The sequence below is a fragment of the Chamaea fasciata genome, unplaced genomic scaffold (genome assembly GCF_029207755.1).
Source record: "Chamaea fasciata isolate MVZ Bird 193981 ecotype frontalis unplaced genomic scaffold, bChaFas1.0.hap1 SCAF_5, whole genome shotgun sequence".
Lineage (NCBI taxonomy): Eukaryota > Metazoa > Chordata > Aves > Passeriformes > Sylviidae > Chamaea > Chamaea fasciata.
The window spans coordinates 65,771,298-65,822,616 of record NW_027094090.1 but is presented as its reverse complement, the minus strand read 5'-3'; the positions used below and the strand labels follow the sequence as shown (position 1 = coordinate 65,822,616).

The window sequence follows — 51,319 nt, the reverse complement described above, 5'->3', positions numbered from 1 at the left end:
CCTGGGAAGCGAGAAAACGCCGTTTGGCCGCGTCTAGTGCACTCTCCGCCGGTTCGCTTGCAGGCAGGCTTGGAACAGCGTCAAACGCTGTTTCCGAGCTCCCCACAAGCAGAGAAGCTGTTTGCAGCACGGAAAACGCTTCTCCTAGCCTGGGAAGCGAGAAAACGCCGTTTGGCCGCGCCTAGTGCACTCTCCGGCGGTTCGCTTGCAGGCAGGCTTGGAACAGCGTCAAACGCCGTTTCCGAGCTCCCCGCAAGCAGAGAAGCTGTTTGCAGCAGCACGGAAAACGCTTCTCCTAGCCTGGGAAGCGAGAAAACGCCGTTTGGCCGCGTCTAGTGCACTCTCCGGCGGTTCGCTTGCAGGCAGGCTTGGAACAGCGTCAAACGCCGTTTCCGAGCTCCCCACAAGCAGAGAAGCTGTTTGCAGCAGCACGGAAAACGCTTCTCCTAGCCTGGGAAGCGAGAAAACGCCGTTTGGCCGCGTCTAGTGCACTCTCCGGCGGTTCGCTTGCAGGCAGGCTTGGAACAGCGTCAAACGCCGTTTCCGAGCTCCCCACAAGCAGAGAAGCTGTTTGCAGCACGGAAAACGCTTCTCCTAGCCTGGGAAGCGAGAAAACGCCGTTTGGCCGCGTCTAGTGCACTCTCCGGCGGTTCGCTTGCAGGCAGGCTTGGAACAGCGTCAAACGCCGTTTCCGAGCTCCCCACAAGCAGAGAAGCTGTTTGCAGCACGGAAAACGCTTCTCCTAGCCTGGGAAGCGAGAAAACGCCGTTTGGCCGCGTCTAGTGCACTCTCCGGCGGTTCGCTTGCAGGCAGGCTTGGAACAGCGTCAAACGCTGTTTCCGAGCTCCCCACAAGCAGAGAAGCTGTTTGCAGCACGGAAAACGCTTCTCCTAGCCTGGGAAGCGAGAAAACGCCGTTTGGCCGCGTCTAGTGCACTCTCCGGCGGTTCGCTTGCAGGCAGGCTTGGAACAGCGTCAAACGCCGTTTCCGAGCTCCCCGCAAGCAGAGAAGCTGTTTGCAGCACGGGAAACGCTTCTCCTAGCCTGGGAAGCGAGAAAACGCCGTTTGGCCGCGTCTAGTGCACTCTCCGGCGGTTCGCTTGCAGGCAGGCTTGGAACAGCGTCAAACGCCGTTTCCGAGCTCCCCGCAAGCAGAGAAGCTGTTTGCAGCAGCACGGAAAACGCTTCTCCTAGCCTGGGAAGCGAGAAAACGCCGTTTGGCCGCGTCTAGTGCACTCTCCGCCGGTTCGCTTGCAGGCAGGCTTGGAACAGCGTCAAACGCTGTTTCCGAGCTCCCCACAAGCAGAGAAGCTGTTTGCAGCACGGAGAACGCTGCGCCTAGCGTGGGAAGCGAGAAAACGCCGTTTGGCCGCGTCTAGTGCACTCTCCGGCGGTTCGCTTGCAGGCAGGCTTGGAACAGCGTCAAACGCCGTTTCCGAGCTCCCCGCAAGCAGAGAAGCTGTTTGCAGCACGGAAAACGCTTCTCCTAGCCTGGGAAGCGAGAAAACGCCGTTTGGCCGCGTCTAGTGCACTCTCCGCCGGTTCGCTTGCAGGCAGGCTTGGAACAGCGTCAAACGCCGTTTCCGAGCTCCCCGCAAGCAGAGAAGCTGTTTGCAGCAGCACGGAAAACGCTTCTCCTAGCCTGGGAAACGGGAAAACGCCGTTTGGCCGCGTCTAGTGCACTCTCCGGCGGTTCGCTTGCAGGCAGGCTTGGAACAGCGTCAAACGCCGTTTCCGAGCTCCCCGCAAGCAGAGAAGCTGTTTGCAGCAGCACGGAAAACGCTTCTCCTAGCCTGGGAAGCGAGAAAACGCCGTTTGGCCGCGTCTAGTGCACTCTCCGGCGGTTCGCTTGCAGGCAGGCTTGGAACAGCGTCAAACGCCGTTTCCGAGCTCCCCACAAGCAGAGAAGCTGTTTGCAGCAGCACGGAAAACGCTTCTCCTAGCCTGGGAAGCGAGAAAACGCCGTTTGGCCGCGTCTAGTGCACTCTCCGGCGGTTCGCTTGCAGGCAGGCTTGGAACAGCGTCAAACGCCGTTTCCGAGCTCCCCACAAGCAGAGAAGCTGTTTGCAGCACGGAAAACGCTTCTCCTAGGCTGGGAAGCGAGAAAACGCCGTTTGGCCGCGTCTAGTGCACTCTCCGCCGGTTCGCTTGCAGGCAGGCTTGGAACAGCGTCAAACGCCGTTTCCGAGCTCCCCACAAGCAGAGAAGCTGTTTGCAGCACGGAAAACGCTTCTCCTAGCCTGGGAAGCGAGAAAACGCCGTTTGGCCGCGTCTAGTGCACTCTCCGCCGGTTCGCTTGCAGGCAGGCTTGGAACAGCGTCAAACGCCGTTTCCGAGCTCCCCACAAGCAGAGAAGCTGTTTGCAGCACGGAAAACGCTTCTCCTAGCCTGGGAAGCGAGAAAACGCCGTTTGGCCGCGTCTAGTGCACTCTCCGGCGGTTCGCTTGCAGGCAGGCTTGGAACAGCGTCAAACGCCGTTTCCGAGCTCCCCACAAGCAGAGAAGCTGTTTGCAGCACGGAAAACGCTTCTCCTAGCCTGGGAAGCGAGAAAACGCCGTTTGGCCGCGTCTAGTGCACTCTCCGGCGGTTCGCTTGCAGGCAGGCTTGGAACAGCGTCAAACGCCGTTTCCGAGCTCCCCACAAGCAGAGAAGCTGTTTGCAGCACGGAAAACGCTTCTCCTAGCCTGGGAAGCGAGAAAACGCCGTTTGGCCGCGTCTAGTGCACTCTCCGGCGGTTCGCTTGCAGGCAGGCTTGGAACAGCGTCAAACGCCGTTTCCGAGCTCCCCACAAGCAGAGAAGCTGTTTGCAGCACGGAAAACGCTTCTCCTAGCCTGGGAAGCGAGAAAATGCCGTTTGGCCGCGTCTAGTGCACTCTCCGGCGGTTCGCTTGCAGGCAGGCTTGGAACAGCGTCAAACGCCGTTTCCGAGCTCCCCACAAGCAGAGAAGCTGTTTGCAGCACGGAAAACGCTTCTCCTAGCCTGGGAAGCGAGAAAACGCCGTTTGGCCGCGTCTAGTGCACTCTCCGGCGGTTCGCTTGCAGGCAGGCTTGGAACAGCGTCAAACGCCGTTTCCGAGCTCCCCACAAGCAGAGAAGCTGTTTGCAGCACGGAAAACGCTTCTCCTAGCCTGGGAAGCGAGAAAACGCCGTTTGGCCGCGTCTAGTGCACTCTCCGCCGGTTCGCTTGCAGGCAGGCTTGGAACAGCGTCAAACGCCGTTTCCGAGCTCCCCACAAGCAGAGAAGCTGTTTGCAGCACGGAAAACGCTTCTCCTAGCCTGGGAAGCGAGAAAACGCCGTTTGGCCGCGTCTAGTGCACTCTCCGGCGGTTCGCTTGCAGGCAGGCTTGGAACAGCGTCAAACGCCGTTTCCGAGCTCCCCACAAGCAGAGAAGCTGTTTGCAGCACGGAAAACGCTTCTCCTAGCCTGGGAAGCGAGAAAACGCCGTTTGGCCGCGTCTAGTGCACTCTCCGGCGGTTCGCTTGCAGGCAGGCTTGGAACAGCGTCAAACGCCGTTTCCGAGCTCCCCACAAGCAGAGAAGCTGTTTGCAGCACGGAAAACGCTTCTCCTAGCCTGGGAAGCGAGAAAACGCCGTTTGGCCGCGTCTAGTGCACTCTCCGGCGGTTCGCTTGCAGGCAGGCTTGGAACAGCGTCAAACGCCGTTTCCGAGCTCCCCGCAAGCAGAGAAGCTGTTTGCAGCACGGAAAACGCTTCTCCTAGCCTGGGAAGCGAGAAAACGCCGTTTGGCCGCGTCTAGTGCACTCTCCGGCGGTTCGCTTGCAGGCAGGCTTGGAACAGCGTCAAACGCCGTTTCCGAGCTCCCCGCAAGCAGAGAAGCTGTTTGCAGCAGCACGGAAAACGCTTCTCCTAGCCTGGGAAACGGGAAAACGCCGTTTGGCCGCGTCTAGTGCACTCTCCGGCGGTTCGCTTGCAGGCAGGCTTGGAACAGCGTCAAACGCCGTTTCCGAGCTCCCCGCAAGCAGAGAAGCTGTTTGCAGCAGCACGGAAAACGCTTCTCCTAGCCTGGGAAGCGAGAAAACGCCGTTTGGCCGCGTCTAGTGCACTCTCCGGCGGTTCGCTTGCAGGCAGGCTTGGAACAGCGTCAAACGCCGTTTCCGAGCTCCCCACAAGCAGAGAAGCTGTTTGCAGCAGCACGGAAAACGCTTCTCCTAGCCTGGGAAGCGAGAAAACGCCGTTTGGCCGCGTCTAGTGCACTCTCCGGCGGTTCGCTTGCAGGCAGGCTTGGAACAGCGTCAAACGCCGTTTCCGAGCTCCCCACAAGCAGAGAAGCTGTTTGCAGCACGGAAAACGCTTCTCCTAGCCTGGGAAGCGAGAAAACGCCGTTTGGCCGCGTCTAGTGCACTCTCCGGCGGTTCGCTTGCAGGCAGGCTTGGAACAGCGTCAAACGCCGTTTCCGAGCTCCCCACAAGCAGAGAAGCTGTTTGCAGCACGGAAAACGCTTCTCCTAGCCTGGGAAGCGAGAAAACGCCGTTTGGCCGCGTCTAGTGCACTCTCCGGCGGTTCGCTTGCAGGCAGGCTTGGAACAGCGTCAAACGCCGTTTCCGAGCTCCCCACAAGCAGAGAAGCTGTTTGCAGCACGGAAAACGCTTCTCCTAGCCTGGGAAGCGAGAAAACGCCGTTTGGCCGCGTCTAGTGCACTCTCCGGCGGTTCGCTTGCAGGCAGGCTTGGAACAGCGTTCAACGCTGTTTCCGAGCTCTCCACAAGCAGAGAAGCTGTTTGCAGCACGGAAAACGCTTCTCCTAGCCTGGGAAGCGAGAAAACGCCGTTTGGCCGCGCCTAGTGCACTCTCCGGCGGTACGTTTGCAGGCAGGCTTGGAACAGCGCTAGGCGCTGTTTCCGAGCTCTCCACAAGCAGAGAAGCTGTTTGCAGCACGGAAAGTGCTTCTCCTAGCCTGGGAAGCGAGAAAGCGCCTTTCGGCTGCGCCTAGTGCTTTCGGCGGTTCTACGCTGCAGGCAGGCTGGGATCAGCGGCTAGGCGCTGTTTCCGAGCTCCCCACAAGCAGAGAAGCTGCTGCAAAACGGAAAGTGCATCTCCAAGCCTGGGAAGCGAGAAAGCGCCTTTTGGCCGCGCCTAGTGCTTTCTCCGGCGGTACGCTGCAGGCGGGCTGCGAACTGCGGCTAGGCGCGGTTTCCGAGCTCTCCACAAGCAGAGAAGCTGTTTGCAGCACGGAAAACGCTTCTCCTAGCCTGGGAAGCGAGAAAACGCCGTTTGGCCGCGTCTAGTGCACTCTCCGGCGGTTCCCTTGCAGGCAGGCTTGGAACAGCGTTAAACGCTGTTTCCGAGCTCTCCACAAGCAGAGAAGCTGTTTGCAGCACAGAAAACGCTTCTCCTAGCCTGGGAAGCGAGAAAACGCCGTTTGGCCGCGTCTAGTGCACTCTCCGGCGGTTCGCTTGCAGGCAGGCTTGGAACAGCGTTCAACGCTGTTTCCGAGCTCTCCACAAGCAGAGAAGCTGTTTGCAGCACGGAAAATGCATCTCCTAGCCTGGGAAGCGAGAAAGCGCCTTTTGGCCGCGCCTAGTGCTCTCTCCGGCGGTACGCTTGCAGGCAGGCTTGAAACTGCGCTAGGCGCTCTTTCCGCGCTCTCCACAAGCAGAGATGCTGTTTGCAGCACGGAAAGTGCTTCTCCTAGCCTGGGAAGCGAGAAAGCGCCTTTTGGCCGCGCCTAGTGCTTTCCCCAACGGTACGCTGCAGGCTGGCTGCGGCCCTCGGCTAGGCGCGGTTTCCGAGCTCTCCACAAGCAGAGAAGCTGTTTGCAGCACGGAAAGTGCTTCTCTTAGCCTGGGAAGCGAGGAAGCGCCTTTTGACTGCCCCTAGTGCTCTCGGCGGTTCTACGCTGCAGGCTGGCTGGGATCAGCGGCTAGGCGCTGTTTCCGAGCTCTCCACAAGCAGAGAAGTTTCTGCAGCATGGAAGGTGCATCTCCTTGCCTGGGAAGCGAGAAAGCGCCTTTTGGCCGCGCCTAGTGCTTTCCCCAACGGTACGCTGCAGGCTGGCTGCGACCCGCGGCTAGGCGCGGTTTCCGAGCTCTCCACAAGCAGATAAGCTTTTTGCAGCACGGAAAGTGCTTCTCTTAGCCTGGGAAGCGAGAAAGCGCCTTTTGACCGCGCCTAGTGCTCTCGGCGGTTCTACGCTGCAGGCTGGCTGGGATCAGCGGCTAGGCGCTGTTTCCGAGCTCTCCACAAGCAGAGAAGTTTCTGCAGCACGGAAAGTGCATCTCCTTGCCTGGGAAGCGAGAAAGCCCCTTTTGGCCGCGCCTAGTGCTTTCTCCGGCGGTACGCTGCAGGCTGGCTGCGAACAGTCGGTAGGCGCTGTTTCCGAGCTCTCCACAAGCAGAGAAGCTGTTTGCAGCACAGAAAGTGCATCTTCTAACCTGGGAAGCGAGAAAGCATCTGTTGGCCTCGCCTAGTGGTCTCGGAGGCTGCACGCCTTTGGCAGGCTGGGAACAGCGGCTAGGCGCTGTTTCCGAGCACTCCACAAGTAGAGAAGCTGCTGCAGCACGGAAAGTGCTTCTCTTAGCCTGGGAAGCGAGAAAGCGCCTTTTGGCCGCGCCTAGTGCACTCTCCGGCGGTACGCTACAGGCTGGCTGCGAACAGCGGCTAGGCGCTGTTTCCGAGTACTCCACAAGCAGAGAAGCTGTTTGCAGCACGGAAAGTGCGTCTCCTAGCCTGGGAAGCGAGAAATCGCCGTTTGGCCGCGCCTAGTGCTCTCTCCGCCGGTACGCTGCAGGCTGGCTGCGAACTGCGGCTAGGCGCTGTTTCCGAGCTCTCCACAAGTAGAGAAGCTGCTGCAGCACGAAAAGTGCGTCTCCTAGCCTGGGAAGCGAGAAAGCGTCTCTTGGCCTCCCCTAGTACTTTCGGCTGCTGCACGCCGTAGGCTAGATGGGAAGAGTGGCTAGGCGCGGTTTCAGAGTTCTCCTCAAGCAGTGAAGTTCCTGCAGCATGGAAAGTGCGTCTCCTAGCCTGGGAACGAGAAAGTGTCTGTTTACTGCGCCTAGTGCTCTCGGCATCTGTGCACCGTATCCTTGCTGGGAACAGTGGCTAGGCGCGGTTTCCCAGCTCTCCGGAATCAGAGAAGCTCCTGCAGCACGGAAAGTGCTTCTCCTAGACCGGGAAACAAGAAATCGCTTTAGGCAGCTCTTGTGCACTTGGAGGCTGTTTCTTTAGCTTTGCTTGGAGCAGCAGCCCTTCGTGCTTTCTGGACTCCCACAAGCAGAGAAGCTACCGTGCATTGCAAGTGCGTCTCCTAGTCTGGGAAGCGAGACGGCTTTAGGCGGATCTAGTGGTCTCGGCAGCAGTTTCTGTAGCTTTGCTTGGAGCAGCAGTCCTGCATGCTTCCTGGGCTCTGCACAAGCAGAGAAGTTACCACAGCATTGGCAAGTGTGTCTCCAAGCCCGGGAAGCAAGAAATGGCTTTAGGAAGCTCTAGCGCACTCAGAAGCTGTTTCTGTAGCTTTGCCTGGAGCAGCAGCCCCGCGCGGTTTCGGAGCTCTCCACAACCAGAGAAGCTACCGCAGCATCGCAAGCGCGTCTCCTAGCCCAGGAAGTGAGAAATCGCTTTAGGCAGCTCTAGTGTGCTTGGAGGCTCTTTCTGTAGCTCTGCTTGGAGCGGCAACCCTGCACGGTTTCTGGGCTCTCCACAGGCACAGAAGCTCCTGCAACATCTCAAGTGCGTCTCCTAGCCCGGGAAGCGAGAAATTACTTTAGGCAGCTCTAGTGCGCTCGGAGTCTGTTTCTGTAGCTTTGCATGGAGCAGCAGCCCTGCATGCTTTCTGGGCTCTCCACAAGCAGAGAAGCTCCTGAAGCATTTCAAGTGCGTCTCCTAGACCGGGAACAGAGAAATCGCTTTAGGCAGATCTAGTGGCCTTGGAGGCTTTTTCTGTGGCTTTGCTTGGAGCATCAGCTCTGTGTGGTTTCTGTGCTTCTCTTCTCAGCAGAGAAGCTGCTGCTGCAGCGCTCATGCATCTCCTAGCCTGGGAACAGAGAAATCACTTTAGGCAGTTCTAGTGGTCTCGGAGGCTGCTTCTGTAGCTTTGCTTGTAGCGTCAGCCCAGTGTCTTTTCCATGCTCTCTACAAGCCACGAAGCTACTGCAGCATCACAAGTGCATCTCCTAGCCTGGGAAGCAAGAAATCGCTTTAGGCAGATCTAGTGCGCTCGAAGGCTGTTTCTGTAGCTTTGCTTGGAGCAGCAGCCCTGTGTGTTTTTTGTGCTCTCCACAAGCAGAGAAGCTAGTATAACATCGCTTTTGTCTCTCCCAGCTTTGGAACAGAGTGAACGCTTTTGGCAGCTCTAGTGGCCTTGGTGGGGGTTTCTGTGGCTTTGCTTGGAGCAGGAGCCCTGTGTGTTGTCTGTGCTCCTAGCAAGCACACAAGCTAGTGAACCACGGCTCATGCCTTTTCCAGCCCTGGAAGACATTCTGCTGCACTTTGAGAATTCCTGTGTTTGCAGCAGCAAGAAGTTACACCCTGCTTCCTAGTTGCTTCTTTTCAATGTCAGAGCTTTGAAGAACTCCAAACTCTCTTTTGCAGAAAGAACACTGCACTCAGCACTCTGTTTTTGTGCGTTTTTTTGTCAGTTTGCTTGGGGCAAATACCCTGTGCGTTTTGTGTGTTCCCAGGAAGCAAAGACACTACTGTTGCACTGTTCATTCCTTTTCCAGCCCTGGAAGGCTTTCTGCCACATCTGGAGTTTCTCCATGTCTGCTGCTGCAAGAATAAATATCTTGTTGCCTAGTTTCTTGTTTTCCATGTCAGAGCTGTCAGCAACTCTAAGGTCTTTTGCAGAGCAAATACTTCACTCAGCGTTCTGTTTGTGTGCTTGTTTTGGTTTTTTTGCTTGGGACAAAAGCCCTGTGTGTTTTCTGTGTTCCTAGCAAGCAAAGAAGCTGCAGCACCATTCCTGCCTTTTCCAGCCCTAGAAGACACTCTGATACAACTGGAGTTTTCCCGTGTTGGCAGCAGCAAGAACAAAGACCTAGCTGCCTAGTTACCTGTTTTCCATGTAATGGCTGTTTACATGGAAAGTTGTTTCCAAGTTCCCTTTTGCAGAAAGAACACTGCACTCAGCATTTGGTTTCTGTGCTTGTTTTGGTCGGTTTGCTGAATCTACAGAATCTTACTGAGTTTTGGAAAAGGCACCAAAATTGCTGCAATAGCACCTTGCTTGCATGGATAAGGTAGAAGGGCAACTGCTTGTGCCCAGAGGAAACAGACAAAGCACACACACAGAAACTGAACGAAGAGAGTGCCTGCCACCTACTGCAGTGTCTGAAGCACTTGGCAGCAGGAGGCATTGTCTAGAAGGGAAACAGCCCTTGTGCTGAGCACTGTTATATAGGCATTTCTGCAAGTCTGCCAGAATGCCTCTCAGAACCCTGCAGTTTTTCTGGCTAAAACTCCCTCAGCACCTCCTTCCCCAGCTGCCTTGTCCTTCCCTGCACATGCTCTGGCCTCTCCATGACTTTCTGCTTCACCGCGGCAAGCATTGTTCTTTCTGCACTATGGAGCTTTTAGTTCTTGACAGATTTGACCCAACCCCAAAGGAATAATTTTTTGACCCTCTGTCAGCAGGGAGTGAACGGACAAGCAGGATGAAACCACAAGAGGAAATTAAGTATTGGTTTAATCTACAGAATGGAATGAAGGCAAGTCATAGGTTAAAACCAAGCAAAAGAACATCTAAACTCAACGGAATGTTTGAATAATGCAGTGAATATGCAACAGGCTGATACATTTAAAAAGTGTTTAGAAGTTTGTAGGTATGTCAAGCACCTGGCCATAATTTTTTATTTCAACGCTTTGCCTTTGTATCTCTTATTGTCTTTCTATTAAGCTTTTTAAATTTTACCGGAAAAGTGAACCTCGTTTTTCACAGGTATTGTCATGGACAGAGCAGACAAAATCTGTTAGAAAAGCTGTCCTGATGAGCCATGAGGTGCAGAGACGACTCCCTTTCTTTCTAAACTCCTCAGAGAGGAAGCTGGGTGTGGTGTAATCCAGTTGTAGCCCCTAAACTTTGTCAATGGTTTATGCCTAAATAATTTTATAGATGTAACAGAACCTTTAAACATTTTTCTCCTTCAGAATAAAGGATTGCAAACCACATAGATTCATATAAACTTATATGATTTTATATGATAACAACTACACAAAAGTATCTTGGTCAGAATCATTTACTACACTGTATAGGTGCTATAAAAACCAGCATAGTATAATCCACTGTTTTCAACCAACATTGATTATATTAAAGCTAGAAAAAAAACCTGTTCAGTGAAAGTTAATGTAATACAGCCATGCAAAAAATGGAGGCAAATCTCTTGCTTATCTTTGAGAGGGAACTGAGGGGTGTCTACAATCAGGGAGAGATCGTTACACACACCATTCCAAAAAAGAATATGTTGCAAGACCTACTGTTAAGACTTGGGACTGGGTGACTTGAGGCTCAGCCTGTGGGGCTGTTGCATGGTGGCTCCTTTCAGGCACAGAAGCTGGAGCTTCTCAGGCCTAAGTGTGTCGTCGTCTGTTGGCAGAAACTGTGGCACAACAAGGCAAGAGCAGCAGTGGCTTGGAGCTCAAGAGTGGAACAATGAGGCAAGAGTGAGCTTGGAGCTGAAAAGCGGGTATAAGAGGCCTTCTGGGCAAAGTGTCTTCCTGGCATGGTCAGGGCACCTTCAGGTTGCCACAGCTGGCTTTGCACTGGGCCACTTCCCAGTGTGCAGGGCTTGGTCTTTGCTGTGGTTGGCCTTTTGCCATTGTGCTCCTTTGGTTGCCTGGAGGGGCAACACTGTAAGGACGGTAAGAGCCCTGTCTCCACACCTGAGGGGAGAAATGGAGCTCTCCTGGACCCCAGCCCAGCCACCCTGTAAGCAGGGCAGGGCTTTTCCCTAGATCTGGCAGCTTTCTGCCTGCTGCTGGCCCCTAGCCAGTGTGACCCCCTGTACTCAGGGTGCATCACAGCCCTTGTCCATGTGCGAGCCCTGAAGCACCTCAGTGCTTCGAGGCCTCTGTGCCCTCCCTGCAGTGCAGGGTAGGGGCAGGTCTAAGGCTTTTGTCTTGATTTAGATAGACAGGTATCTGCCAGGGGAGATTGGAGTCTCCCTTGGAATGTGAGCCCTCCCCCTCCCCCTTTCCAAATTATTAAAAATTTGCACTTAAAAGGCTGCCAGGCAAAGATTCTGGTAATAGGTATAGCAGTTCTTTATTAGGGATATTAAAATTACAAATGTTGCAGTACAAAAGAATAAGCAAACAAACAAGAAATCCTAGAAAACCTTGACAGAGTCAGAAATGAAACCTGACACTGTGTAGGTCAGGGTGTTGGAAACAATCCAAAAGTAAGCCCTCCTGGAGTGGCAGATGTGCTCCTGTTGGAAGCAGATATGATCCTGTAGAAAAAAAAAGGGTCCAGAGATGGGTCCAGTCTTCCTTTGGGAGTCCCGTGGGAACACTGGATGTCTGGTGACACTCGTGGCTCCTTTTTATCTAGGTGGAAATGGTTTGGCTCCTCCGCCCTGGGTAGAGTATCTTACAATGGGATGATGTAATGTGTCATGCCATTGGTACGCTTTAATGGACCACTAACAGAAGATATCCCCCGGGGGTAGTGGAAGACCAGAGATGAGAAACAATGCCCCACCCAGTTTTAACAGCTGGCTTGGGAGGTAGTGGAAGACTGAGCAGAGATAAGAAACAATGCCCCACCCAGTTTTAACAGCTGGCTTGTTGTCAGAGAAGGAAGTTATCCCCTCCCTTCTGGAGTTACAACAGATAAAGAAAAAAAAAAGTCTCCCCAGCCAGGTTTCAACAGATGGAATAGAATAAACTTTTTTTTTTTTTGGGGGGGGGGGTTACAAAACCCAAGACATCTTTCCTCTCCCACCCAGAAGTAGGGATGGCTCCTCTAGAGCAAGTCGACTGCACAGAACTTTCTCCCTCTTCTGGGACTGTCTTCCCCTCCCCTGTCTTCCCCTTAGCTGATGTGAGTGAGCAAGCATGACTGTGCTTTAGCCCCCCTTTAGAAATAGAGCAGTGTAGCTTAGACTTCCAGGAGGAAAAGACAAGATCTGCACAGTCACGGGCAGGTCCCCAAAATGCACGGGTGGAGAAAGTGTCCAGCCTTGCCCCTGCCTTCTGAAGATGGTGCAGAGCTGCTTAGTGGTAGTGCAGGCACTGTGACCCACCTGTAACCTGGGCCTGGGTCTGTGCCTATGCTGCCAGCATGCTGACCCTGTATTCAGGGCACATGTCAGGACCTTGTGGCACCTTTTGTCCCCAAGAGCAGCCCCAGGTGTGCGCACCCTGTCCTCGGGGCTGGGCTCCCAGCCCCGAGGGCCCCTCAGCTTTAGGCCATGAGCTTGACTGCCTGACTATACAGTCTTGTTCCTGTTGCCACGGGGGAAGCCCAAGTTCTGTGGCTCCCTGAGTGTGGACCAGCCTGTAAGCAGGTTGTGGGTCTGGGAGCCTTTGTGCTCCCTTCACCTAGCAGCCTATGTGGGGTGCCCAGCCTGTTAGTGGGGAGTGTCCCAGAACTGGAGAGAAGGAGCCTCCGTAGGTCCTGGGGACCAGGGCCACCCTGTAAGTTGGGGCCAGTGGTCTGGAGTCCCAGGCACTTTGGAGTCCAGGAAATGGCATGAGCCCCCCATAAGAAGGGGTGCAGCCTCTTGGCCACTGCTTTGCATGCCCAGCTTCATTTGCCCAGAGGGCCTGGCTTGCAGCACCACTGGGACTGCACCGGACGTCAAGATGGTGAGTCAAGCTGAAGTCAGAGGCTTTTGGGCAGCTGGGGAGGATCTGTGAATGGTGGCTTGAGGCTCTCACTGTGGGGCTGTTAGGTTGTGGTTCCTTTCAGGAGCTGGAGCTTCTCAGGCCTGATTGTGTTGTTGTCCATTGGCAGAAGCCATGGGATGACGAGGTAAGCAAGCAAGAGCAGCAGCAGCTTTGAGCTCAAGAGTGGAACGGCAAGGTAAGAGCTGCAGGGATGGCTGGCAGGTCTGGGAAGAAGCCAGTGTGTTTACCGGTACATACTGGTTCTGGCAGCTGAGATTGCTGCAGGGAGGCAGCCGCTCTTTTCTCTTCCTGATGCGGCACGGAACATGAAAGTAGCACACCTGAATTTCCATTCTGGCTACTGTCCAGCCCACCCTGCTCCCCCTCTGCCTGGCCCTTCCACCATCTCCCCTGGCTGACAGCCCACTCCCCAGGCTTGTCAACAGCCTGTACAGCAAAACCTTCCTAGTGGTGGCCTGGGCTCTGCTGGAGAATCATGGAGAGGGTAAGGTGTGGTACCAGGCACTGGATACTACATCTGGCCCCTCCCCAGCCTCACCCCACAGTTTTATTTTGCTCCTTTACCCAACAATGATCTCACCAGCTTCAGCTTCTACTAAGGCTGCTGAATAGGGTGAAGGGCTTGAAGGGGAACGAGATACTAGTATCAAATCTTCCAAGATTTTTGCCAGGCTGCAGATCTATTCCTGGTGCCTGGGAGAGTAAAACAACAATCTGGGAGGAAAATGAATGCCTCCATGTAAGCTAATGACATTTCATGCAGGCACTGTCACCCCAGCCTCTTCTAAAGCAGCAAAAAAGCAAAATGAGGAGAATGGAGGGCTGTAAACGTGGCACATCTGGTCAGCTGCCTCTCCTTTTGCTCAGGCTTACTACTATCATTGTAATTCTGGCAGGATGCCACCTTTCTGCCCTGCACCTCTGTAGCTCCTGGGACTAACACAGCCTGGAAAGGAAAGGCAGAGCCCTGGAAACAGTGAATGCAAACTCCACATGGGCTTTGCCAGGCTGGTGCTCCCAACCCCCAGTGAATCGAGGAGTTGTCAAAGTCTGGGTTGCTGCCCTCTTTCCAGGAGTAGCTTACCCTTCCTCTGCTCATCCTTTTCCTCTGCCCCCGTTTCTGGCCCTGCCTGGTGATGGCTGCTGGGAAAGCAATGCAATGGGGTCCATTCAGTTCTCACTTCTGCAAGGAGAGCAGGAGCTCAGCAGATGCTAGACAGGACAGGGGATACTTTCCTCAATTTCACACATCTTGAAGTCCAGGTACTCCAAACTTCGGGTGTGTGAACCCTCCAGGTGTGAGTGAGGGAATGTCTGGTATCATGTCTGGCATGTGGCAGTGCTCCAGGCACAGCACAAGGACTGAGTTTAGGGACATTACATTGGTAGCACTGGGCAGTGCGTGTGCAGGAGAGAGCTGCCCCACTGTGTGTGTGTGGGCTGCAGCAGGACTAGATGGGGTGACAGGAGGAAAGCAGTGTTGGGACATGGGACCACAGGGGACAATGAGCTACACTGGGCCCACAAGTTCAAGCCTTGCAGACTCCACTGATGCTGTCTCAGAGCTTACTAGGTCATATCTGCAGCCTGCTGCCTCCACTGTGTTTGCCCCAGCCTTGGCCTCTCTCTGGTACCTTCAACCCAAGGGCTCACTTCTGCTCAGCCAGAACCAACCTGTCTTTCCTGGAGCTAAGCAGTGGAGTTCTATTCAAAACACTGCGATGAATAGCTTAAGGGGGAAGCAGGGAGCTTGCAGGATAGGAGGCATACAGCTGGGAGGAGATGACCAGGATGGTGGAGACATGGGACATTTGCCATTTAAAGAAGGGTAGCACTTCAAAAGCCTGTGTGATCACATTCCCTGGATCGCTACACCTGCTTGCCTTACAAAAAGAATTGTAGGAGAGATATTGATAGCTTCCATAGACCAGGGCAATCTCAAGTTAGTGATATTTGAAGAAAATACACAGGTGGGGTGGGTGTCTGTTTCAAGCCAGCTCCTTGTGAGTGACCTGCTAGCTGTGACCTTCACTTTTCATTCCAAGTATTCCTCCTCTCTTTCTTCCACTCTTCATTTATAACTTGTGAAATTGTAGTTTGAGAGCAAGAGAAAGTGAGATCTGCCCCACTAGGTCACAGCAGCAGCCCTCTTGGCACATGGGGTGCCAAGCAGGCGATGCCATTTGGAGATGCATGGGAGCCTGGCCTCTCTCCTAGCCTTACTGGCATCGTTCCCCAGCCACAGATGCCCTCTGACATGGGGCCATCCTGGGGGTTCCTCCTGCTTGCAGTGGCCCTGGGGGCAATGGCTGCTGCCCACTGCCTTGCATCCTGTGCCTGTGATAACCTCTGTGCCCATGTCCTGCGTCTCAATGGAAGCCTGATGGCCATCCCTGACACCATCCCAGAGGTGGGCAAGGGGAATAAAGGTGCAGGGATGGAGGGAGAAGAGAGGTATGGCTATCTGGGGTAACCAGATAATCTGGAGTAACTTGGTGTTTTATTTGTGTGACTGACAGCTCACCAAAAAGGAAGACCTTTGGGGCAACAGTTTCATCATCATCCCAGCAGGAGCCTTCCTTGCCACACCCTACCTGACACACTTAGACCTACAGCATTGCAAGGTGGAGAGGGGCTTTTTGGGCTCTGTTAGAGGCTTGTCTACCCCAACCTGGCCTTCAATGGCATAGCCCTCCTCTACCAGGAGTCCCTGGACAGGCTCTCCTCCCTCCAGCAGCTCATTCTGGAGGGGAATCGCCTTGAGGAAATACAGCCAGGTACTTCTGGTCATCTGGAGTCCCTCACTGTCCTTGACCTGAGGGCAAATGCTTTGGTCTACCTCCCAGACATGGTCTTCCAGGGTGTCTTGGTTTAGGAAGACAGGTATTTGCTAGGTAAAATTACAATCAGAGGCTCTTTGGCAAAGATTTGGGAAATAGGAATAGCAGTTCTTTACTAGTATGTAATACAAAGCAAACAAACACAAAAAAAACTCCCCCCCCCACCAAACAACTACAGCATTAATGACAAACGACAACAGTACCAAGAACCTTGAGGGCTTTGTTTTACAAAACCTAGGGCAGTTTGGTTTCGGTGTCCCTGCAGGATTCTCAGAGCACTAAGCTGGAACAGTGGAAAAGTCTCGGGCTGGTAGCTGGGATGGCAGGGTGTCCCGGCAGGCAGGGGCAGGATGTCCCGGCAGCGCAGGGGGTGCAGGGTCACGCTGCAGCAAGAGGAGCAGCGCCGAAGAAACTCGAAGGCGAGGCAGAAAAGCGGCCCAGCCTCCGCAAGTGGCAGAGAAAAACTCAGGATTCAGGTCGAACCGGTGATAGTAGATTTCTCAGGACTGGATCCCTTTGGCCACAGTGAAACTCTTCCGGCCAGCAACAGCCGTTCTCCGCTCCGCGTGCTTTGCGGCGGCTGAGCCCCTCGAGGAGCGGCAGACACGCGCCTCCCCGAATGCCGGAAGCAGAAAAGCACGCAGCTGCCTCAAGCTGTGTCTTTCACCTGCGTTATCTCCCCCTTCCACCTTTTGTCCACCTCTTTGTTTCGGTTAAGTACTCTCCAGTATCCAACACTTGGTTTCCTTGGTAATTTGTGGGGAAAAAATTCTTTAGAGAGAAAAAAAGGAACAAACCTAACCCCCAACATTATCCACCCCGAATTTTTTTCCCATACCAACATATTACATTGAGTTTTAACTGTTAAAAATACATATATATATGCAAATATGGATACAGCTACATTGTCATGGGTAGTTCACTCTAAAACAAGGTCTCCTTGAGGTATGCATCGGGTCTCTTTATCTTTTTGCATCACTCACCAGGTGCAACCTGGTCCCTGAGCGAAGACAACCCCACGGATGGGATTGTCTTTGCTGGAGGCAGGATTAATTTAAACAGTTTTTTTCAGCATACTTCTTATGTGTACTACTGGAACCTTATCTCTGTTTGTTTTTTGCAAGGGCTCAGATTGGGCAGGACTTGCTCGGTTGGTGGAACCTCGAGTGTTCACCAACCAGGTGGCCTTTGCTAAATTAGTATTTCAATTCTTAAAGGTTTTTTCACTCAGTGCTTTCAAGGTAGTTTTAAGCAGGCCATTGCACCGTTCAACTTTTTTGGCCGCTGGTGCATGATAAGGAATATGGTACACTTACTCAATGCTATGTTCTCTAGCCTAGGTGCTTATAAGACTATTCTTGAAATGAGTCTCATTGTTCGACTCGATTCTTTCAGGGGTGCCATGTTTCTACAGGACTTGTTTTTCCAGGCTCAGGATGGTGTTCCGGGCAGTAGCATGAGGCACAGGGTAGGTTTCTAACCATTCAGTGGTGGCTTCCACTATGGTTAGCACATAACGCTTGCCCTGGCGAGTTTGGGGAAGGGTGATGTAGTCAATTTGCCAGGCTTCTCTATATTTATATTTGGACCACCGCTCACCATACCATAAGGGCTTCACTCGCTTGGCTTGCTTGATTGCAGCACATGTTTCACAGTCATGGATAACCTGAGAAATACTGTCTATGGTTAAATTTACTTCTCGGTCTCGGGCTCACTTATAGGTGGCATCTCTGCCCTGATGACTCGAGGCATCATGGGCCTATCGGGCTAGGAACAACTCTTTTTTGTGTTGCCAATTTAAATCTATTTTTGACACTTCTATTTTGGCAGCTTGATTTACTTGCTTGTTGTTTTGGTGTTCTTTATTAGCCCGACTCTTGGGAACATGGGCATCTACATGGCGGACTTTCACAGGCAGCTTCTCTACACGAGTGGCAACGTCCTTTTATTCATCAGCAGCTCAGATTGGTTTTTTTCTACGCTGCTAGTTGGCTTTTTTCTACTTTTCTAGCTAGCTTCACAGAGCATTGGCTACTATCCATGAATCAGTGTAGAGGTAGAGCTTTGGCCACTTCTCTTTTTTAGTAATGTCAAGGGCTAATGGAACAGCTTTGAGTTCAGCAAGCTGACTTGATTTTTTTTTTCTTTTAGTGGCTTCTGCAACTTGTCGTGTGGGGCTCTATACGGCTGCTTTCTACTTACGGTTCATTCTCACGATGTGACAGGAACTATCAGTGAAAAGAGCGTAGTGTGTTTTTTTTGCTGGCAGTTGGTTGTACGGAGGAGCTTTTTTAGCTTGTGTCACTTGTTCTTGCTCCTCTTTGTCTGTGAGACCGAAGTTTTTTCCTTCCGGCCAGTTTGTAATTATTTCCAAAATCTCAGGGCGATTTGGGTTTATAATACGGGCACGCTGTGTGATGAGGGCAGTTTATTTGCTTTATGTGGCATCAGTGGCATGGTGCGTGGAGGGAGCTTTTTCTTTAAACATCCACTCTAGCACTGGTAGTCGGGGTGCCAAGAGGAGTTGTGCTTCTGTGCTAATCACTTCTGAGGCGGCTTGAACTCCTTCATAGGCGGCCAAGATCTCTTTTACCAGAACCTTAACCCAATCCGGGTGGGTCCTTTCTGAGGCAGGCTGTGGGGCAGAGTCAGGCTCTGGGGTATCATCCCTGTTCTGTGGGGTAGGTATCAGGGTGGTTATCCAGGTCAATCTTCCCTTATCTCTGAATGCTAAATAGAATATGCCTATTAGCAGCACTAGCCATTGTATGATATCATTAGCATTCAGAGAGGATTTAAACCCTTCAAAAACTGGTGGGGCAGACCCAAAGAGATGGGTAAAGGGTTGGGAAAAAGAAACTTCCCCCCGTGTCATTTCCTCACAGTAGGTACCATTGTTAAAGTAACTCCAAAAACACACAGTTAGTGTACGATAGCTCTGAATCCATGTGCCTGCCTTCCAGAGGAAATTAAAAATCCATGAGTTTTTCACCTTATTAAGCCATAAAATAAACTGGATGACAGTCACAGTAGCCTTAGTTATAGGGCTCATGTTTAGATAAGGGCCTGCAAATGGAAGGAATACAGCTACAACCACATGCCACCCAAACCAGGCTAAGTTAGACCACATGATGCAGCCTAATGAGGTTTTTATATCCAACGCACACAAAAGAAAGTACTAGGTTAGTTAAGAACTGCTATTTCTCTTCCCTTTTCTTTTCTCAGTGCCCTCGTGCCCCACGTTGGGCGCCAAAATCTGTCTTGGTTTAGGAAGACAGGTATCTGCTAGGTAAAATTACAATCAGAGGCTCTTTGGCAAAGATTTGGGAAATAGGAATAGCAGTTCTTTACTAGTATGTAATACAAAGCAAACAAACACAAAAAAAACTCCCCCCCCCACCAAACAACTACAGCATTAATGACAAACGACAACAGTACCAAGAACCTTGAGGGCTTTGTTTTACAAAACCTAGGGCAGTTTGGTTTCGGTGTCCCTGCAGGATTCTCAGAGCACCAAGCTGGAACAGTGGAAAAGTCCCGGGCTGGTAGCTGGGATGGCAGGGTGTCCCGGCAGGCAGGGGCAGGATGTCCCGGCAGCGCAGGGGGTGCAGGGTCACGCTGCAGCAAGAGGAGCAGCGCCGAAGAAACTCGAAGGCGAGGCAGAAAAGCAGCCCAGCCTCCTCAAGTGGCAGAGAAAAACTCAGGATTCAGGTCGAACCGGTGATAGTAGATTTCCCAGGACTGGATCCCTTTGGCCACAGTGAAACTCCTCCGGCCAGCAACAGCCGTTCTCCGCTCCGCGTGCTTTGCGGCGGCTGAGCCCCTCGAGGAGCGGCAGACACGCGCCTCCCCGAACGCCGGAAGCAGAAAAGCACGCAGCTGCCTCAAGCTGTGTCTTTCACCTGCGTTATCTCCCCCTTCCACCTTTTGTCCACCTCTTTGTTTCGGTTAAGTACTCTCCAGTATCCAACACTTGGTCTCCTTGGTAACTTGTGGGGAAAAAATTCTTTAAAGAAAAAAAGGAACAAACCTAACCCCCAACACAGGGTCTGCAGGTTCTTAGATGGCTCCGGCTGTCCCACAATGCCCTCAGTGTGCTGGGCAGTGAGGCCTTTGCTGCTCTGCCTGCCCTGCGCAGGTTGAGCCTGGACCACAATGAGCTGCAGGCACTGCCTGGTGAGGCCCTGGCCAGGCTGGATGGGGCTAACTGGCTAGACCTGGGCCACAACTCCATCACATACATGGCCGAGGAAGCCCCAGCCATGGCCTCGCTGAGGCATCTCTTCCTGGATCATGCCTCCCTCCAGCATGTGGCACCCAATGCCTTTGCCCGCAGTCCCCAGCTCCGTATGCTGGACCTCCAGGAAAACCAGCTGCAAGGGCTGCCACCCCTGGCTGAGCCAGTGGGACTGGTAAGGGTCAGCCTGGATGGGAACCCTCTGCTCTGCTCCTGCCTCCTGCACCTCTTCCACAAGTGGCTGCAAAGGGCACGGTTGAAGGCCGAGGCTGCCTGTGCTCCACCCCCCGCCCTCCGTGGTCAGTCCCTCAACTCCCTGAAGGCCCCTGAGATTAGATGCAGTCACCTCCAGCCACCCCCTAGCCCCATCGCACTGTAAAAGCAGTCAAAGGCAGGCAGCAGCAGGCAGTGCCCCCAGAGTTGTGTCTGCTCCTCCGATTTCCATCATGGGTCCTGCAAGAACAGGAACCTGCAGGAGATCCCTCGGGACTTCCCTGAGGACAGTGCCTTCTCGACCTGTGCCAAAACCCCTTCAGGACAGTGCCACTGGATGCCTTCTCTGGCCTGAAGGAGCTGGTGTCACTCCATCTACAGAGGTGCACCATCAGGGTGTTGCACCATGGGGCACTATGGGGGCTGGAGAGCCTGGTCTACCTGTACCTCACTGACAACCATCTCTCCACCCTGGTGGCTGCTGCCTTTGAGGGGGTCCCACAGCTAGCCTACCTGGACCTGGATCACAACACCTTCACTCATGTGCCTGCAGGTACCTTCCGGCTCCTGCCCAACCTCATCTCTTTTCATCTGCAGCACAACGTCATTGGGGAACTGGCAGAGGGCAACCTGGCTGGAGCCAGGGGACTCCACTGGCTCCACCTGGCTGGGAATGCCATCAGCCACATTGCCCCTGCTGCCCTGGCCCCCAACAAGATGCTAGAAAAGCTGCAGCTGGAGGGAAACCACCTGTTGGAGGTGCCCACAGCAGCCCTCCAGGGCCTGCCTGCCCTGAGTGAGCTGAAGCTGTCCTGAAACCCCATCAAGCACATGGGGGACAGTGTCTTCCTGCCGGTGGCCTCTAGCCTTCAGCACCTCTACCTGGACAACATGGGCCTGGAGTGGGTGAGTGTGTTATGGGACTCCCAAGGGGCAGTGGCACCATAGGGCATATTACAGGTTCTGCTGCCCAGGGCTAGTGGTCCCTATAGCGGCATCCAAACAGATGTCTCTAAATTTTCAAGTCTTCACGAGATGTTCCATAGCCCAGCTGGGAACCCAGATTTCTTCAGGCTCTGCTGTAGCATTGCCTTGCTTCAGTCTTGTTCCTGGCTCCCTCGGAAGAAGCTTACTCCCTCCACTCCTCAAACACCCAATTTCATTGGGGTCCAGACCATTCTCTAAATCACCTCCTTCCTCCACCTCTGTCCAGATTTCTCTTTCTCTTATTACAGGCTGTCCTGCAGGACTCCTCACTGCTAATACCCAAATATTCCGTCCTCTCAAGGTAGCGGTGTTAGCAGCACCCAGGGATCACTCTGAGACCTCCTCTATATGAGCTTCTCTCTAACAAGACTGAACAAGAGTCTAATGAGTTCCAAAATGATTGAAACTGCTTGAATTAATTAACAGTCCTCCCTGTTTAAAGCAGCCCTTTCACGGGGTTGCCAGGTTCACAACAGGTTCCCAGGGCCCCCAAGCGCGGGGGCAGAGATCTGCTCCCCTGCCTTGAACAACATGCCCCTGACTTACCCTTCTTCCATTGCAGACTTTCCCCCCATGCCTTCACTGGCCTCAGTCCCAAGATCAGAAGCCTCTACCTGGAGAGCAACAAAATGCCTAACATACCCAACATGAGCAACTTCACGGGGTTGGAGATCCTCAACCTGCAGGATGTGCCTATCCACTGCAACTGCCAGCTCCTTCCGCTGTGCAGGTGAGTGCCACAAGGGGGGAACAGCTTCAGGGATCTGCCTGGAGGGCAGCTGGATCTCCCATGCTGAAGGCACAGGCTCACAGCACACTAGCTGGTTTTGGTCTTTTCCTGTGGTGGCGAGATGTAGCACACATCTATGTACAAGGATGGAAGTTGCCTAGCCTTTCTGGGTAGGGAAAGCAGCCACAAGCTCGGGTGGGCAAATATTCAGATATTAAGAGGTCACCCAGGTGACCTGGCCTTACTTTGAAGTGATCATCCATTCATGGGCATAGACTTTTGCTCTTCCTTTTGCCCTGCCTCATTCCTTTCCCTGATCTGCCACATTCCCAGGTGGATCAACAAACCCAACCTCCAAGAAGGAACCACCTGCGGGTCCCCTGCAGAAGCCATGGGGCTGAAGGTGAAGCTTTTCACTTTCCAAACTTGTCCTGGCTGGGGACAAGGCGAGGCGGGGGAAACCAATCCTAACAAGACTAAGGCTGCAAGCAAGCCCAGCAAGAGGTTGGGAAAATCTCCAGCCAGAGGCTTCAGTAAGAGCAGATCTTAGGGTTTCTTAAGCTGTGTAGGACATGTGCTGGACAGGGCCATACCTACAGTCTGGCTAGAGCAGTTTTTCTAGACTTGTCCCCAGCATGGAGACATGAATATTGCCCAAGGTGCAAAGGAGAGCCTGGTGCCACCCAAACAATGCTGATTTGCCAAAGATGCAGGGTTTGGTTTTGCAGGACACAGAGGCACATTCCATAGAGTCTGCAGCATGCTTTGGAGATGCGAAAAACGAAGCCAAATACTTGCTTCTTCGTTCCAAGGCTTTCTCCAGCCATGTGGAAAAGCTGCTATCCACAAGTTTGGTTTTGTTTTTGAGAGCACTTTCACAGCTTCCAAAATCATAGAACCCTGAATGGGACTGCAACCAGCACCATACAGTAAGGTCCTGCATTGGCAGAAATATTATGCTAGAAAGCTTAAAAATTATTAGTGAAAATGTTGCCTTAATTCCCAGCAGTTTCTCAGAATCAAAACACATGCACAGGGAAGCCTTTTTATTTCCTGCAGAATTCGGTCAGTGATCTGTAAGTGATCCCATGATAAGCAATGTGTTCAACCAATTCCCCATGACTGCATAGGTTGGGACCCCAGGCCCCGGAAGTTTGCTTAAATTGAAAAGGCTTTAAAAGATAAATTTACAGATAAAGATATGTTTTGACTATCTCTGGATTTTGGTGGCCTGGAAAGCAATACGCAAGCCTAGTGTCTCTTCCTGAAGTTGGTCACAGAGCTTTAGGATACAGACTGTAGATCAAATTTATAGTACATCTGTTAAAAAAAATTAAAACCTCAAACCATGCTCCAAGTCCTCTGCAGTTCTGGGTTCAAAAGCAAGAAATGACAGAAGCAAACATATAGTGCAGATGAACATCTGGTTTTGAGGCTGGTGCTGTGGAGGTTTTGGCTTTTGTGACAGTGGTGTATGCTTTAATGATTGTAACATAATAGGGTAGGTGTGCTTTAATGATTGTAACACGTCAGATGGATGGGATCCACCTGTCTATAAAGGGTAAGAAAATGTTTGGCAGCAGCCTGCCTAATTTGATGAGATGGGCTTTAAACTAAAGAACTCAGTGACAGTGAGGTCCAAAGTCCCTGACTTCTTCTGGGGAGTAGATTATACCAATCAGCGCAGTGACAGATGTTCCTTGACTGTCTCTCAAGGTGATCATCAAAGAGCTACCACTGAAGGTGTTTATGGTTGAGGTGAATCCTTCTGAACTCATTCTTGGGTAATCCAATTGCCTGATTAAACCAGATGTGAGGGGACAATTTCAGGCTCTTCCCTGGCAAGCTGTGGGATGGCATGAAAAGGTTAGAGGGACAGGATGCTAGTGAGTCCCCTTGCAGGTGACTTGAAAAGATAGTAGACACAAGGGGGGCACACTTACAGAGGTGAGTCTTACAGAGGTGAGCCACGGACTCCTGAGGTAACAGAAGCCAACAGGGATACCAGCAGGGAAATATCTCAAAGGAATTAAGGGGTGTTCCTCTAGGAAGATGACACAGGCAACAGCCTGGCCAAGGTGCCTTTACACCAAAGCACACAACATGGGCAATAAACCAAAGGAGGGGCTGGAATGACCTTGTTGCCATTACTGAAACTTGGTGGGACAAACTGTGTGACTGGAGTGTGACTACCAATGGCTATGAGCTTTTCAGAAGAGACAGAAAGGAGGGAGAGGTGGAGGTGTTGCTCCCTTATGTCAAGAGGTACACTGAGTGTGAAGAGCTGTCTCTGAAGAACAGTCTTGAGCAGGTTGAAAGACTGGGTAAAAGTTAGACACTGAGGCAACAAAAAGAACCTTGCGGGTGAGGTCTGCTACAGCTGCCTGACCAAGGGGAGCCTATTGACAAAGTCTTCTTACCCCAGTTAGAGGAGGCATAGCGCTCATACGCTCCAGTCTTGTTGGGGGACTTCAGCCACCTTGACATCTACTGGGAAAGTACCAAGGCAAGCTGCAGGCAATCCAGGAGACTCCTGCAGTGCATGGAGGATAGCTTCTTGAGCCAGATGGACTTCTATAAAGCTTCTATAATGCACACAGTGCTCCACAACTATTCCCTCCAAACTGGAGTGACGGATTCCATGGGTGGCCTATTTGGTGGATTAAGAATTGGTTGGATGCTTGCCTTCAGAGGTTAGTGGTCAACAGCTCACAGTCCCAGTAGGCATCAGTGACCAGCGGTGTCCCTCAGGAGTCTGTACTGGGACCAGGGTTATTTAATATCTTCATTAATGACACAGATGAAGGGATCAAGTGCACTCTCAGCAAGTTTGCAGATATCACCAAGCTGAGTGGTACTCTTGACTCACCTGAAGGAGGGCATGCCATCCATAGGAATTAGAACAGACTCAAAAGTGGGCACATGGGAATCTCAGGAGGTTTAACAAGACCAAGTGCAAGGTGCTGCACCTGGGTTGGGGCAACCCCCGGTGTCAACACAAGCAGGGGGATGAAGGGATCAATAGCAGTCCTGCCAAGGACTTGGGGATACAGGTGGATGAGAGGCTGGACATGACCCAGCAATGTGCACTCACAGCCCAGAAAGCCAATCAAGCATCAAGAGATTAGTGAAACCATCAAAAGCAGCATGGCCAGCTGGGTGAGGGAGGGGATTCTTCCCCTCTGCTCGGGTGAGACCCCACTTGCAGTGCTGCATCCAGCTCTGGTCCTCTGCACAAAAAGGACATAGACCTGTTGGAGCAAGACAAGAGGAGGCCACCAAAATGATTAAAGGGATGGAGCACCTCTCCTATGAGGAAATGCTGACAGAATTGGGATTGTTCAGTCCGGAAAAGAGAAGGCTTCAAGGTAACCTAACTGCAGTCTCCTGACACCTGAAGGGAACACACAGGCAAGATGGGACAAGACCATTTACAAGAGCATGTAGTGACAGCACAAGGAGGAAAAGGTTCAAACTGAAAGACAGCAATTTTAAATTATGTATTAGGAAAAAATTCTTTACTGTGAGGGTGGTGAGGCACTGGAACAGGTTGCCCAGGGAAGTTGTGGATGCCTCATCCCTGGAAGTGCTCAAGGTTGGATGGGGCTCTGGGCACCTTGATCTAGTCGAAGGTGTCCCTGCCAACAGCAAGGTATTAAAACTAGATGAGGATCTTGAGATCTTTAAGGTCCTCTTCCAACCCAAATCATTCTGATTCTATGAAAAAAGGTCTCACTTCTTCAGCGGGCATCATTCTTTTTGTTTCTTCACCTCTTCCCACTCTTCCTGTCCTGATTTTCTGGGGTTCGCACACTTAGACCAGAGAGCACAGCACCAAAGTCCTACAGGGGCAGCTCCTTTCCTGATATGCCCTGTACTCATCACATTGGACAGCAGCTTGTCACCTTCAGTCACAGCCAAGAACCCAAACTGGCCTTTTGTGCTCTGGCAGCCTCTCCCTGTTTTGAGCTCCTGGTCCAAAAGGTGCCTTCAAAATCAGGCATGCACAACCACAGCAGCCACCCTGGTCATGCACCTCAGCATGGCTGCAGTCTTTCTGCTGTTTCTCAGGGCTTAATATTACAGGTCTGGGGGAAATTTTCTTGCACACCAGGAAAGCAGAGTTAATGATACTGCAGGGTCATCTGCTTAAAAAAAGGAAGGCTCTTTTGGTCCTCTGTTTCCCCTTACGAGGATTTTCCCTGAAGAGCCACAAGGTGAAGCTGCTGTGGGCATCTGGGGAATGCTCCAGATCAGTCTGTGTCCTCCTGCTTTATGCTGCTGATAGGAACAGGAAGCTCTGTCTCTCCAAATTCTGCATCTGAAGGGTCAATCGTTTCTTCTTTCACCTGCACAGCAATGACTAGCAAGAGACAGACAGAGAGAGGGAAAAGGAAGTAAATAAAATCAACCCACGTTGACTTGCATTACCTGCAGCACCTCCGAACCAGCTCTGCCCATGCAGGTATTCAAAATGCCCCAGGCCCTGGGGCCAGCCCACTTGCCTGAGGGTGCCTCACCACAGGTAGCCCTGTCATGCCACTGCAAATCTATCCATGGTCACAGCAGCAATCAGGATGACACTAAACCCTGGCAGCACTCAGCTGCTGGCTCCCAAGAACATCTTCTAAGAGAGGAAAAGACAGTGTGGTCCATTTGCAATCTGCCTGGGTTCACACAGGGGAACTTAAATGAACAGGAGGGACCTTCATGACTCTTCAATCCCACTGTACACAAGGCACCTCACCCACCCTCCTTCCCCCTATCCACTAGGGTTGGCAGGTGACCTAGCTGCTCTTCTGGTCACCACAGCATGAGAGGCTGTGTTCACATGCTGCAACAGCCCTTAAGGGGATTGCGATGTGACAGCCACCTCTGAAATACACATTTTGTCTCTCCTCCCTGACCTCACAAAACCAGACTGCTCAGAAAGGCAGACAGGCCCTCAGCAGGCATTAGTAGCATTGAATATTGAGCAGTTCTGGTCCCACCAAACCTTCTTGGGAAGCAAACATTTCCAGGGAAAGCAAGAAAATGCTTTCCTCTACTCTCTGGAGTGTCTCTGGAGGAGTAGGGAAGGACATTTGACATGCTGCTGCCTTTTCCTGCTTGGGGGCACACATGACTTAGTGGCCAAGAGGGTGTACGAGGAGAGGTGGATGTGGCTGCAGAGTAGAGTAACCCATTCCCTTACTCTCATCAGGTGCTGGCTCTGGCAAAGCCTGGCTGGCAGCTTTTGCTTCTCTTTTTGAATTCGTGGCAGAAGGCTTCTTGACAGTCTGCTTGACACTGTGGGTTTTGGCAGGTAACTTTTTTCCTTAACAAAGAGATAACAGAGTATGAGCAAAAGTGTGTTTCTTTTCCTCTGGGAAATCAGCAACCCTGCTCTTCTGAGAAACCACAGGCCAGGGACCAGCACAGCTGAACAGAAAGTTACATGGTCATTAGCTGCCAAATGGTTATGCAACAGAAATGGCCTATAGGAGAAAAATTCTATAGTCATCACCTCAAAATACGCTCCTTCATCAAAGGCAAGGCACTTCAGCATGTGTTTAACTTCCAAGAAGCAGGTCCTCTTGGAATCAGTGTGGAGTCAGCTTTGCTTACCTGTCTGGGTCTAGTCCTAGGCAATGAGCAGATTTGCTGCAAGGCGCAGACATTGTAACCGTAATGTTCTGGTTTTTAGATGACCTTTTTATTTATGCTGAAAATCTTTATACTCTTCAGATTCCTTTCCCCTTCACCCCCCAGGAAGGAATTCCTTGTCTGTCTATACGATCTGCCACAGCTACTGCAACAATGACAACAACAACGTCAAGATGAAACAAAATGGTTTCTACTGGCATCTTCAGCCATCTTAAGGCCTTCTTTTCCTCAGAACAAAGCAGGGTTGCTCTCCAGCTACCCTCCAGCTGCAGCAAACATCTCCCTCCAACCCTGGACACAGTAGGGAAAGCAGCACAACCTCACACCTGGAAACAAGTGCTATATATACTTTGGCCAACAGACAACAGACTGCAAAAAAGATCCTTCCTGCACACAGCTCTCTGCTCTTTAGGCAACAGGGCAGGTAAGAAGGATAAAGCTGTGTTGGCAAACCCAGAGCCGACTGAGGGCATCCACAGCAAGACAAGGCCTCTCTCTCCTGCTCTGATGGGGCATGGACAGGGTTCCTCTAACTGGGCCCAGCCTGCAAGCAAGCGGGAGGGCACTAATCAAACATCACTCACTCTTCTTTCCATAGGGTTTCTTCTTCTTCTTGGGCACCTCCTTGGCCTTCGCTGGAGTTGTGGGCTCTGTCATGGAGACGAGAGGGAAACGAAAGCCAAGTCCCATAACCAGTAGGTAACTGGGATGAAGTGACATAAGCGAGAAACAGATATACCCATCCTCCCAAGCCAAAGCCCTCTTCCCAAGACAACCAGCTGAGGGGAAAACAAGGAGCTCTAGTGCAGTTGCTGTCTGTGCTTCCAGGTGAGGGCCCAGAGCAGCAGGCTGGAGCAGCACAGGGAAGAAAGGCCCAGTACAGACTTGGTAGGGACAGTAAAGAAACAAGATTCATGGTTTGGGACAAGAATGAAAACATCTACAAAGGTGATGCAGTGGCCTCCCTGCAACAAGGGAAAGAACAAATTCTTGAGAGGATGCTCTTACCTTTTACGGACAGAGTCAGAGAGTTGATGAGAAAAGGGAGCATGGGGCAAGCTCCTGCTGCTATCCAGCTAAGGTTATAGATATGCTTAATAAAAGGGAGCTGTGCGGGGATAGGACCACCTAGAACTCTACCCAACTTCCTCAGGAGCAATTAATTCTCTGTTAGTGTGGGGCAACACAGCCAATCTCAAAATACAGGCTGTTTTCTCCCCATCAGGCTCCTCCCTCTGCCAGCTACTAGGAAGTGGCAATAAAGGAAGATTTATGGTAGCCAGCACAAATCAAGGAGGCCAATTGCTTCTCCCTACAAGGCCCAAAACTCAAAGGAGCCACTCACGAAGCAGGAGGAGGGAAATCTCTAGCACTAGAAACCACAGTAAAATCCTCACTCACCTGGAACCACTGGTGGTTGAAGCTGGTAGCCTGTCAGCTCACACCACCCCACAGGATAAATGTCTGGAGACTCGCAGTCCACCCACTGGTCATACTCGTTGTCCCAGCCATCAAAATGGATGCTAAGGAGACGCTGGACTACACGCTTCACCGTGGCCACACAGATGAGCCGGGGTTCCATCAGGTCCACTGCCTCTACCTTCATGCCTGCCTTGAAGCCATGGTTTGGACAGTCCTGGGTGCATAAAAAATGAAAACATGAAAAAAGGAAAGCCAAGGCCATTGCACTCAGTCCAAACTCGTATCTGGCCAACACCACTCTCACACAGACTGGCCTCCAGCCTAAAGCAAGTAGACTGACAACAAGCCCATAGATCCCAAACCAGATCCAAGGCCAGCTGTGTCCTAAATCAATCTCAGCTCAAGAAGCAAGATCCTGATGTGAGGGGAGCAGCAGCTCAGGAACACACAGTCAAACAATTACCTGGCATACTCCTGGGAAATCAGAAAGACCAGCATAAGCCCAGGTGCTGCAGCAGTTTTGCTGATGCAGATCGTAGTTTTTGTGATGCACCTCCCACTCTCCACCCAACATGCCAGTCACACGTCCACAGGCAATGAGCAATGCAGAGCCCACCAGGAGCCTGAAGCTCACAGAAACACTAGAGAATCACAAGTGACACTCAGAGGGATCCACAAAGGCAGGACACTGATGTCCCAACTTGGAGTGCATGTATCCCTGGGCCTTTGAGCTCTCCTTAAAGTGCTGACTGTCAGCAAACTGCAGCCCAGTAGAAACTACATATATTGCATATACTGCATATTGCCTGTCCTGACTTCAGGAAGGCTTTTAACACTGTCTGCCATAAGAACCTCACAGAGAAGATGATTGAACTATACAGCCTGGGTGTAGAGACAGCAATATAGACTGAAAACTGTCTGAGTGTCTGGACCCAGAGGATGGTTATTAGTGGCATGAAGTCTAGTTGGAGGCGAGTAATTAGCAGTGTATCCCAAGGGTTGAAACTGGATCCAACCCTATTCAACATCTTCATTAATTATCCGAATGACATGTATGTCAGAATGTCATGTCAAACCAAGCAAGCTTGCTTGTGGTAGAAAACTGGTAGGAAAGACAGAATATACTGGATAGTTGTGCTGCCCTCCAGAGGCACCTTGAAAAGCTGGAGAAATGGTAGAATCTCATATTTGTGGAGGAAGAACCCCAGGAAGCTGGGAACAGACTGACTGGAAAACAGTGTGGCAGAAAAGGGCCTGGGAATCCCAGTGGAGATGAAGTTGAACATGGGCCAGGGATGGGCCCCTGGGACAAAGAAGGCTAATGGTAACCTGTTCTCAGCAGATCAATGGAAGTGATCCTTCCCCTCTGCTCGGCACTGATGAGGCCACACCTGAATTGTTCCCTGGTACAAGACAGATGTGGACATACTGAAGAGAGTCCAGCAAAGGGCCAGGAAGATGATGAGAGAACTGGACCGTCTTTTGTATGAGAGAGTTGTGACTGCTCATTCTGGAGAATAAAAAGCTCAGGGGTAGCTTATTTATGTGTATAAATGCCTAAAATGAGGGTGCAAAGATGGAGCCAGGTTCATCTCAGTCGTGCCCAGTGCCTGGACCAGAGTTAACAGGCACAAACTGAAACACAGGAGTTTCCCTGTGAACATCAGGAGACACATTCTACTATGAGTGTCAATGAGCACTGGCACAAGTTGTCCACATGGTTGTGGAGTCTCCATCCATCTGGACATGGTCCTGAGCAACCTGCTGCAGGTGACCCTGCTGTAGCAGGGGTGTTGGACAAGAAGTCACTTCCATCTCAGTGGAAGTGCACTCCTCCTTGCTTACTCCCAGCATCCCCACACAACATTTCTTCCTGGCAGCACTCACTGTGTTGAAGAGCCGTGATGGAGCAAGTCTTGATTTGGTCTCTTCCAGGTAATGTTCCCAGCTGAATGTCTTTGCATCATGCCCTGCAGAAGGAAGAAACCCTAAGAGGTAAAAAGGCAGTCACTGGGTAGAGCAGCTGGGACAAAAGGCAGAGTAGGCAGGAAGGAGGCATAGCAACTGGTTGCAGAGCAGGTACTGACCTGCACGTACCAGCAGGTATTGAATCAGCATGTACAGCCTGATCTGGGACATGAACCTAGTGCATGGATTCCATGGGAGTCCAGCACTCCTCTCCAGCAAACAAATCCAGAAAAGTCCAAGTTGCAGCTCTGAACATCTGTGTCAGACCACAGAGAAAGGGGAGGACCAGCAGTAAACAGGAAGTAGTATGCTCAAAACACACCACTAAGACCAATCCTTCTTTCTCCCAGCAGCAGGAACATTAAAGGAAGATGGAACAACACTGTACAAAAATGCTGCAACACAGAAACTCAGAGCAGGACTTTTTGGGTATGGCTAGATGATGTAGCAAAAACACTCACAGGGTGATCGTCTTTTAGGAGTTTGAAGAAATACTCATGTCAGATCTATTAATAGAGAAAAGAATAGAGATGACTCTGGACACTTAAGTACTCACTCCTGCAGTAACGGCCCTACTTATCCCTTCCCACCCTCCTTGTCCTTTAAAAGCTTTCATTCTGTTCAGTTTGGCGATCATACACCTCTCCCACTGATCTGCCAGGAGCTAACCAAGAGTTGGTATATGGGCAGAGCTCAAACAGCCTGGCTCTCTGAACTAGCCCTGTCTCCCTGAAAAACGAGTGGATTGGGACCTTGTTTTGATTCATCTGAACCTGACCCCTTTCAGAAACATACCATCCATCAGATTCTCCATGCAGGTTTGTACCATAGGGCAGAGTCCAAATCTCACCTTTTGGAGGGGTCAGTTCGATGCTGTTCCTCTTACAGAAATTGGCAGGGAAGATGGCATGTGAGGAGGCATGATAGCAGAACCAGTCAGAGCCATCATCAGATGTTGTTGCTCCATCAATGCTGATCATGAGATACCCATCCAAGAGAACCTGAGATGAGAGTGAAGGCATGAGTGTAGAGCTCTATTTGCTCTAAAGTCTCTCCTCCTTGCAAAAGATTCTCTCAAGACTCCATACATATCAATCACAATTGCCACTAAACAGTAAAATGCAATTTTATATGCCCCAAGCTTCTCCTAATATGTTAGTCAACACAAGCTAATCCCCAAAGCAGCAATTTCTTCAGGACTGGGACCAACACTAAGAGCCTTGTGAACGGCCCATGTGAAAAGCCTTAAATGGTCAGGAGCTCTGCTCTCCCCCAGAAACAGTTTATTGGCTGTTTTAAGCCAAAAAACCTTCTATGACAGCCAGATCATGAATTTGTTACTGGGTAGAAGGGAAGGAGCACAACTCTTGGATTTGCTACTTTGTACAGCAACCAGAGTCGTCCCATCCTGTCACTCACTGGTAATTGGTGCCTACCAAAGGCAATAGGCATGCCTGTCCCAAACTCTTCCATTTACAACCAGTGGCTGAAGAACATTTCACAGACACGAATAGCTCTCCTAGCATGCCACTGCCAAACTCCAAGTGCCAAAGTCCTCAGCTTGGGTTCTGTGAGGGCAAAAAGCTTCTTGAGGAAGCAGGAAAAGCCCAGATGGATGCTATACTTTCAACATGCAACACACTTCACTTAGGATACCTGGGCAAGGAATTCACTTCTCAACACTAGCACAAGAGTAGAGCTTACAACCACTTCAAGAGAGACTGAAGCAGACACACCCATCCTCAGCTTCCTCATGCCCTCCATGTGGGCATGGAGGTCACCTCACAACTCTTTCCTTCTTTCCACAGGGGCATCTATGCACTCTTAGAACTGGAGAACAAATCTTCCCTACTGCATGCCCAAGGATGGAAAGAGGGTGGTTGCCAGTCACACAAACTTGACACTAGCTTGCAGACCAAGCATGCTCATCTTCATGCTGTCCATTTAAGTACGCATAGACAACAGCTTGTCAGACCTCTGACGTAACCCGCCCAGTTCCCTCCACACAACAGCTGTCCACCTCTCTTGACAGGCATCTCTGCTCCCCCATGCAAAATCCTACCTGGTCTTATTAATTTAAAAAGACCTGACGAGAAGCTGCATTATCTCAAGCAAACGCAGCAGACCCTCTTAGGCCCACTGAACTTACCTTGCAAACAGTGGCCACGCAGATGTTGCCCAGATTCAGGGGGTCAATGGCTTCTAGTTTCATGCCTCGCTCAAACCATCCACCTTCAGAATAGACAGCTCGTACCTAAGGGAGACTCTGGTATACCATGTGCTGCCAGGGGTATAAGACAGCTCCATCCTGACACCAAGCACAGCAAGTGCAAATAGGATTTGAACTTCTTCACTTGGCTCAACTTGGGAGGGGAAAGCAAAAATATTACAAGAAATAAAAAGAGGCAGCCAAACCAAGACTGTGTTTGTGTCAGCAACCTCTTGCCACAGCTCTGGCCAGTGAGAGAGCCAAGGCCAACTGCTGCACCACAACAAAGCAAGCCTCCTTCTCATCTCAGTCCTTACCAGCATGATCCAGTTCCTTGTCCAAACTGGTCTCTCCCACGCAATCCTCTTTTCTCTCCAACTCAAACCTCCCTTGCTTGCCCTTCAACTGAGTCCCTCAATCTGTCACTGTCCTTTAAGACTTTCAGCTTTCTAGTTTGACCTGCTCTGCTTAACAACAGCCTTGACACTCCAAGGACCATACTGCCCTTAGCTATAAGAAAAACCACCCTCAACAACCCACATAGCAGCACGCATGCCCAAGCAAGGAAGTGCTACCACTGCTTCCCTCTTTGTGACCCCCAGAGAAAGGCAGACTTGTCCTACCTTCTTAAATAGATAGGGGACAGCATCACAGTAAATCTTCCGGAAGGTGGGATGGTTTGCCATGTCATTACGTTTTTCTTCTGTGAGGAATGGAAAAAACACAGAGAGGTAAAAAACCTGAAGCAACTGCAGTAAGAAAACAGACTGGTTATTCCTTTTCCTGCAAGAGCTTAGCTGCTATAAACCCCCTTAATATAAGACCACTTAATAAAAAGAAGAGGTCGGTCCCTCTATACTTCTCATAAAATGTGCTGTGATTAATGGCTTGCTCAAAAGCAGATAGCTCAGCCTCCTGAGCAGTACTGACAACACCTCTACACGCAACTATAATCACCAGGGAGAGGCAGCAAGGAATGGAGACACAACCAAAAGGATCAACAGAGCTTAAGTCTTGCTTTTTTCTTTTTCTTTTACTTTGCCAGAGTAAGCTGATCAACAATTCCTCTTGGTAAAGTCCAGAAAAACACAACCTGATGGCATTCAGTGTTACAGAGGCCAGCATGAATTTGCTCAAAAAGACTATAAACATCTGTCATATTGCAAAGTCTGCATTCTCACACTGCCTGCTTCAGGTAAGAAACCCTACAGTCCTCTGTTATGACCGGTGACCACAGGGTTTTTATCTATCCAGATTAAAAACCAGCAGACACAAAACTAAGAAGACTTCACCTGCTAGGTCTTGAGGCCACTGCCTCACTCCCAGCATGTCAAGACTGGTGTCAACAGCAGGATTCAGGCAGTTCCCAGCAAATCTGAAGATGGTTGCAGTGGCCTGATCCTTACCTGTCTTCTTTATGTCATGGCCCACTCTCCGTGACCAGCCCACAGGATGGATGAGGGGACTCCACATGTGGCACCAGAAGTCATCATCACTGTCACCGTCCTCATAGAGAAGTCTCAGTCTGCCCCCAATCACTGTGTCCACCACTGCCATACGTGTCTGGGACACATGGTTCTTATCCACCACCTCAACCCGCATGCCCTGCCGGAACGGATACTTCATGCTCTCCGCCATCTGGCAACAAGCGACAGAGGAGGAGAGATCAACCACAGTTCTCCAAACACTTCGGAGAACAGCTTTCCCCACAGATATGCACCCTGGCACTGCCCAAAGCTGACTAGGAAGGTATGCATAGGAGTGGGTTCACTGGGGGGACAGGTAGCTGGCAGTCCCAGACATGACACTGTGGTTGGGCACACACACCCTGGGTCTCTCTTTTGTCATGTGGCCTCCTAAGAGCCACCCCACTCCAGCCCAGCAGGCATGCCCAGCCACCATCTTGTGTGAATGTTCCCAGTGCAAATTTCTGCTCACGAGGAACTGAGTAAGCAATTGCGTGTGCCTTTCTCAGTCACAAAAGAGATCCCAAGGATTTTGAGGCTGCAATTAGTTAGAGGTGTACCTTCCGAAAGAGCAACAGGATTTTCAGATGACTTCAAAAGAGGTCAGGTTCTTATTTTCACCTTTTTATTCTGATCAGAGGTTGAACTACATGATGATCTATGTGCCAACTCCACAACCAAAGCTAGTCACTCTGCAGACTGACCCAAAGGCACAGGTACGTGGAGTCACTGGCTGCTTTCTGACTTTTTTTGAGACCTTCAGTTTGCTCATACAGCCTTGTCCGACTCATCCACGAATGTTCAGTGGTGTTTATAGAACCCCAGACATTTTAGAACTGTGATCCCAGGATGTTGTGCAGCAACTAGGAAATACAAAATAGACAGCCAAACCAGCCTATATCTGAATCCAGAAGAACTTTTAAGCTAAGGTCTTCCCCTCTCACCTCTTATTAGATGGGAGTGGAGATGCTGAGGGGAGAAAGACAAAAGCAATGTCTGTTTCCCTTCACCACTTCCTTTCCAGCTACAACCCGGGGCCCAGGAAGTAGCAGCTACAAACACTCTCTTTACTTTCTAAGGAGTAACATGGAAGCCCTAACTACATCCAGATCTCCAGCTCAGTGCCACCACCTGCACACAGAAAAACCTATGACCTGCTTTCCTGCCTGCTTTCTCTGGGACTGTCTTCCTTATCTGCCACTTCCAAAGCTCCTAGCCCCAATAACAAAATCTAATTGCAGTGCAGGCTACACAAAAATAATCCTAAGTTATAAAGATGTCAAGGCCATGGCACTTATAGGAAGCCTGTACCCTTTTCACTCCCTGCAGGCTGCTTTGCTACCAACACTGAAGGCAAAGGTTTTTGACTCTCAGAGCTATTCTGTGGCAGGGAAAGGCTAGGTTGGAGCTGCACTGGCCTCTCCCTTCAGCAAAATGCCAAACCTCATCCCCAGTATTTCCCAGCAGACCATGTGAAAACAGCTTTTAAAGGCTGCCTGCGACCCAAAGCAGAAACTGTTGTGCTGAGAGGATATGGACGTTGTGCCATCCATTACCCACAGCTTCATGACAGGTATCTCAGGAGCATGTGGAAGCACTTGCTGCCCCTGCCCTGCCCAGGTTTCAAGGCACACAAAAGTTGTACAGATCAGAACCAGAAGAGACATGTTGAGCACATCTTGACTTCAGCTTCATTTCCTCCATGCAAAATGACAGCCTTCCACATTTACCTTCATGTGGAAATCCACTGGGATGGTCCTAGCTCCCACCAGTTTTTTCATGAGGTAACTTCTCCAGTCAGTGTACTTGGCATGGATAGCTACATATGGGTAGGGAAAAAGTCCATCTTTATGACCAAAATAATTACAGCACCACACCTTTCATCTCTCTGACAGCCCATTAGCACTAAAAGGCCTTCTTCACATTCAGATTCTGTACTCTGTTTTGCCAGCTTGCCCCCACATCTGGCTGAAGGGATTACATTACCATTACAGAATGAACTGGGCTAAGCAGACATTCAACTCCACTGATCTGGATGACGAAGTGGAAATAGAGCAAAAACACATGAGCCATACCAAGCAAATCTCAGTTTGCCAGAATTCCACTCAACTGGAAACCCTCTCTGAATGGTAGCTGTGCTGGGACTGGAGCCACTGTACTTTACCAGAGATGCTGCCCAGGACATAGGACCAAAAAGGTCTCCCAAAGTTCAAGTCCAGCCATCATGTGGGTTAGAAGGAGGAAAAGCCACCTGCATTAGCCCCCACAGGTCTGACATCAGCTCTGCAGCATCCCCAGGTCGATGACAGGGAGATGCAGAGGGAGAAATCCAAGCAGTCTCCAGTGCTCCAAACTCAAACTGCTGCTTGTAACTCAAAGCACAAATTAAGCTGTAGTCCTACATGCAGTGGGAGCACCTGCCCCCAGTGCTAGACATAAACCAGAGCTTCTCCATGCCCAGGCATATGCTGACCCCTCTTGCCCCACACTCACTTTGTGGTGGTACCAGGATTTTGCTGTTGATGGCACACCAGCCAATGGGGTGAATATCCACAGTGCCCAAATTGCACCAGAAGTCATGACCAGCATCATTCTCAAAGCCCTCATATCGCAGAAGGGCCCTGTATCCTGTCAGGACAGAGCAGACAACCAAAGGCATTAGAGGCCAAGAATTTGGCACCACAGGCTTAGTACCCACAGCATGGCCTTCAGAGCTCTGCATAGGTTACAGAGCTTCTCCAGCAACTATTCCTGTAAATTGCCCAGCAACCAGAAGAGGAACCACATGATGGTTTCCTCTCACTCTTGCACCATGGTATTTCCTGTTCCAAAATCTCTCAGCAGTTGTAAAGCTCCAAAGAGCTGCTGTTTTGCTTGACCAGCTACCCTCAGTTCTCTAAAGCTTCCCCCAGAGCTTAGCTGTGTCCAGCTGACAAAGATTACTTTGCAGACTTACCTACAATCTGGATGACGGATGCAATCCAGTACACACGGCTGGGGAGCACAGCATCACTGTTCAGCACTTCCACTTTCATACCTTTCACCACATCATCCCACTGATCAAAGAGTGGCACCTGAAAGATTGAGGCAGCCATGTTGGGAGAGGAATGTGGAAATCAGAGCAGGATTAAGGCCCTTCAAGCTTTCAGAGACATGCCTTAGGCAGCTACACTTTCACCTGAGACACAGACTTGCATGCCTTACACCTCCTAGATCGGCCAACATCTTGAAATACAGTTGAACTGTCCCAAACATCTCACTGGGATGTTCACTGAGGATCCCAAAAGGCAGAATATCATATAGTAATACTTAACTGTTTCACTGCCTGATGTCCTAATATTCCAAAGTAGCTGTTGCTACTTTGTGTGGCATAAAAATACCTAAAAGTAAAAATGCGATGTCTGCCTGACCTATCCTCAAGAAAAAGGAAATGCTGTCACTATTTTCAGACCACAATTCAAAAGGAATATAACAAGTCTTAAAAATTGGACATACTGGAGGGGCAGCTACTGCCAGGCTCACATAAACTGAATTCCTCTCTGCACATCACTCTGGGCTGTACTCAGTCATACAAACTGCAAAATTAGCTTCCCACTATCATCCCCAGTCAGAACTAATTCTGTTCCCAGTCAGCACTGAGTCATTGTTACTGACACCTGGAAAATAGAATAGATCTTCCGAACAATGTTCGAGTAAATATAAAAGCAAACCTTTACTTGAAAGCTTTCAGGTACACAATACTGCAAAAATCACATGTGGTATAGTAATTCTACAACTTTCATAAGGTTAGTTGGTTAGTATACTTATCATATACTGTCCAGTTAAAATATTAGTTGGTTAGGTAAAAATTCCTGGGGTTCTGACCCACTGGAAGTAGTCCAGAGGTTTCTTTTGCCCCACTTTTGTTATGTTTGGTTCAGATTCTGGTTGGAAAACAGAATGTCCTTGTAGTTGGTTCTCTTCTTGGAATAAGACTCACTATTTCTGAATGTGTTTATAAGGCTAGCTTATGGCTCCTAAATATAGGGAAGAAAATTAGGAAAAATACTAGAAGCTACAGCCATGCTTTAGCAATCTACAAAGCTACAAATATATGAAAAACATAAAAAGCTAAAAATCTTAGGCATCACTACCAGCAGTGTTTCTATCAAGACCCCCTCTGTTTCCTTCTCCCCAAACTCCTGGACCCTATGTTAGACTTCCATTATCAGCTGCAAGAAACCTCAGCTTCTTCCCTTGCATCACCTAGGTCTCAACAACCCCCTGCTGGGCCTCTGCTCACCACCTGTCACAGGATCACAGGGGGGCCCCATGCATATGACACACCCCATGTGCCCTGCCATGCACAGCAAAGTAGGACTCACGTGTTTGAAGCAACTGACAGGAGCTGCCTTGTAGCTGTGCTCCTGCAGGTACTTTCCCCAGTCAAAGCCCAGGACGAGTGCTACAAGCAGACATAAGAGCAGAAAATCATATGAGATCACAGAACAGGCACAGAGATCAGTCATCTCTGGACTACAGCCTGCAGCCTCCAGGCACTAGGACACAGCACACAGGGATTATGCATTCCACTGCATTTTCTCTGACAGGAAGCTAGACCCTATGTGAGTACATGGCCACTAACTCCCACAAGAGGCAAAACATATTATTAATCAATATTTGCTGTCACTTGCTTTTGGAAGAGGGGGACCAGAAAGGGCAATAAAAGGGGCCAAGTCCAGCCCAGAGCTAAAGCACTCCAGGGAGAGTGCATCCTTTCAAAGTTAAACCACTTCACATCTTTGCCTCTCAGCAGCAACACTGCAGGGTCCTATCAGTAGCACTTGCTTTCCCAGAGGGTACTGGGAAAATCAGAGATACTAATTTGAGAGATTAATCCCACAGTCACTCCTGGCTACAGCTCTGCTTCAGCAGCAGTCTGCTCAGGGATCAGTCCCTACTGCTGCCATGCCCCAGCACTCCCCTTTTCCCTAACACAGTAAGTTGCTGCTCCTTCAGCTGCAGTGGCTGGTTATTGCTCAAGTTAATCAGTGAGTGACTTGGGGCAAATATAACGCCCCATGAGCAGTGGGGCAGCGAATGGCTGGAAGAAGCAGGACACCTTTAAGTCACCTTTGCCAGCAGAATTCAGCACCTCGTGGGAATGGGACCACAGAGCTTACATTCCAGGTCAAGTCATATGAGGAGTGAGGATGAAGCTATAATAGTGGATGGGCAGAAAGAGGAAAAAACACGTGCCCTGAGTTCTGCCAGCCCGTGTCAGAGTGATCCACACACATCGTAAAAGATCCACACACAGCGTACCAGAGAGGAGGAGGAGGACTGCAGAGCTTACAGCCCTCAAGGTGTCCCCATTTCTGTGACTCCAGCAGCTGCATCTCCTCACACCTCTCCTACACTCACCATCCTGACCTGTCAGTGTCCCATCTGCCAGCTGTCCTGTGCCCTGCGAGTGAAGGAAGGCCCCAATCTTGGCTGACCAGGATGCCTTGTGTAGAACTTTAGCTTTCTTTGTTGGTGGTTTCCCCTAAAAAAGAAGGAACATTAGAAACGGAACATTAGAAACTTTAATGGCACAGCAGACAAAGTCACTCCCTGCATCTCTCCCTTGGGACAATTTTCAGGTTACTACAATATTTATTAATGTTCACACGAATAAGAAACAGTGTGTCATTTCTCAGCTTCTAGGGAGCACCACCTTTAAGCTGTCATGCCTTCTCTGGGGACTTCAGACAGGAAGAACAAGCAACTAGGAAGAATGTCAGTCTGATATTTAATTAGAAAGAAACCCCCTACCCCTACATAAAGGCACATCCCGCTCCATGCCCAGGAAAGCTCACAAAATTATAGAATGTCCCTGAAGAGCTGGAAGTCTGTCTCCCTAAAGTTCAGGAATGTTATTTTACTCCTTAGCTGACCTATTTTCCTCAAGATTGCAAATTCCACCAATGCATGACCACTGCAGCTGGAGCCACTCCAGTCTTGACATCCCCAGTTAGTTCACTTATTTTGGCCACCATCAAATCTACTGTTGCGTTCCCTCTGCTACAGTTGTCTATTCCCTGACTTAAGAAATTATCCCCCACGCATTCCAGGAGTCTCCTGGATTACCTACAGCTTGCCATGCAATTTTTTTGCAGGTATAGGGGTAGTTGAAGACCCCCAGCATGACAAGAGCCTGTGAGCACAATGGGGCCTGAGAGCCAGATGGAAAAGTTTTAACTCACCTGCAGTCTGGCCAGGATGCTGGCCTTTTTGGAATTTGAGGAGTAGCTTCTGGAGCAGGAGACGCTGCAGAAACGTTTGGTCTTGGAGAAGAAAGCCTCCCTGGTGCCCACAATCCCACACATTTCACACACAGCTGGGGGAAGGAGGGCCAAAAACGTGAGCATTTGGCAGAGTCAATGCAAGGACAGAGCTGAGACCAGCTAACCGTCATTATACAGAGCAGATCCCCCACACAGCCCAGAAAATGCAGCCTGAATCCAAAGTTGCTCCCAAAGCTGCTCCCAAGGTGCAGCCACACACCCTTCACTGTCCCTAAACATGTTTCAGGGAGCATAGGCAGTACCTGGCTCAGAGCCACTGTCTTCTGCGAGCCGGCCTGTGGATGGCTGGTGCATCGGAGAAGTCAAAAGCTCTCCAGCTTCCCGGTCTGCCACCTCATCATCACTAGACTCCTCCAGACAAGAGCTGCTGTCACTGCCCATGCTGCTGTTGTAGCACGTGAGGCTGTCATAACCGCCAAAGATGTCCAATTCATCATCCTCCTCATCGTCATCGCCTTCCTCCTCCACCCGCTCCAAAGATGAAGTTTTGTGGCAGAAGGCAGACACCAACTACAAAAAGAGCCAGTTTGCTTTAAAATAGATATATTACACCTCACTGCACAAAAGAACCTGCCTTTGCTGCTGGAGGCAGCCCTCTTGGGCCAGAGAGTGGCCTCAGGATGAGCAAAGAGCCCACGTAACGACCTCAAAGGCAGGTGACTGAACTCCTTTCCCCAACCAGGTCCCTTCACTGGTATTCCACAGGCTGCATTCTGCTTCTCAAGAGGAAAGTGCTGCAGGGCTGTAGCTAGACAGAAAATAGCTTGAGGAACATGCAAAAATGTAGGGCAAAGCACTGTCATGCTGATGAAGGACAGATAAGACTGTGTCCTTCCAGGCAATGTTCCTCCCAGCACAGTTGCACAGCACAGCAGGGCAGGCACCATCACAGTAAAGTCAGCACAAACTTCCAGAATGGAGCACAAGCTCCACGTTCCTGCCACCACAGCACACAAGACCAGCACAGTCTGAAAGTCAGCAGGGTCAACTCAGTCCTGGAGACAGTTCATGTCCTCTGGAAACTTCACAGTCGACAGCTGACCTCGGTTCAGAAACTACACCCAGCAGGATGCCAGAACGTTTGCTATAGGTTTTTGCCTAAAACCAGATGCCTCCACAGCTAAACATCTTCACTAGCTCTTTGTACTTGCTGTTACAGCAGAAGAGCTAAGACTGAAGAAAGAGCATAGAAAAACAGTCTGTCTCAGACTAGAAGAATCTTGAACCAGGCTCCAAATAAGCACAAAAGAAGCTGGGAAAATGTGTTAGCAACTTATGGAGGAGCAGCAAGAAGTCAGCATCATCAAAGGAAGTGATGGAACAGAAAGGCAGATTCTAACAGCTACAGGAGGCAGGAGGATACAACTGTTCCTCCAAGCGGGCAACCACAAAAGATCGGTAGCAAGCCCATCACCTCCCAGTGCTAAATTCCCTCTGATTCCTGGCTCCTGGCTATCATTATAGACACGTGGACAGGAAGATCAGACTTCACTCACTGCTGTCTCCCCGCATCTCCCCTGGCTTTCACACAAAACAGACCCAAGGTTCCCAGGCTGCTCCCTGAACAAAGAGTTGCTCTTCTGCGGATCCAAGCCCTCAGACAGCATTCGTGACGTCTGAAAGGTCTGAACTTCTCAAAAAAAGAAATATTTTCATCGCCTACTTGTCCCTGTGTGGGTGCACCTTACACCAGCACGTAGGACGTGCGCATCGTTACTCTTCCACAACAGGTGAGTGAAACTTGCGGAAACGTTACAAGTCCCCAGGGCTGTCGAGCAAGGGCAGCATCACGTGGAGCCTCCTCAGAAAGCTGAGGGGGACACATCCCGGCCCATCCCGCCGGAATCAAACGGCCCCACCGAAGCCCCCAGGAGCAGACTAGCCCGGGCCCAAGCGGATCCCCCGTCCCGTCCCGTGCTGTCCCGCTCACCTCTCCCCGGTCCCGCTCACCTCCCCCCGGTCCCGCTCCATCGGTCCTGGGACGCCACCAGCCCGCCTCATGCGCGTGGAGACCGTTCCCCATGAGCTGTGCATCCGATTGGCGAGAGCAGCGGAAAGCAGAGCAAACCAGTGGGGAGCTTGTTCCCGCCGCGATGCCCGCGCGGCACGACGGGAGCTGTAGTTCTTTTCCCGCGGCCATGGCCCCTCGCGGCGGTCCTGCCGTGGAACAGACCGGGCCCCGCTGCCACCTCCCCTGCTGCGTTTCTTCTTGTAGTTTGTGGTTAGCTCACTCGGTCCCAGAATGGCTTGGATTGGATGGTACTCTAAAGATAATCCAGTTCGAACCCCCTGCAGAGGGCAGGGTCACCTTTCACTAGAGCATGTTGCTCGGGGCCCCATCCAACCTGGCCTTAAACTCTCCCGGGGATGGGACTCGCACAGTGCCTCACCACTCTCACAGTAAAGATTTTCTTCCTGTATCTAATCTCAATCTACCCTCTTTCATTCTAAAACCAGTGCCCCTTGTTCTGTCACTACGTGCTCTTATAGAAAGTCCACCTTCCTTCCTTTTATAATCCCCCTCCAGGTACTACAATGCTGCAGTGAGGTCTCTCCGGAGCCTTCTCTTCTCCAGGCTGAACAATCGCAACTCTGTCAGCCTGTCAAGAAGCTTATGTAAAGCTAAGTCCCTGGAGTTCCACCTTACCCCTTTTATTTTGTTATTACTGTGACTGTGTTGACATTGTAGGAGAAAAAAAAAACAAACAAAAAAGGCTGCATTGTGCATTCCTAGTCTGTACAGGCTTTGTAGTGAGCGGCTGAACAAAGAATGTGTGAAGCGCAACTGTACCGTCTTAACTGCAGGTGGGAGTAAAGCAGCATGGAAAAGGTTCATTCCAAAGGCTTACTTTACACATGGACTGCTCTTCCAGACGATCCAAAGGCTCTAACATGAGGTACAGCCTGTTGATCTAAACACAAAGGAGTGTCACTATCCATGTGAAACACACTGAGAATTCAGAGCAGTGGTCACAGCCTAATTACAGAGGGACAGTGGCGGAGAGCTGGCAAAGCCAGTGTGCAACTTGATCAGCAAATTTCCATAGCATCAGGGATCCTCCACGTTCAGGTTTTCCAAATAATCCTCCACAATATTAAAAATAGAAAATTGCTTTACAGTAATATAGTTAATAATGAAATAAATCATAATGACTGTTAACTCCCTTGTAAATACTGCTAGACATTGCATGGCATGGCAGACAGCAAAGCTGTTTCCAGAAAAGACACAATAAAAAATTAAAGGCTCATTAAGTCTTTCTACTGCAATAATCTTTCATGGAACACATTGTGAGCTGTAACTGGTGTGCATCCCCTGCTCCGTTCCCAGAGTGGAATAAGCAGCACTGCTCTCTTAGGTCACACACAGGTTGGCTCAAGGTTTCTTGGAGGCTTAAGTAGAAACAAGTTCTGTGTTGACACAGAACAAGCTTAATGGCAGTCCCTACACCATGGTTGTTCATTTTTCATTGCAGTTCTACATAAGCCTTTTAAAAAATAATAGTATTTAAATTAATTAATTTTAATGTGAATCAAGTTAAATTTGATTGAGGAATACTTAATTTCTTTTCAATAATAAAAACTTATGTAACAATAATCATAATCGTTCTGTAAAGCCAACTTCTTTTTTTTTAGGGAGAGAACAGCACTGACAGTCTCAGGTAACTAAAACCCAACACTTAGATTAGACTTCACTTTTCCCCTCTCCTTCCCTACTGCTGTTCTGAGCTTGGTCTGTGTTTTGACATCATCTGCAGTAAAAATTGTAGAAAGATCAGTATCAAAGGGCTGTTGTCAGGTGCAATGACAGAAGGAGTCCCAGCTGCAATGGGAGGGATTATTGCTGCAGGACAGGGGGCCAGGCTACTTCCTCAGATGCTCAGCTCCAAGGTGTGCAGCTCTTGTACTTCAGCATCTGCTCTGTCCCTCATTACCACAACTTCCTTGAGGAGCCTCGTCTCACTGACTCTTTGTGCTTATCTTCTGGGACTGTCCTCTCACCCAAGCTCTGGGATGCAGAGCTCATGTTCCAGGTCCCCAGGCTTCATAAATTCATCTGCTGCTTCTCCAAAGCCTCCTTTTTCAGTTTTCTACTCTGTTGTTTCAAAGAGCTCATGAGAATCCTGGTGCTCCAGGGGCCTTTTTTCACTTCCAGCACTAAGTGGCAGCCATTTGGTTAAAGGACTTCCAAATTCTTTTGTGCAGTGGTAAGTGGCACATGGCTTTCATAAGGCTCCTCCTGGCTGATGCTGTGAAAAACCAAAAGACATTGAAGGGTTTAATTTCTGTCATGAGGACTGGGAAGGGAATAATTTTGAAGAAAAGGTATTTATAGACATGTAAGCCTTGGCTATACATTCACAGTATTGTCTTTGAAAAAGGAAAATAGGGTAGATAATCTTGGAAAACCAACAGGCAAACGGAATAATAGAAGAAAACGTATTCTACTTAACCTTTGGCAGACTAATTTTACCAAGATAACTGTGAAAGGAAGAGATGCATGTCCTGCACAATGTAAGAACAGGAAACAGCCTACTTGCAGGTGGGAGATTTGAGCAGTTGCTGTTTTCTAGATCTCTCATGAGGGCTGAGGAGCTTGCAGAAAACCCTTGTCAGATCATCCTTAATGTTACACTGATGTTCTGCATTTACAGCCACTTGACACTATACACTGTACAAGCTACACTGTACAATAGACATAGTAATTGAACAGCTTGTATAGTGAAAAAATAATCCAACCCCAGACCCATCAGGCAACCCAGTTAAGGGCACAAATACTAAATTAGCCTGTCCTTCCTTGCTATTTTATTACCAGATTAGATGAGTCAATATATGTCAACACAACTCTACATACAAATACTAATGAAACAGTAAGTAATTTTTGTCCAAATTAAAAAAAAAAATCAAACAAACAAAAATCCCCAAACCAAAACAAAACCCCAAAAAGCAAGTGTAAGAGACGGTCAGAAGATCCCTCATCTGCCTCACGACCATCGTCAAGGATAGAGACTGAAACCCCTAAAAGGGACTTTAAAATCTCAATACAAGAGTTATGGCCTGGCTGAGGTGGGATGTTGGCCAAGTGCTGCCTGCAGGTGTGTTTGATGGAAAACACCCAGCACACATATCCGAACATCAGAACCTGAGCAGAAACAATGAGTAAGTCATGGTGAAGTGACTGCGCCTGCTGACTTGTACTGGTTGACATTGTACCTGCTGACGACCGACTTGTTCTGAGTTCTCTAAATGAACACACTGCAATGATTTCCCCCACCTGTTTGGTCAACTGCCTGTCGCTTCGGAGAGGACTATAAGAGCTCCTGAGTTAACCACAGACTTTGTGATCACCCCACTGGAGAAGATCGCGTCTATAGGCATCTTCAAAAGCCTCGAGGACTCGACCCTCCATGTTGGTAGCTATAATCCCCTTCCCCTCTTTTTCTGTCTTTCTTACTATTCTCTTTTGTCTCCCCACTATCGCATTTGTTGGCACTAAATAAAGGTGCATTTGTGATTGAATAAACTGAGTTTGTCCCCCGCTGTGTCTTTTGTGCTCTGAGATCCCTAAAACGAACCATCACGAACCCCGCTTGTGTGAGCGGATCGTGACATTAAATTGGTGTCACGGACAGGATCTTGATGGACAGAGGGGTTGCGGGTTTTATATAGTTTGTAATAGGGGAAGGACCCTTGTCTCAGCCGCACCTAGCACGCCACTTTGGTGAGCGCTGTTAGAAAGCAAGGGGGTCGAGGGAAAATTCCTGCAAACTGTATATACCCAGGTGAATAGCACTCCCTGTCATCAGGATTTCACAAAAAGATCTCATTGTGCAAAAGATGGGACTGTAGTTAGTTTTTGTGTCTTTTGGGCTGCTTGGTGTAGTTGAGGAGACAATTATTTGTAACTAAGGTGAACCTCCCAGGCAGTTTTGGTCTCCTCACCCATTCCAGGGAAGCGAAGGGAAACACAATTTTAGCTGTGCCTTTGGTGTAACTTTAAGCGTACCTCCCTGAGAGTGGTTTTGGTCCCTTCACAAAATGAGTGAAAAACATAAGAATGCATTTTATGCTTTGCTAGCGAAACATGGTGCTAGACCTTCTCCAGACGGAGAAAGGTGAGCACAGAATAATTGGTTTAACTTTGAAAACATTGTAGATAGAATATATTCTTTGCAACATGATGCTAGATACAAACTGGGCAGAAATAAAACCATTCTTTGCTCAGTTTTGGGGGCCTGTCTTTCGGCAGCCATAGAAACCCGTTTTGAATGGGTAAGTGAAGAAAAATCAGTAATAGAATCCCTGCAGAATTTGGTAGAAGCTTTGCAAAAACAATTAGAACAGGAAAGAAATCAGAATTATTTGCTGCAGATTTCCCTTGCAGAAGGGCGAAGTAAAAACTTAAAATCTGCAGATTCACCCATAGAAGGAAAAATAAAAGGAAAGGAGACATACAACAATAAACAAATATACCCTCAGAAAGAATTAGTACACATGCAAAATTGTGGGGAACACTGTTGCTCCAACTTGAGACCTCTCATTAAACCAGAATATAATTATATAAATGAAGAAGATCGTGATCCCCACATAACCACCAAAGAAATACCATACACAGCCACTGAATTAACTAAAGAAAGAATACTCCCGCCTCCCTAGTGAATCAGAGACGGAGTATGTTTTTAGAGTTTCCCTCACAGAGGGCGACCAAATTAAATTAAGTGAACAAGAAGCAAGTGGCTATTGGGGACATGGAGTTTTCTTAACAACAGGAAACACACATGCTCCATGGTCCCTGACACAGTGTGCAGCTTACTGGGCAGGGGGGTTAAACCCCCTTGAGAGGGGTGACCCTCTGGCAATAGTCGGCACCTCAGACCAACTCCTAGAAAACATACACAAAGCTGCATGCTTGCAAATGATACATGAAAGAAAATTAATCTCTGGCTATTAGTCACCAATGCAACAGCCTGTTACACTTGAGATTATGACCCCTTTAATTAGAGGTTTGCCAGAGTCTCTTAAACCAACAGCAATTCTTCTTCAAAAAACGATAGCATCTATCTCTCCGGTAGATAGACTTGAAAGATTTCTTGGCCATACAAGAGATCACACTGGTTCCACTGACTCCACTGACTCCTCACCTTTTACTACTCCTAGCACACAATATAACAGCAGTCATAAAGTTTGGACATGGAGTGAGGTTGCAGAGGAGTTAATAAGTTACAGTAGAAAATATGGACCAGTGAAGTACCCAGAGGACAAACAAGAAAAACCCAGAGGAGTCAGGCACATTGCCTCTCCTAATGAAAAATCAGAAAAGGGAAAACAAATTTCCAACCGTCAGCAACTGTGGTCACTAGGACTGAAAAGGGGAAAGCTGCGAGAAATAATGGATAAATTGCCTTATGATAAATTGGCTAAAATAATTTCTAATTGGCCCCATCCCAAACCTATTGTGTTGGAATCATCCAACCAACAATCCAGCGCACCTCCTCCTCCACAGGCCTTGGGCAACAAGCCACAGCACTCCCTAGCACAAGTTTTAAACAATAAGCCACAGCAAGTGGGGGGTGTTCAACAGAAAATAATTTCCTACTTAGAAAGCCTTGGTTTGCAGATCCCCTCAGAGAAAATACAAAAACCTTCTCAAGAAGTGAAATTTTTAGGAATCTGGTGGAAAGGAGGTATGACATGCATCCCACCTGGCACCCTAACCTCCTTAGATCAAATTAAAGTGCCTGAGTCCAGGAAAGATCTACAGCATGCCTTGGGATTATTAGTGTTTTGGAGAAAACACATTTCAGATTTTTCTATAATTGCCAGACCTCTTTATAACTTACTGAGAAAAAGGGGTAAAATGGGAATGGACTGCTTCTCAAGAAGAAGCAATGCAGTTACTGATTTTTGAAGCTCTGCTCACCAAGCCCTTGGCCCTATTCATCCTATAGATCCTTTCCAGGGGGAATGGGGATTTGCTTCCTCAGGGTTGTCAGTACACATATGGCAGTGGGGTCCTGAGGGTCCGACATGGCCTGTTGGTTTTTATTCCCGTGGTTTCAGAGATGCTGAAAAGAGGTATACTACCTGGGAAAAAGGCTTGTTTGTGGTTAGCCTAGTTCTCATAGAAGTAGAGAAGATTGTACAACAACAACCAGTTGTTTGGAGAGGGCCTTTCCAAGTTTTTAAGTCAGTCACTACTGGGACTCCCCCACCTGACGGGGTGGCCCAGACAGCCTCAGTAAGAAAGTGGTGTGCTCAGATTGAATACTATTGTAACATCTTCTCAATAACTGAAGGAGCTGTGAAAAAACTGGCAGTACAAGAAGCAGAAAACTTGGGTAGCATCCAAGACAAACCTGCCTCAGTCATTACCCTTCCCTTTTCCCACGAACAGCCAGCAAGTCCTTGGTTTACTGATGCTTTTCCTTTTGGCCCAACAGCTCCAAGCATAGTCCCCTCACTACAGGGACCAAGTGATTGCAAGAATCCAGCACATTACCCTGGACAACCTGTTTTGGTGGACCTCCCCACAGTGGGAGAGGTACCACTAGTGCTAAAACCCCCTCTGAATAAATACACATGGGTAACCTTTGATGCTCTAGGGAAAGACTATCGAATAAATGCACACTGGAGAATTTCCATCATTCTAACTTTCTGCCTTCTGGTGGCAGATTCTGTTGTGCTTACTTTTTACAGGAGAACTCCGAGGGACATGGAGGCCATATAAACCATGATAAATATCTTAAATTGGGAATTTTAAACAGTATTGATTCAGTAGTATTAATGAACAAATTGGCTGTTACAACTAGGGATTTATACAAATTATAACAACCATTGCAATTATCCTTATTGGCTTTGGGGACACATCAGTGGTCGCTATCAAACGTATTACCAAATTGGGAAAAGGCAAATGTGAATGATCACAAAATGATAATTGATGCTCTTGGTGCTACACAAAACAATGTTTCTTTGGCTCTTAGCTGCATCCAGACACAGCTTTTGATGCAGACAGTTGTTGCCTCAATCATAAGGGAAGGAGAAGAAGGCACTTTTCCTACTGAAATTCGGAAAATAATTTGGGACAATGCAAATGATTTTGAAAAGGAATTCCAATCCTGGTGGAAATTGGTAAACTTTACCTATAACCCCAATACCAACACAGTTACAGCTTTTGTAATAACTATATGTAATGCCTTAGTGCACTTGATATTGTTAAAGCAATCATAGCTCAAGACATTTGTTTGGACACAGAACAAAATATCTGCCACTTAGAAATTAACCCTAACCAGACTTCTGAAACAGTGCTAATATATATAGGCAATGGGCGTGCATGCTTTAGAACTGCTTGTGATGTAGTGTTTGTAGAAGAAATAGTAGTGAATCATAAGAATCACTCAAATTTTTGTGTCTGCAATTTTACCACAATTACAGGATGTGACTTTTCTTACTCAGCCCCAGTAACATCCTATCACATTTTACAATCAAATTTTACCGTTTCACCAGATAATGCCTGTCCTCATTGGAATTAATCTGACTTTATTAAGCAATTGTTGCTTCACCAAGACTTAGTAGGAATTTTGGAAAAGATCAAGAAAAATGGACAGAAAACTTTAGTGACAGTCCATCATGATGTGAAAGAAATACATCATGTTTTAGAAAGGGTCAAAAAGGATGCTGAATACAGGTGGTAGGATACCCTTTTTGGATGGTCACCTACTGCTACAGGTATCCTGAACAAAGTGTGTCATCCCATTGTTGTTCTTTTGATTTTGGTTTTGATTGGTTTTGTTTTACCAGTCATTTTATACATTCTAAACTGGAAAATGATGAAGAAGTTGACACACTTGGCATCTATAATGGAGGCACACCGTTTAGTCCAGACCTCTTTTGCAAGAGACACTCCCAAAGTTATTGACAGGAGACGTACTACCCAAACAGCGAAAATTAGACCTCCAACAGCAGATGAATTTGGCTAAACGGGAAACAGCAAAAAGACCATATTGGAAACAGGAGGTGGAGTTTCTTGCAGACAAACTGTGTATCATACACTGGGAAACGTGCTGAGAAAATGAAACAAAAGCTGGAATGGCTGTAACCATCACATCATCTATGTCAGCCTTGTCATGGTGCTGTCACTGTCAGTAAGAGGCCACAAGCTCTGCGTTAACATGAGGCTCTGTCAGGTTTTGCCTGGGCTTGTCTTGGCCTGCTAGGAACTGCTGTAGCTCATTTTGCTGTTACAACAGTTGTCTAATGACGAGGTGACTACTATCAACATTGTCTTGGGTTTGTTGAGTTATATGGTGTTTGGGCTACCCAGTGTAAGAGACATGGGCATAGAGAATCCAGTAAAGGGACACCACGGTGAGGAGAAGACTGGAGCCTCTGTCAGATGGGGAGAGGCTGAGAGAGCTTGGACATTGGAAGGTCAGACATTAGAAAGTTTACATCACTGAACTACACATTATTTGAG

The 51,319-nt window shown here is 49.5% G+C and overlaps 2 protein-coding genes across 4 annotated transcripts; one reads left to right on the top strand and one right to left on the bottom strand.

Moving 5' to 3' along the window:
• Window positions 1–15,058: 15,058 nt before the first annotated feature.
• On the top strand, window positions 15,059–22,358 carry CHADL (chondroadherin like). Its single transcript, XM_066184664.1, is given in 7 exon segments — window positions 15,059–15,211; window positions 15,321–15,456; window positions 15,459–15,670; window positions 19,697–20,381; window positions 20,384–20,993; window positions 21,641–21,808; window positions 22,142–22,358. Coding segments are annotated over 7 exon segments (2,181 nt in total).
• A 491-nt stretch (window positions 22,359–22,849) lies between these two features.
• On the bottom strand, window positions 22,850–42,871 carry L3MBTL2 (L3MBTL histone methyl-lysine binding protein 2). 3 transcript variants are annotated; one of them, XM_066184204.1, is made up of 17 exons: window positions 42,779–42,871; window positions 41,091–41,358; window positions 40,747–40,880; window positions 39,923–40,046; window positions 38,884–38,963; window positions 37,476–37,593; window positions 37,013–37,147; window positions 36,250–36,338; window positions 34,460–34,691; window positions 33,677–33,756; window positions 32,994–33,098; window positions 31,695–31,845; window positions 30,764–30,846; window positions 28,856–29,090; window positions 28,039–28,104; window positions 27,003–27,125; window positions 22,850–26,171 (listed from the first exon to the last, which is right to left on the bottom strand). In XM_066184204.1, exons 1-17 carry the CDS (start codon window positions 42,869–42,871, stop codon window positions 26,062–26,064), a joined length of 2,226 nt encoding a protein of 741 aa, XP_066040301.1. In that variant the 3' UTR covers window positions 22,850–26,061. The 3 variants fall into 3 exon arrangements, with proteins under 3 accessions (XP_066040301.1, XP_066040302.1, XP_066040303.1); XM_066184205.1 differs by having other exon boundaries at window positions 42,799–42,871; XM_066184206.1 differs by lacking the exon at window positions 28,039–28,104.
• Window positions 42,872–51,319: the final 8,448 nt, after the last annotated feature.

Excerpts from the sequence above, each read along its gene's own strand:
- L3MBTL2 (XM_066184204.1), bottom strand. The coding sequence starts at position 42,871 with ATGGGGAACGGTCTCCACGCGCATGAGGCGGGCTGGTGGCGTCCCAGG. Across the intron at positions 33,099-33,676 it reads TCCCCTATCTATTTAAGAAG|GTACGAGCTGTCTATTCTGA; the intron begins GTAGGACAAGTC and ends AGTCTCCCTTAG. Across the intron at positions 30,847-31,694 it reads CGAACTGACCCCTCCAAAAG|GGCATGATGCAAAGACATTC; the intron begins GTGAGATTTGGA and ends TTCCTTCTGCAG.